At 46.7% G+C, this 62,516-nt stretch overlaps 1 protein-coding gene and 1 pseudogene across 1 annotated transcript; one reads left to right on the plus strand and one right to left on the minus strand.

Moving 5' to 3' along the window:
- The first annotated feature begins 11,625 nt into the window (after window positions 1-11,625).
- LOC131914138 (small ribosomal subunit protein uS5-like) lies at window positions 11,626-12,637 on the plus strand (annotated as a pseudogene).
- Window positions 12,638-22,399: 9,762 nt separating this feature from the next.
- Window positions 22,400-44,974, minus strand: Adamts15 (ADAM metallopeptidase with thrombospondin type 1 motif 15). The gene is made up of 8 exons (XM_059267556.1): window positions 43,594-44,974; window positions 33,647-33,779; window positions 33,013-33,180; window positions 32,490-32,773; window positions 27,922-28,099; window positions 26,614-26,795; window positions 26,341-26,516; window positions 22,400-23,889 (listed from the first exon to the last, which is right to left on the minus strand). The coding sequence occupies exons 1-8, from the start codon at window positions 44,548-44,550 to the stop codon at window positions 23,115-23,117; spliced, it is 2,853 nt and encodes a 950-aa protein (XP_059123539.1). The 5' UTR covers window positions 44,551-44,974; the 3' UTR covers window positions 22,400-23,114.
- Window positions 44,975-62,516: the final 17,542 nt, after the last annotated feature.

The raw sequence follows: 62,516 nt of genomic DNA on the forward strand, positions 1-62,516 counted from the left end.
TCCTAGAATTTGACAATTAACCTAAAATTTTTCTTTCAGGATAAAGATAACTTCGCCCATACCCAGCAGGAAGCAATTTTAAGAATACGACGCCCACATTCCCAAAGAGGTGGTATGGGGTGGGTGGTTTTTTGGTCTTTTTAAATGGGTTTTGGGTCTGGGATAATTTTCATTGTTTAGGGGGGTTGGTTACAAGTTGTTGTCAAGGGTTAAGAAAAAGGCTAAGCAGATTAGATTTAAGGTTCTTGTTTAAAAAAAAAGAGAAAGAAAGAAGAAGAAAAAGACAATTACTAGTTTTAAATACTTTACATTGGATTGGATTGTTTTATATTGTATACAAATTATATATATTGAAATTGATATTGTTAGAAAATGTTATATGTATATTTCTAATTGTACTTATACCATTCATTTAACAATGCAATTTTCTGATCCTTGAATGTTATTATTACCAACTATTAGGAGATAAAGAAATGATAGTTAGTAGTTAGACATTACAATAGAACTTGTAGTCATATTAGATATGTTTTAAAAATTGAGCAGATATATTTTAGACAGGTCATCTTCAAACCCTTCAGAGATCTACAGAATATGGCATTTAAAATGTTTTAATAACTTAGAAAATTTTTCTTTTTTGTTATGACTATGAGACATGTCGGCTCCTGGCAGCACCAATCTACTTCAGAGAAAATATGGGCATTGAAGAAACTGCATATGAGTTAACTTTCATTGTGGCAAAAGTTAGCCACTGGACAACAAAGTATCCTCGAATCAACAGGACAAAATGGACGGACAGGACATGAAACAAAGGACTACTGATTCTTGCCAAAACAAGTGTGGTTATGGCTTTATCAAAAGGCATCTTCTGAGGCCAGGACAATATGGAACCATCCCTGAAGTGGCCTTCGTAATCTGGAAAAGGTACAGTGCCCTTTTCTTCTAAGGCAGCTGAATAGGCAGTGGGCCGATGGCTTCTGATGTGCAATGGAACAGCAGCTGAAACAGTTATTCTTGAAGAGTAACTAAGCTCACACCTCTCAATAGTAGACTGGCATTTGATAGAGGGATGTGGAGAAGAACGGGATGCTGAGATGAAGCCATATATACACAGCCAAGAAGAATGGACAGCTGAATTAAAAAACCATCAATAATTTCCAGAATTTAAAATCCTGAATCATGACATGACACTAGTGGAATTCAGGTGTTTCTGGTACATGGACTGCTCTCACCCAATGTGAGGTTGAACTGTTGACCTTGTGTACATCCTACTTCACAAATGAGTCTGTCAGATATGCTAAGCCTATAGGCTGAAGATAATGCCCCAGCATTGCGGAGAAACCTCAGGTGACTGTCCAGGCAGCTGGCTGTTTCTGTCAACTCACAAATTTTTTGTAAGTTGCTTGCATGCACTTTCTGTTTTTATTTTTGTTAGCTAATATTATTTCCTTCTTGGGTCTCTGAGGGAGTTGAAGATTAGTTAGTTATAGTTGAAGGTTAGTTAGTTATAGTTGAAGATTAATTAGGATAGAAAGTGAATGAAACACATTTTGGACTTAACAAAATAGGATAATGAAATTATTATCTCTGAATTTGTCAAATACAAATGGACTAGACATTGTTTAGACATTTATTATTTGTATATATTGTATATAGTTATTGTACTTTTGTATATAGTTTTTCTTTTGTTCTGTCTTTTTATTAAAATAGAAAAGGGGAAATGTGGTGGTATTTTACTTGAACTGAAATGTGATTTTAATTGTATGTTAATAAATAAAGTTGTCTGGGGGTCAGAGTTTTAGAGCCATAGCAAGTGCGTGGTGGTGGCGGCGGCGGCGGCGGCGGCGGTTCACGCCTTTAAGGACCTGGAGGGTGGTACATACAGGCAGTGACGGCGGCGGCGGCGGCGGCGGCGGCGGCGGCGGCGGCGGCGGTGGCGGTTCACGCCTTTAAGGACCTGGAGGGTGGTACATACAGGCAGTGACAAGGCAGTCACGTGTTTAGGTTTACAACCAATGAGAAGGCAGAACAGCTAGACTATTTAAAGACATACACACAGGAAGTAGGCCTCTTTTCGAAGAGCTCTCTTGGCTGAAGCAGGATCGCTGAAGCAGGAAGGGTAAGGCTCTTAGTTCTGACCTCTTGGCTTTCTTCTCTGAATCGGCTCTGTGTTTCTTATTTAATAAGACGGTTGGTTACATCTACACTCTGGGATACCAGAGGTCAGTCCACTGGGCCTTATACCTGATGGTAGAAAAATGTGCCAGTGGTCCCCCCCACACCCCCACCACTGCCGTCAACCCATGGCTTGAGTTCTTTCCCCTGCAGCTGCTTGCACCATGCCGCAGCCTGGGGTGGGTCCCCTCTCCTGTCCAGCTGCACTGCTACTTCTCCGTCTTTCTTCCACAAAGTCTATTTCCTATGTGCTAATGGAAATATATAATTGATATGGCCATCTATATTTCCTTCTGACTGACTTTTAAATGCTTCAGTTTATCTGTTCCTTATCTGCTCAGTTTATTTTGGAAAAAAAAAACCCACATGAACACATGGTCAGGCACCATATTTGATAGGGACAATCACGTGATCAGGCCGTGCCATCTTAAATAAGGGCAACCACATGGTCTACCTGTCATCTTGGCTAAGGTCAAAACAGGCAGCTCATATGACCTCACTGCCATCTTTACTAAGGGCAGCATGGCCAGGGCACGCGCTCAGGCCATCAGTATGGAGGGAGGTTAGGGAATCGCCTCCCAGTGTGCATTGTTTCACCATTGTTTTACAGCCCAAGGAAAAGTTCTCTGGCCTTGGCCTGGTGTTCCTCAGCTGCCTCTCTCAGGCTCCAGCCATCTAGGAAGGGCGGAAGTTCAGTCACAGCCTGCCATTCTTCCTCCACAGCCGTTCATGTGGGTAGGGCCCAGAGATGTATGCGCTCCCTTCCGGGGCATCAGCAGAACCACATGCAGGCAGTATCATTATATTAAGATTTTAAATTTCAGATTTTAACATTAATATGATTCTGATACACTTTGGGTCACAAGCTCAGGATTTTAAATTTTCCTTGGAACTCATTACCTGCTTTTCCACAATTTGGATTTCAGTTCTGATTGATAATATTAATTCATCTAAAACTTATTTTTTTTTCCTCACTTGTCTATTCCTAAGGATGGTATTTTTTCTCTCTCCTGGTCTCAGGACTCCTGTTCTTCTCAATTACTAAGACCATAGGCCAAAAGGCACCAAATAAATTTATAAACTTTAACTCCCGTCTCTAGTCTTCTTACCCCCACACACACAATGACCGTGGAGAGACTTGGGATTGCTGCCTAGGTAGCTGGAAAACTGTCTCACTTCTTCTTAAATTTATCCTTCTCAGATCTGATGCTATTTGATGACTAGGGTACCAGTTTAACAGCACCAATCCCAAGATTGTATAAATGTAAAATATGCTCTTCAATTACAGACAGGTATGCCTCATTCACAGACTTCATGGTACAGGATAGACTGGTTTCAGATATAAGTCCAGAGGTTCAAAGTTTTAATATTAATAAATGCAGCTTTGATAAATTAATAGAATATTGACTACCAAGAGTTCTTAAGAGTTCTTAAATGGATTTTTTAACCCTTTTGCCATGATGTAAGTCCATTCCGTCTGTCTTACAGATACCTACAGGCTCTTGGGAAAAGTTTTGCTACTGTGTCAAGAAATCTGGTCTGATGAAAACTAACAATCTCCAGAGCCCATTTCTGACCCCACCTATTTTTCGGAATATTTTGCAGATTCATTGTTCCCACTTGACCTCCAGAGAAATAGCAGATGTCATGGCTTGTGGTGGTATTTTATTTGTGCTGAAATGTGGTGATATTTTATTTGTGCTTTAATAAATAAAGCTTGCCTGGAGATCAGAGGGATAGGAAAAGCCATTATAAGTAAACAGAGAAGTCAGGCGATGGTGGTAGCACACGCCTTTAACCCTATCACTTGTGTCTGGATCTCTGTGAGTTCAAGGACACACTGGAAACAGCCAGGTGTGGTGGCACATGCATTAAATTCCAACACTAGTTAACCATGGATGGATACCTTAGTGATACTTTCCATAATATTCCTAAATCTACATTTTTTTAAGTGTTGAGAAATATTCGATCCCACTGTGAACTCTGAATTTGCATTTATGTTAATTAAATAAAAGGAACCTTGGGTCAGGAGGCTGCATTAGCAACGAGTTGACAGAAAGTAATCATAGAGTCTCGGAGGGCATCTGGGAGAGATAGAGAGACACAGGAAGTAGGAGGGTGGGGTTTGGAGTGGTGCAGCTTTTTCTACTATGTCAGAGTGGAAGCATGGGTCTTTTAGAGACACCAGCAAGGAGGGAAGGTTAGCTAATTGCAACCCAACATCTCTGAGCTAGCAGGTTCTACTCCAGCCTTTGAATCTTGAATCTTATTTAGAAATAAACAATAGAGATTTAGTTAAAGCTACCTTTAGTGGCAGCTACAGGGCCAGTGCCTGCAGAAGCGGAATTCCTGCCAGCCTGTGGTCTGAGCAGACAGGTCGCTGCTAGAGAAGAAGGCAGTAATTGTGGAGTTGCAATTGCTGGCTGAGATAGCAACAGATTAAGGGCAGCCACTGAGCTGAAGTTAAAACAATATTTGAGCTTCCTTCTAAATTTACTTTCCAGGTATGTTTTACTAGAAAAGATAAACAAACAAACAAAAGCCAATTATTATTGCCATGTATTGAATTCCAAGTGATTTATTTCCTCATTAAACTGTCATAATACTGCTGTGATTATATAGATGTGATTGATTGTATAGATGAACTCATAGCTGGCTATTGTCAAGCTATGGATAAGCATGCTTTGGCCTTATACCATTGTTCTGCTGCAGATTTTAGCACGGTGCATTGAATGTATGATAGACTCTCCACTGTTTGATCAGTTAAACTGCATAGTATTTCATTGACAACACCCTGGGATTAAGAACACCATACCTATTGCCCCAACTTTGCAAGTGAGATTTTTTTCTCCTTTATTATTATAGTAATAAAAATAGTTACCAGTTGTTAGTCTTACCAGGTGCTGTCTTAGGGTTACTATTGCTATGGTAACAGAACACAATGACCAAATCAACTTAGAAAAGAAAGGGTTTATTTGACTTAAACTTCCACAATACAGGTCATCATCAAAGGAAGTCATGACAGGAACTCAAGCAGCACAGGAACCTAGAAACAGGACCTGATGCAGAAGCCATGGAGGATGCTGTTTACTGGTTTGTTTCTCATGGTTTGCTCAGTCTACTTTCTTATAGAACACAGGACCACCAGACCAGGGATGGCACCACCCATAATGGGCTGGGCCCTCCCCCATCAATCATTCAATCACTAATTAAGAAAATGTCTACAGGCTTGCCTACAGCTGGGTCTTTGGGAAGCATCTTCTCAATTAAGGCTTTCTCTTCTAAAAACTCTAGCTTGTGTCAAGTTGACATAAAACCAGCTGGTACAGGTTCCAGGCATTGTTCCTAATTGACATTGTTTCATTGTCTAATTGACTGTCACAAAAAGTCTTATTATTTTCCCAATTGCAAGTGTGACTCAGATGTTTAGAGAAGCCATTGCCAAGGGGAGTGGTGTGTGTGTGTGTGTGTGTGTGTGTGTGTGTGTGTGTGTGTGTCCCCTCTGGTCTCTCTCTCCTTATACAGGAATTGAGATTCAATAATATGCTCTACTCTGGTAAATTTATCTAACCAAATTGCCTCCCAGAGGCCCCTACCTCTAAACATTACAATCAGCTTAAGTTTCTGAGGAGACAAACATAATCAAGCCATTGCAGCACATAACCATCCAGGAGAAGCGGTGCAATGAGGGAGGGAGGAGGAAATAATAAAATAGAGACACACAGAGAGAAGATGAGGCCAAGTGTGGCTCAGAAGAAACCAACCCTGACGACCCCTTGCTCTTGGACTTGTAGCCTCCAGAACTTTAAGAAACCCAATCCCTGGTGTTCAACTTCCTGTCAGCTCCAATAAACCTATGCACAGCTCTACCATATTTCTTTTTAACTGCTGCATAGAATTCTATTTTATGAATGGACCATAATTGATTAAAATAATTCTTGTTTTTGTTAGATATCTGATCTTTCTCTCTCTCTTCCTTTTCAATTATAAAAATTACTTTTTAAAAAAAGTGATTGTTTTTCTGAATATTTCTGTATTTCAGGTTCAGCAGCAAAGAGGTCTATGTTGAACAAGAAGCCTATCTTATGTTTCCTGGAATCTTTGGATTTTGCTTGCATAGTCTGCTAAATAATCCATCACAGTTCTTTCCCAGTAGTTAAGTATCTTCCTACTTTCCTTTTTAGGTTGCCCATTTTATTTCTTAGACTGAATTTGGCCTTCCTAGAGAGAGGAAGTTTTCCAAAAGGAAGGTGGAAAAAGTCATTCACATACTTAACCCCAGAAAATGACAGAACTTTCAGCTCTGTAGTCACCAAGGAGTGTGTTCTAGAGGTTAGAGTGCATCTCTAGATTCAGGGTGGGGAGTCATCATCTCATCAGGACCCAGAGAAATTCCTTAAACTTGTGGAGACCACTTTAAAGAACCTAGGAAGCAATGGGACCCTAGCAGTCAATATGGCTGCCAGTGCTAACTATATCACTGTTGAATGAGTTCTGGGTGGAGAGAGGCAGTGGGATGACAGTGTGGGAGAGTTCTCCAAAGTTGGTTTCAAAGAGTTCAACACATTTAACACAGACTTGTTTTTGGCACAAAGCATATTCCTCTCTCCTCCCCTAATTTCTCTTACCTAAAAAAGTCACTGCCACATGGTTTCAGAATGCTATTCCCTTGTTTAGAAACCAGACTCTCCGTGGCTATGGTTCAGCGTCAAGACCGAATTTGGGGCATCCCACATTCTAGCTCTGCTCCCCTCCCACCCCAAAGCCTGTCAGGCACTTGGCCTTCTGATGGACAGCTTCCTCATCACCCACAAAGAGGCTTCAGAAAACACCTGTCTCCCACTTCTGCACATGGTCTCACCATTAGACTGTCTTGATTCCATACTCCTGGAATACAATGAGGAAATAGCAAACATTGAACAGGAGGAGGAGAAGAGGAACAGGGAAGGACACAGGCCCTGCCTCAAGATCATCCTTGTAAGTCCCCCTGGCCACCAGCCATCTCCCATCTCATCCAAAGCCTCCAAATTCGACCTATAATTGTCTCTCCCTCTTCCTCCATGAAACTGCTGGACAGCCCTGTACTATATATTTATTTTCTAGTAAACATGAGCACAACCCCCTGGTCTGGACCACACACCTTTTAAGGATGAGGACCGTGCTTTGCCTCTGAGCACAAACTGCCACGGGCAGTTATAAACTGAACTGAAAATACTGTCTACCACTGAATCCACCCAAGCAACTGGATCAGGAACTCAGCTGTTGAGGATCTCGATGGGATCCGAAGCCCAGGAGCAACCAGCCCACTGTCCCTAGCCCTAAGCCAAACCAAGCTTTCGACACTTATCAACTCTTACAAAAGTCAGTTTTCTTATATGCAAAATGGGGTTGATAATACAATGTCCTTTCTCAAGTTGCTATGAAGGCAAACCATGTGTAGTCTACACAAACTTGCAATCTATAAATACAGTTCACTAATGTGCGTATAGAAAAACCTCTGTTAGCTGAGACAACAGCCGTATTATACCACCTTCCTAAAGGAGTCTAGATGTCCCTCCTCAAGGCCTGAAACAGCGAGAGCTACCCACTGGGCCACAACACAGAGTTCAAAATGGACGCCTTTGCTAAGTATGTCGGGGACAGCACGGTAAATAAATTAGCACAAGAACATTCCAGTATCATTTTCCTGGTCCCTGACATCAAAAACTTCTTTTAGCACTGAGTGAACTAAGAAAATCCCGGAGACAGTTGCAAATCTCTCTGCCTGGATTTCCCAATGATCTGTTCTCCCACGGAAGGACAGCCTACAGATGGAAAAATAGGTAGACATGCCTTGGGCAAGGAACTTCCAAAGGGGAGTGGAGAAACACAGAAGTTTCCAAAGTACAAAATCAATATGACACGTCTCCTTTTGTTTGAGAAGCAGCAGACTGAAGCTCTTGAAACCCCCCCTTGGAGGTGGTGTTTTGAATGCCCGGAATCAACGAGTCTGCAGTTGGAAGGGAGACTGAGGACAAGCAAAACCTGAGCCTCATCTAGTAACTGAGGAAGTGGAGCCCTCAAAGAACAAGTCCTTTCCACAAGGTCACCGGCTGCCAGAGCTGTGGTTTTTACCCCTGGGAAAACATGCCCAAGAGAATCCACTTAAAGGACAGGGGATCTGTTGGCGCACACAGTTCCAAAGGTTTTCATCCATGGTCAGCTGGTTCTTTGTTTCTGGGTCTTGATGAAACAAAACATGATGGTAGGCATTTGAGAGGAGATTATTCACTTCATAGCAGCCAAGAAAAAAGGAGGGGGAGAAAAAGACACAAAACGACAGAGACAGGCAGACAGAAAGAGAGGGGAACACAAACAGTGGGGCTTTCTGCTTCTCTTTTGTATTCCATCCAGGCCCCTCGAGGTGTGTCTTCACCCCACACATACACACACACACACACCGTTCCTTAACCACCTCTGAAATACCTTCACAGATGCACCCAGGACTGTGCTCTCCTGATCTCTTGGGCATCCCTTAATCCAATCTAGTCAATAATCAAGATTAACTATCAGAGTAGTTGTTCAGGCCATTGGACCCATCTCCAAATATGTAAGTTATGAAGAAATAAGAATAAAACAGAGTACCCCAGACTCATGGGAACTAAGAGAAATGTCCACTCAGAAATAAAGTATTTATCTAACAATCTCCAAGGCAATGTATGTGGGTCAAGTTTTCTAAAGATGGTGGAACAAAAGAGCAGTGTCCCGAACCAATGGGAATCTCCATTTCAGACAGAGGCTGGGCAGCAGGGAGATCCAGCTAGGTTACATAAGGAAGATTTTTCTGACCCAAATATAATAAGTAGCACTTCTCATTCTGAAGATCTTCATTTTTTTTTCAGTCTGCCTCCAATCCACTTACCAGTCCAGTCTGGACTATATTCCACATTAAATCCCAGGGTTCCTTATGGGTAACATATGTTAGTGGAACATGTAGCCATAATATCTCGTAACTCAGTGATATTGTCTCTAGAGTTAATAGAACTCGGCTAACATATGCTTCTGCTATTCCCATCCTGAGATACAAGCATCGAAATATATTATGTACAACATATAGTTAATTGAAAGATACAGGGGGTATATTAAAAAATAAATATGTTTATATGACCGGTGCTGAAATACATTTGAAATACCATCCAGTTGCCTTTGCAATAATATATGTAAACACTCTCTGACATCTTCTCTGATCTCTCTATCCTCCTTCATTTCAGTCTCCCATGACTTCTTGTACATTTTCCCAGAGCCAAGTTAACCACAGAATACTAAGACTGGAGCTCTGGGAGGTGTGATAGAGGAAATTAAGACAATGTGTAAAGAAGAATGGTGGGAGTCAGGAACAGCAGGAAAGTCAGTCGTTCCCGCCCTCTGAATTCTGGCAGTATTGGGTTTTAGAATTTAATCCCAAGAGGTTATTAAGCATGTCTGCTATTCTCCCCTCATTGCACAGTCATGTTCACATTTAAGGAATCACAGGGACTGTGTAGCTCTTTCATAAAGCAGAGAAGTTATTGAGATGGGAAAAAATAATCTGCAGTGCTGTTTTGTAACAGTTTCCTCAGAGACTGGAACTTTCCATCCTGCAGGGAAGCTCCTTAAAGCTGCAAGATAAACAACTCAAACTAGCTTCAGGAAGTCCCTGAAACTGACCAGATTTATTAGGCCGCTCCCTGCCATGGTAAAGAAGCCAAATTGCAAAGAAGATTCTCAATGAACCAAGTTGCAAAGAAGATTGTGAGACCAGCCAAGCTTCTGGGAAGAAGCAGAAACCACCTGAGCTGCCTGGAAGAGGTTTACACCAACTGAGTAACTTGGAAAGGACACTTTCCAACCTATTGAGCTGCCTGCAGGCTGTGCAGTGTGCTCCAGATTTTCCAGCTTTCGTGAGCTGTCACCAGTCCTGGGTGGGCTTTGGTGATGCAGCTGCCTTTGAGTCATTTCTGCTCCTGTAAGTGATCTCTCACCTATACTCATGTAATAATCCCAATAAAACTCATTAGTTCACCAAGTTGGACACTGGTGCTATCTGTACTTTGGTCTATCATGGGGTCCCTGTCTTGGGGGAGTAGATGTGTGTGTTGTGTCTCCCCAGGGAAAATTTTTTCACACGCAAGTGTTAACTCAGGCTTGGGTCTCTTACTTGGTCTTTCTACTCCATCTTTTCTTATTCCAAACCAGGCACACCAGCTCACCAGTTGTGGGCTGATTAAAATCTGATCTGATTTGAAGAAGAGATATAGAATCCTTTCGTGAGTCTCTGTTGCATACCAGACAAAGCAAGACCTCCCAACATGGCACATGAGATCTTCCTGATCAGACTCTAGCCCAGCCCTCCAGCCATCCATCCACCTGCCTCTTGTGTGTTGCATTTGCCCATCTGTAGCAAGTTCTTTGAAAACCAACTTCCCCATGACGTTCAGCAACCTGAGGAGCCTCCTAATCCTCACAACAACTTCTCTTCACTCTTCCAGGCTCACCTTAAGCACAATTTCCTCTGTGAGGTCTTTCCAAATCACCTCAAGAGTCCTGCAGTGGCTACTGCTGGTGTTGCATACTCCACACACAAACCTCTACTCTAGACCCCATCATACTGACTCCTAGGCCTTGTGTGTACCTGCCTTCTCTGGCATTAGAGCCTACTTCTTCAGGATCCTGGCATGTACTGAAGGCCAGCTGAGACATCCAGACTTGTGGACTAACCAACTGCTGGCTTCTTGTACTTTCTGTTGGTGGACAGCCACTGTTGGACTAGCAAGACCACAGCCTGTAGGCCACTCTAATAAAGCCTCTTTCTATATATATAGATTTATTCCAACAGCTCTGCTCCTTTAGAGAACCCTAATATAATTATGATATTACTACTGTGTGTCAAACACTCACTTAGTGCAAGGACAATTAAGCCTCAGCTCCTTAGAGTATAAGCTAAGACAAGCAATGCATGTAATATCAGTGACAGAGGATGGAGAGGGAACCAGGAGAGCTCAGGCTGGAACTCCTACTGCTGAGGCTGTAAGTCCTTGGGGGGCAGAGGGGGATTGAAAGGGGAGAGAACTAGAAACAGAAGAGGCTGTGGTGGTTTGAAAGAAAATGGCCCCCAAGGGGAGTGGCACTATTAGGAGGCATGGCCTTTTTGGAGTAGGTGTGCTCTTGTTGGAAGAAATGTGTCACTATGGAGGCAGGTTCTGAGATCTCATATATGCTCAAGATACCACCAGATGTCTTGGTTCACTTCCTGTTGCCTTTGGATCAAGATGTAGAATTATCCAGCACCATATCTGTAGGCAGGCTGCCATACGTCCTGACGCCATGCTCCCCACCATGACGATAATAGACTAAACCTCTGAACTGTAAGCTGCCACCTCCATCAAATGGTTTCCTTTATAAGAGTTTCCATGGGCTCCTTCAGGAAAACGCCAAATGGTGGATGACGCTGGTGCAGCAGGAGGGCCCAGAGGACACGGGGGCCCAGGATTAGGAGGCCCTGGCGACTTCTGCAGAGGATTCAGCAGCGGTCTTAAGGGCAGAGGTCATGGTCAAGTCTGTGGCCGTGGTGGTCGAGGCCACTGGGCTCGTGGAGGTACAGCTAAAGACAAGGAGTGGATCCCCATCACCAAGCTGGGCCACCTGGTTAAGGACATGAAGATCAAGTCCCTGGAGGAGATCTACCTGTTCTCCCTTCCCATCCCAGCACTTGGGAGGCAGAGGCAGGCAGATCTCTGTGAGTTCAAGGCCAGCCTGTTCTACAAAGCAAGTTCCAGAAAAGGCACAAAGCTACACAGAGAAACTCTGTCTCAAAAAACAAAAACAAAAACAAGAAATCCAAGATCATTGACTTTTTCCTGGACACATCCCTAAAGGATGAGGTTCTAAAAATCATGCCAGTGCAGAAGCAGACTCGGGCTGACCAGCGGACCAAGTTCAAGGCTTTTGTCGCTATTGGGAACTACAATGGTCAGGTTGGTCTTGGTGTTAAGTGCTCCAAGGAAGTAGCCACTGCCATCCAAGGGGCCATCATCTTGGCCAAGCTGTCCATTGTCCCTGTGCAGAGAGGCTACTGGGGGAACAAGATTGGCAAGCCCACACTGTCCTATGCAAAGTGACAGGCTGCTGTGGCTCTGTGTTGGTGCATCTCATCCCTGCCCCCAGAGGCACTGGCATCATCTCTGCTCCTGTGCCTAAGAAGTTACTGATGGTGGCTGGTATTGATGACGGCTACACATCAGCCAGGGGCTGCACTGCCACTCCGGGCAACTGTGCCAAGGCCACCTTTGATGCCATCTCTAAGACCTCCAGCTACCTGACCCCTGACCTCTGGAAAGAGACAGTGTTCACCAAGTCTCCTTATCAGGAATTCACTGACCATCTTGTGAAAACCCACACCAGCGTCTCTGTTCAGAGGAATCAGGCTCCAACTGTGGCCATCACATAAGGGTTTTTATAAAAAAAATAAATAAATAAATAAAGTGAATTAAATCTATTAAAAAAAAATTTTGAAAAGTTGCCATGGTCATGGTGTCTCTCCACAGCAATAGAAACCCTAACTGAAACAGAGACAAATATGACATATTCCAGATAAGGTCTACTGGCCTGCATTGCAGTAGCAGTGGAGGAAAGGAATGGACCAAGTTTAAAGACACTCTGTAGACAGGGTCATGTTGTGAGGGCAGATGTGGTGTTCCCAACCATGATGCCATGATATAATGCAGTCAGGGGTACCATCACCAGAGCCAGTATAGGCTGTTTCAATGTTCAGTCCCTCAAACTATGAGTGTCTCGATCTGTCCTCGTAACCATTTATCCCTTCAACCTCCAGATCTTACACACACACACACACACACACACACACACACACACACACACACACACACACAGCTAATAGCCTGGGGAGCCAACCATGGGAATCTGAAGGGAGTTAAGTATGCAGATTTCAGGAGCTGTTAATAATCTGGTTTTACCGCAAGCAATGACTGAGCATGGCAACTCTCTAGGAAAGTGTGTGAAGCAAGCTAAGTTTAATTCTGATGCAGGTCAGAAAAAAATTTTTTTTCTTTTGCCTTTTACTATGCTGTGTAATTCCTTTTCACCCCTCCCCCCTTTTTGAAACAGTGATTTGCTGTGTAGCCCAGGGTATATATCAGGATCTTCCTGTCTCTGCTCCTAAAGTGCACATGGTCCACAGAACACTGGCAAGTAAAGGCCAGTAGAGAAAGAAGAGCTCATGGGGAATACTGAACTAAAAAAGTCCACAGAAATGATAACTGCAGCTCAGAAGCTCCAAGGAAGCAAGAGGAACAGTCTTCATATTCTTTGTGCTTGGCACCTGGGAAATGCATAGATGATAATTAGAGGCTACATGAAGGAGGAACTTTTTTCTTCTTTTGATCCTAGAGACTGAACTCAGAGCTAAGCACGTGCTCTGCCACTGAGATGCATTAAAAATATCTGGATTAGAAGCCAGCAAAATGGCTCAACAGGTAAAAGTGCTTACCACTGAACATAACAACCTGAGTCTGAGTCCCAGTACCACATGGTAGTAGGAGAAAACCACTCCTATAACCTCAGGCCTCCACATACAAAGGAACATCACACATACATACACACACTCATCCAAGATAAATAAAGATGGAATCTTAAAAATTTCCACTTAAATCCAAAGGTGTCCCAAAGGCCATTGCCTGGAGCAGGATGCACCTACTCTTTTACCTTGCTTGTCTTTGACTCTTCAACATCAAGGAGAGACAGGCCTTGATCTTCTACATCTCAAACACCACGTGCTCAGGAAATACAAGCTTAATACAGTGTCAGTCCACAACCTTCCAGCTTATCTAAATAAAGTCTCTCTATGAAAGGGATGCATCAGATATGATAAAATAATAATTACAAGCTATAAGAGAGAAACATGTGACTGTCCACTATTCCTTCAAGATTATTCTTTAGAGACTGTTCTTGCAATTTAAGAAATCTGATGTTTTTCATAATTAAACACTTGAGGAAAGAGTGAGAAATTTAGTCTCTAGAACCTTGGAGAGTCACCTCCCCAAATCAGATCAACAATGTCCAGGAGACAGGCTTCCTGCTGACTCATAAGAGCCAGGAACCTGAGCAGGCAGAACCCCAGATGGATTAGGGAAATATCTATAAGAATAACCTTCAGTGATGGTCTAGTTGGTTGGTTGGTTGGTTGGTTGGTTGGTTGGTTGGTTGGTTAGTTGGTTGGTTGATTGGTTGGTTGGTTGGTTGGGTTTTTTTTTTTCAGACAGGGTTTCTCTGTGTAGCCCTGGCTGTCTTGGAATTCACTCTGTAGTTTGAGGCTGGCCTCAAACTCAGGGATACACCTGTCCGTGCCCCCCGAGTGCTGGGACTAAAGGTGTGTGCCCCCATGCCTGCCTTTATCTACTGACTTAACAAAGAACACAGGCTGGAAATAGCATCTATGGCAATTCTTTCCCTGGGAACTTCTCTCTGTGTGGAGTAGTGTCTAGTTGGGGCAAATTGAACGCTCACTTTATGCCAACCGCACATTGAATCTCTAATCCTATTGGCTTCACGCAGTAGCAATTTGAGGTTTTCTGAAGCTACATCTCCTAACCCAAAGCCTCACTTCCTGCTATGGCTCGAGCATGTTCTCCAAGGTCCCTGTGTAGGAAGCATGGGCTCTAATGTCGTTATGTGAAAAATGATGAGGCCTTTAAGAGGTGGAGCCTAGTGGGAGGTCCTTGGGGACATCACCCTCAAAAAAGTCAGCATAATTCTCCTGAGACCCTGATTAGTCTTCAGTGGTCCCTCTCTACTATCTTGTGTCCTATTTTGTCTTGCTATGTGAACCTTCTCACGTCTTCACCACCATGATATCAGCTGTTATAATGTAATGTAGCCAGGGGCACCATCACCAGAGCTAGTACAGGCGGTTTTAATGCTCAGTCTCCAAAACTATGAGCCAAATAAGCTTGTTTTCTTCATAAGTGGTCCACACTCCAGTATTTTGTTACAATGGTGTAAGAAGGCCTAATACAGCTCCTGTCTGGGAGCCCTATCTAAAGAAACCTCTCTAACTCTGCCCTCATAACCACCTATCCCTTCACAATCCTGGGCCACTCAGTTATGAGCCTAGGGTGCTACTCTTGATTCATAGAGTGTTCTTATTCCCTGCCTGCATTTTGCATTTTTTTTACAATTGTGTTCTCTCTCTCTTTCTCTCTCTCTCTCTCTCTCTCTCTCTCTCTCTCTCTCTCTCTCTCTCTGTGTGTGTGTGTTTATATGTATGTCAGTGTATGCTTGTGTTGGTGTACATATATGTGCATGTGTGTGTAGAGGCCAGAGGTCAACCTCAGCTGTCATTCCTCAGGAGATACTACTCTGTTTTCGGAGAGACAGTCTTTCAATATCCAGAAACTCACAATACTAGCTAGCCAGCAAGCCCCAGGGATCTGCCTCTCTCTGCTTCCTCAGCTCTGGGATTGCAAGCATGTGTTACCAAGCCCTACTTAAAAAAAAAAAAAAAAAAAAAAAAAGCTATGGTCAAACACCTTGGCTCTGAGCAACGGCAGGATGTCCAAGATGAAGAGCAATTCATTTTCTGGATTGGACCCTCTTGGAAGACCTCTATGGTCCATGCTGCCCCTGGAGGCCATATTGGTATCCATGGTCCAATGCCCTAGGCCCTGTTGAAGCCCAGGTTCATGTGAATGTCCATGGTCTGGGCTGCCACTGGAGGCCATGTGGATGTCTGAAGCCCATGCTACTGCCAGAGTCCAGGTGGAAGTCCATAGTCTGTGCTACTTCAGGAGGCTATATTAGTGTCTGTGGTCCATCTTGCCGCTGGGAGCCACATTGATGTGAATGGCCTGTACTGCTGCCTAAGTCCATGTTGATGTCTGTGATCCATGCTGCCCCAAAAGGCCATTGTGGAGTCCACAGTCCAGCTGCAGCTGGGGATCGTGTTGATGTCTATGACCCCTGTTACCACCAAAGGCCATGCAGATGTTCATGGTCTGTGCTGCCATCTGAAGCCATGTTGATGTCCATGAGCCCAGCTGCACCAAGAACCATATTGGTGTCTGTAGCCCCTGTTGTCCCATGCTGCCTCCGAGGGCTATGATGGTATTTGGGGCCCATGCCGAAGCAAAGAGCTGTGTTGATATCCATCGTCCATGGTCTGTACCGCCACTGGAGACCATGCTGAGGTCTGTGGCATGTGCTGAGGCTGTAGATCATGTGGATATCCATGCTCTGTATTGTTGCCAGAAACCATGTGGAAGTCCATGATCCATGTTCCCATGGACTGTAAACAGTAAGGAAGTTACCTTTGCAGTGGTACTGATGACTACAGACTCACAGTTGAGAAAGAGGAACATAAAAGGCTTCTGTGACAACCCCTACCCCCAACCCACCCCATCCCCAAAAAGTAACAGCCTAGACAGAAAGCCATCGAAGAGAACTCTAATTTGTAATAAGGATGCTCAAGTGTAGCTCTCCACAACTGAGGGCTTCCGGTGGGGGTGGGATGGAAAAGGACTCAGTTTTATTTAAGGAGCTGGCCACTGGGAGTTTGACCATGCTCCAGTGAGTATATGGGCAACACAAATCGGACATGGTGGCTTTTTTCCTTCTTTTTGGAAAGGGGCAGGGAAGTCACAAGGGTAGGGGGGCAACTTGGGAGGGCTGGGAAGTGTGATCAAGGTGCATGATGTGAAATTCCCAAATAATCAATAACCAATAAAAATATTATGTTGGGAAAAAAAACTAAAAGATACTGCTAAGGGTAATTATAAAAGATGGTAGATGTGATTAGTTTGCATGAGAATGGCCCTTGTAGGCTCATGCATTTGAACACTTGGTCCCCAGTTGGTAGAATTGTGAAAGATTAAAAGATGTGGCTTTGTCAGAAGAAGTGTGTCACTGTGGGTGGGCTTTGAGGTTCCAAAAGACTGGGACCATTCTCAGTCTGTCTCTTTCTCTCGCTGCCTCCAACTTGTGGATTAAAACGTGAACTCTCAGCTGTTCCTACTGCCATACCTTTGCTCTGCCATCATAGACTCTAACCCTCCAAAACCATAAGCCCAATTAAATGCTTTCTTTTCTTAGAAGGAGAAGGAGGAGGAAAAGAAGAAAGTAATTTGGAAGAAAAAGCATGTAACCTACTATTTTGTCTATCCGAGGGCTAGAAGCATGCAAAGCATGTCTATCACTGCTCAGGAATGCATATGTGCAGCAGAAGGCTGTAAGAATGACTGGGAGAGACAAACGCCAAACTGGGAATAATATTTACCTCCAGGGCAGAACTCAAGAGGCATCTATGTGGGTCTTAACTATTCACTGTATCCGATTGAGTGAGTGAGTGATGTTTTGTTTGTTTGGTTGGTTGGTTGGTTTGGTTTTGGTTTGGTTTGTTTGAGACAGGATCTCACCATGCAGCACTGGTTAGTGTCCAACTCACACTCCTCCCACGTACTAGGGTTAGAGGTGCCTACCCCACAGCCGGTGGTGCTTTTACGTTTTGTACAATGTGATTGGTACATAGGCTTTATTTTCTTATCCTTTGTACCTTCTGTATATTTCAAATATTTCATAATTGTTTTAAAGAAATCAATAATTTCATAACAGTTCTGGATGTTTCGGGAAAAATAAGGGGCCCCGTGCCCAGAATTTGTTCACTTCTTACACTTTTCTCATCCTCTGTCACTCAGAGTAGCTCAGACTCTCCCAGTTTTCTGGGCTTCTCTGAAGTTAAGGTTCCTTTGGTGGCAAAGTGGTTTCCACGTGTCAATTCCCAACCCTGAGACGTCAGAAGCTCCGCTGGGAATCGTGCCAAGAAAGCAATTAAGAGAATAGGTTTCCTAGTAGGCGATATTACAGGACTCTTGGGCAAGTTCAGGGTGTGTTGATGGGCCCTTCAGGGGCCCCAAAGGCTTATGTCAGGAACATGCTCCATACAAGAAATGCTTCAGGGCAAAACAAAGGGTCGAACAGCTGGCTCCCTGTCTCTCTATGACAAGTGCTCCTAAAGAGCACGGGGGACATCTGGAAGGAGGCTCAGCACACCTCACCAAAAAACAGGCACTCCAAGAGTTCAGCTTCCTGGCCACATTTTCCTGGAACACCCAAAGGCTTTGCGCACTCTCATGATCCTCCCAACAGCAAACCCTGCCTTGTTTGCTCACGCTCGAGCTTTGAGAGAGGTCTCCCTGCCATCAGAACACTTGATCTGAGTCAAAGATGGAGTGTCCAAGGCCCTGTATTTTGTCTGGGACTATAGGAGGGTGGGGGAGGGGACAGGGAAGCAAAAACAGGATTTGAGGTGCAACTTTGACCTCACCAGCCTCCAGCCATTTACCAGGACTATGTTCTCTACATTTTTCCCAAAATACAGGGTTGTTGTTTTTTTCCAGATTTCCTTATCTCACCATCTCCCTGTTTTGTCCTCTCTCCCCAAACTGCTCCCTTTAGGAGGCAAACAGTTCTGTTTCTTCCTTTGGAATGCCTCCTATCTTCTTAACCACATTCCTGTCAATTCTTGGAACTTGGTTTGCGTTACTGACCATTGCCCAGACAAGACAATAGACAGCTTCCCAATAGAGCTCCAAGAGCAGATCGGGTGGGGTGAGTCCTCCAAGGCCTGGGGTGGGCAGAGAAGGATGAGAAATAGGTTTGCTCTATGCAGCGCTCTGCTTAGCAGTCTCCCCTGCTTGAGAGCAGTGAGCATTTCATTGCAACCTTCTCAGAGCTGTGTGGGTTGGGAGGTGACACGGTGGCAGAGTCTGAAGGGCCCGAAGGGAGACTCGTTCTTCTGGGATTTGTTGCCAGGATTGCAGCCTGAGGACTGACTCACCCAGGGAGGGCTGGGTACAAGCCAAGGATCAATGGAAAGACTCTGGGGTCATACACGCTGCCCTTGCCTCTGCCAGCTCAGCCTGCTGGGGACCTGCCAGGACTCACTAGGCAGGCAGAGTTTAGCTCAGGGAGTCAAGACTATTTTGCAAAGTTATCCAGGTTGTTTTTGTTTTATTTTGTTTTTCTACTGGGACAAGAATGCATTTTCTTCTTACCGATACATCACAAAGCAAACTATCCTTGCCCCTCATCAAAAGCCAGAAAAGTTAGGAAATTGCTCTTTCCTTCTCTAGAAAGCTTATAAACATACACAAGCAGGTTTGTCTGCTCTGGAAGGCAGCTTGCATGGGCACTGGCCTCTGTGTTACCTTGGCTGTTCTCCTGAGGCTCCAGGCCTGGTTTCCCAGTGGAACCCAGCTCCCTTCTCTTTCCTCCATTTACTGACATCCCCCTGCCTGAAACCAGCCCACAGGACCTTTACCTTAGATAAGTCCTACCAGCAGCTGCTGCAATGGAAACCAGAGGGTAAACAAAAATGACCCCCAAGAAGATAACCATGTCATAGGCAATTTTACCAAGTTGTTACAGTGATCCATTGAGCTTGGGCATGGACCCAAGCCCCTCAATGTCCTTTCCAGGCCTCTGGTACTCCATAGAGTCCTGTAGGTTCTTCTGGCTGGTTCTGCCCTTCCCCAGACCCCCGAAAAGCTGGAGCTCTGGGCAAACCTCCTCTCTGTCCTCCTCACCAGCAAATCTGAAGGGGCTGCCAAGCGTACGGAGAAATTATTCCGCATGGCCGTGCTCAGCCAGAAAGTCAAAAAAGCCATCTATATCTGAACCCAAACTAAAATGAGGTCGCCACCAACATCTCAACCTTCGCTGTGCCTAGAAGCCACAAGGATGAAGCACAAGGCATCATAAATGATGCTTCAATCTCCCCTTCTCACTCTGTAGATAGGAAATGAGATTCGGAGAGATGGCCTCGGATTCTGGACCAACTGGGTTTCTGGATGTTTTTTTTAAGTGGTTGGGTTTCTTCACACTCATTGCAGCCCTTCATGACACAGTCCCTTTGCTCTACCTCCTTATCAACTGAGACTTCGCAGGGTTGGGTGGGGTTGCCATTGCCACCATTGTCCCCATCACCCCTACCACAGCATGAAGAATGTATCCATGGATGAGATACAGTGACAGAAACAAGATGCAAGTTTTAAATACATCCAACTTTATTAGGAGTAGGCTGCTGTCACCTCGGCAGCCAGCTCCCATGTATACACAGTATACACACTCAGCCAGTCCCCAGACCCTCTCATCCTTCTGCAGTACACAAAATGCAAAAGAAGCAAGACCAAACAGGGAAGGGGCTCTACCAGCAACAGTGTCTAGAGTCTCCAGCTGCTGACTTCCAAGCTGGGCTCCTTCCAGCCCCTCCCCCAACATGATGAAGTCCATAAGAGGGTGTCTGGGTCTAAATCCTCCAATCAGTGCACACACTAGGCAAAGGAGGGTAGGGGATCCTGAACCTGAAGTCTTCCTGGTCCATATCCCAGTGAAGAAGTTCCTGGAGCCACCAGAGTGTTCTTCTCCACAGGCATGGGACATTACTTTGACTTCTTATTCCATCACGACAAACCTGTGCCTTGACCTCATCTCTGCTCAGCACGGGTTGACAGAAAATGTTCAAAGGCAAGACAAACTTCCCAAGTTGTCTCCGTCATACTTCTTTTAAAAAGAAGAAATGTATAAATCAAAAATAAAAACTATTGTGACAGAAAAAAAAAGAGTGTGGACACCTGGAATTTGTCAGGAACAAGAGTGGCCATCCCTCCTTGAAATAATTTGTAAAATAGCTGACTCCTTTCAAGGCCAGTCACCTCACTTCCCACCCACCCCAGCCCTAACCCTGTCTGCACAGCCCAGCGCCACCTCTACTTGTAGAGATAGAATGCACCAAGCACGGGGCACCACACTGTCATCAGCTAGCAAGGTTCCCCTCAGCCTCAGGCCCTGGGGTCCTTTTGTTGTTACAGTTCTGCAGTACTTGCTGCTTCCGCCTCACACTGTCCTTCACTGGTGACTGCAACCCTCAGAGGGTTGCATGCCCTTCACCTACTGTAGGAGCTCTATCCAAGGTCTCCAGCCCAGAGATGAGCCAGGGTTAGAATAACACCCTAGAGCAGTGGTTCTCCACCTTCCTAATGCTGCAACCCTTTAATACAGTTCCTCATGTTGTGACCCCCCCAACCATAAAATTATTTTCATTGTTACTTAAAAACTGTAATTTTGCTACTGTTATGAATCATAATGTAAATATCTGAAATGCAGGATATCTGATATGTGACCTCTGTGAAAAGGTCACTCCACCCTCAAAGGGATTGCAACCTGCAGGTTGAGAACCACTGTCCTAGAGGCTAAACCGGCCACTGGCCAGCATGTAGATTTTGACGACTAGGGGACATGTAAAAGAACTGACACAGGTCCCTCTCCCCCACAGTGAAGACAAGGGTTTTGGTCTTCTCTCCATCAAGTCCTCCACTGAGGCCCTGGACACGTTGTCTATTCTTTGAAGATGCCCTATATACACTGGAGCTTCTGGGTCTTTAAGAGATACTCTACTGTAAGAAATACCTGGATTCCTATTTCCCTGACACATCTACAAGAATGACAGATGGGTCTCCAGTAGTTCTGCTGGTGGCTTCCAAGAGTCCCTAAGTCAGAGCATTGATTCTTAGTGTTTCCTAAAACCTGATCCCAAGGAACCTGAAGAAAAAGATACTCCAACCCATTCTGTCTTCATATTTTGAGCTCCAGCAGAGCAGATAGCCAGGCTGTGGGAAACAGGAATCCACGCACACACTCAGCTCTTTGCCTGGGCAGCTCCAGCTATGATGATGATAACTGAGTATGGCGGAAGCATCACGTTCCTTCTGTCCTAGAGAGCATGATCTGAGGTAGCAAACAATGAACCCCATTTACCTACAAGAAAGGTGAAGGCTTGGAGATGTAATGTAGCATGCCCACAGGAGACAGCAGGAGGCGCCAGGGAAGAAGACTGACTTGTCAGCAGGTGGGTTTTCAGCATCTCACCCTCCCAGGCACACCCACTCTTCCCTCAGTGGGTACAGGGCTATGGTCACTGTGGAAGTTCCCTGGGGCCATGCAGTGTCTTCATCATCAGAACTCCTTTCCCCCAGCCCAGAGCGACATCCCTAAAGTCAGATCCCACAGCTCAGCACCTACCCATCCTCACCTCAGTGAGAGCAGAACCTTCGAGATCTCTAGTGTTCCCTGCTTCAGCCATCAAATCATCTCTCCTTTTAAGTGGCAGAATCTGTTTGTCATATTGCTCTCTTGACCTGCAGTTTCCCTGGCTGCCTACAAAGCATCAGGGACCACATCAGTGCTGCCTCCACAGATCTAATGCCCTGGCCATCCGGGTTCCAAAGTGCTGGTTTTTCAAGGAGGGCCACGATGGAAGAAGAGCAAACACGGAACCCCCTGTACAGATCCACCTTTTCCCAAACAGGGCAGTTGCACCCAAATGAACCCCATCTCCTTGTCCCTTTGGCTTCTAGTGACCCCTGAACAATTTTAATGTTAGGTCCACATCAGTCAGAAAGAAAGAGGGTTGAAAGCACCGTGAGAACCCTGCCTTGTTCAGGGATATGTCAAAGCTCCTGGGATCACCTGAGGGTGCCAAGCTGCAGGCCATGGCTCTTCCAGCAGCCTGTGGCCTCCGTTAGGGGGGCCAAGGTCCCTGATGTTCTGCCTGGAAGGCACCCAACTTCCAGGTTCCTGGAAGCTGGGCTTCAGCACCTTCTGCCCAGCACCCATCTGTTGGAGCCTCTCCCCACAACTGGGCCCCGAGGAGCAGGGCATGAGGTAGACTGTGCATTAGTTAGCTTCCCCCTGCCCGGTCCAAGGAGGAAGGAACCTCTCGCCCAGACCCATGGTCCTTGTTCTGGATTTGAGTGACACTGTGACACAGGCCACTGACCGCCATCCTCTGCTCCAGCTGACCGCAGCACCAGCACAACAGTGGGTGGAGAATAAAGGAGTGGAAGAGACAGTCCCCCTCAGCAGGGCCGCAAGACACAGAAGTCTAATTCCTGGGGCTTGCGCCGTAGTTCACACTGGTCCCGAGCCAGCAGCCTCCCTCCGTGACCAACACACTTGAGCGGACGCCTTTTAAATCCTCGGCCACAGCTTTTAGAGCAGGGCGACCAGTTGCCGAGCTCCCAGGTTGGACAGGGTTCCCCACAGGCTCGTTTCTCCACTGGTCGATGAGCTGCATCGCAAGCAGAGGTTCCTCGCTGCTCCAGGGAGCCCCGACAGTCCACTGCTCGCTTCTGTAGGCCACTGCCACAGCTTACCGAGCAAGGCCCCCAGCTGCCTGCCACCCAGCGTGCAGGCGGCCTGTTGTCTGGCTGCTCTACTTGGTTGGAAAGGCTGAGAACACTGTTGCGCAGCACTGGGGAACCCCGAGGGTCCTTGGGGCGAGGGGACTTGTCCTCCCGAGGCTCTTTGGGCAGATAGAAGGAGTAGCGCACCCGGGGTGGCGTCATCTTCCCCACCGACAGGACCTCCACGGTCAGCGGCTCCAGGATCGGTCGAGAAGCCTGCAGGCTCTCTACCGCAGTACCAGTACCACTGTACCGGAGCAGGCTGCCCTTTACCACCAAGTCCCGCTCTACAGCAGATACCACGAAGTGTCCGTTGAGCAGGTATTTGCCTTGGCTATTCTTCAGGGCCAGGTAGTTGTCATCCCCAATGAGCCCCTTGTAGCCACGCTGGCGGATGTCAATGCTGGAGGCGCCTGCAGGGATGGCCACTACAAAATTGTAACCATGCCTAGAGTAAAGAGATTGTACATTATACAGATGCTTAAGGCAACATCCTTTATCCTCTTCAAAGTAAGAACTGGTGATGGGTTTGGGATACATCACAAAAATGGCAGCAGAGGGTAATGCTGTGGGATGTCCTGTATGCTGTGAATAGATGTTGCTATGGTTGATTGATAAATAAAACGCTGATTGGCCAGCAGCCAGGCAGGAAGGATAGTGTAGTCGGGACAAGGAGAGAGAAGAATACTGGTTGGAAGAAGGCTGAGTCAGAGAGTCACTGCCAGCCACTGCCATAGGGAGCAGGATATAAAGTACCGGTAAGCCACGAGCCACGTGGCAAGGTATAGATTTATAGAAATGGGTTAATTTAAGATATAAGAGCTAGATAGCTAGAAGCCTGAGCCATTAGGCCAAACAGTTTAAATAATATAAGCATCTGTGTGTTTATTTGAGTCTGAGTGGCTGCTGGGCGGGACTGGAGATAACTCCAACTACAGAGTAAGGCTGCTTAATGACCACCATCCAGAGCTCAAGGAGTCAGAAAGCTGAAAGCCAGACTCAGTTAACCTAATGCCTAGGCTGTAGGACCTGGTGATCTTTTTGTCCTTCAGTAAATTTGTCTTTTGGGTGAATCCAGAGTATAATAAAAACGCAAGTTTGAGGCTTAGAATGAAGCACGCCCCCTTAAGTGGCTGTTGATCTTGGATACGTCTCAGCATCTCTAAGTCTGTTTCCTCTCCATGAAAAATGGAGCTCATAACTTCACACACCACAGAACCATCCTAGGGTAAGGAAGCCCACAGAACATCAATCACAGAGCAGAGCACCTGACACAGAAGACTCAAAAGGCATAAGCTACTATGAGGAGAGTGGAGAGGATGCAAGTATAAAGTGATGACATCCAAGGTTGGTTATCGGACGCGGTCAGAGTAATGACCTTGGAGTCAGGGTCAGGGATTAGGCCTTGACTCAGATACCAACTTCCTTTAAGTAAGTCAGCTTGTTGCTCTGGGTTCCTGCATCCTCATCCACACAGGCTAAGTTAAGGCAGATGCTTCCTCAGGCTCCACTTGGTTCCTCTAAACACCTCATGGAACCACCCTGTTGCATATCCTTCAGAAAGACAGCTTCAAAAACTCTGTATCAGCAACAACTGAGCTCGGAGAAAAGGAGCTGGGGGCTTCCCTGTGCACCCCTAGGGGCTCAATAGAGGATGTCATGTGCAGAGGGGACAGTCCAACTCCAGGAAGACCATCTGGTCTTTCTCTCTTCTGCACTTGGTCCCATGAATTTTTGGTTAACCATAAACCAGGCTCCCAGCTGAGATCTCCAGTGCTCTGCTCACCCTGCTTCTTCCAGAACATAGGTTGGGACTTCGAAAGGAGGGTGTGGTCAGCCTCATAAAGCTCCAGCTGCTGAACTGCAGACACTGGAGTTTGGACTAAAAGAAGCCAATTATGGGGCACATTTCCCTGGCAGCCAAGACTCCATTCATTCTCTTCTCAATGCAATCCCCAGGGCCAGGACCTCAAGTCCCACAAGAGCATGACGACTGTCCCATGCCACCTCTTTTCCCTCACGAACATGTATTAACACACACCAGACACTGTACTAACTTTTTAAAATTAAGTTCCATACTCTTTATGAGACTGAATATGAAATCCATCTATGACTAGGTGTCTAGAAGTCTGAAGAATAAAGCACTTGCCCAAGGTCATGCAGAAATCAGAGAACTGAGATCTGAAAACAGCTCCATCCTTGTCTGTGTTAGGGTTACTATTGCTGTGACAAAATACCCTGAGCAAAAGCAGCTGGGGAGGTCAGGGGGTTTCTAGCTTAGGCTTCCACACCACTGCTCATCACTGAAGGAAGTCAGGGCAGGAACTCAAATGAGGCAGGAAGCTGGAGGCAGGAGCTGATGCAGAGGTCATGGAGGAGTGCTGCTTACTGGTTTGCTCAGCTCGCTTTCTTAGAAGCCAGGACCATCAGCCACCATGGGCTGGGCTCTCCCCTATCAATCATTAATTAAGAAAATGTCCTAGAGGCTTGCCTACAGCCTCATCTTATGGAGGCATTTTCTCAGCTGAGGCTCCCTCCTCTCTGATAACTCTAACGTGAGTCAGGTTGACATCAAACTAGCCAGCAGAGTCCAGCTCTAGAATACTAGACAGATCCTAGCAACATTCCCATCTCCCCGAATCTCATCTCCTATTGGGGTGTGTCTTCGTCTTTGTTTACTGGCTGAATGGATGGATACGTGAACACATGGATGGATACATAGATGGATTATCAGCCCAGAAAGAGTACGGGTGGCCTCCACAGCAACAACACAACAACACGCCCACACTAACATTCACTCCACTCTAAGCCAAGCTTTCGATGCCTGGGAGGAATTCCACCTCCACCCCCCCCCCACTCCCATCCCCCTAGCCTGTGCCCTCCAGGACCCAGAACTTACATAGGCTTGGTGAAAAGCCCTGTGACCCTCTTGCAGCTCTTGTTGTCTCCACCACACACCCCGCATTTGTCAAACTTCTTCTTGGAGCCCAGGTTCCCGTCGCAGCCAGCCTTGATGCACTTGCCTTGGACACAGACCGAGGTGGAGTCGGGAGTACACAGCGTACCATCCACCACCTGCGGCATTCCCCAGAGAAAGAAGAGAGGGGCAGCTCAGTGAGATGCGCCTCTGAAGACTAGGCTCTGGCCCTGTCCCTTGTCCCTGCACACTCACCTTAGGTGCTAGCACATAGAAGTAGCCAGTGCCATTGGCTCGGCAGATGAGCTTGCATTTGTCCCGTGGCGATACGCCGGAGTACTTGGGTACCCATGCTACAGCTAGGGTGAGCCGGTTGGTGCTGTGATTGTAGCCATTGAAAGCCTCACATTGCTCCTCCCGGAAGCTCTTGCCAGAGGCTGGACAGGGGGGAAGCACATAAAGGAAGCTAAAAAAGAGCCAAGGAAGGTACAAAAGACAGCGTCCCTCCCAGAGGTCCCCAGCTCTAAAAGCCTCTCTGCCATATGATAGTCATCCCTACCTCCAAATATTAAAGCTGTCTGGAACCAAAAGATACAGTACACAATAAGACATCCCATAAGCAAAGTACCACCTTCTCCAGTACCTAGCCTCAGTTTTCTTCTATAATGGGTGCCCTAAACATTTTTTGTATGATGAAACCCTTCAGCAACCTATTAATCAAATCTCTTCTCATTACATTGTTAAATGCATTACACGAATTATATCATTTACAAGAATACTAATTCTATTGATAAGCAACTATTGATATACTTTGAAACATACTTCTGATGTGTGTGCTCTTGGTAATGCATTAAAAAAAGCAATACTCAATGATGACTCAAGTAACCGCTATAATTTTGAGGTTAGGATGAACAGAAAGGCATTTTGAGAATTCTTTAACAATTGAAGTACCAGGTAAAGATATTCATAGTTTCAACTGATGACAAAGTCACAGGAATTTATACTGCTATTGTCCTTTGTAGCCCAAGTGAAGGAAATATTGAATTTTAGATGGAAAGGTAAATTTAAAAGCACTGAGCTGGGCAGGGTAGTGCATGCCTTTGATCTCAGATCTCTTTAGGCAGATCTTTGTGAGTTCAAGACCAGCCAGGGATACACAGTGAGACCTGTTCTCAAAAAAGGGGGGGGAGGGGCTAAATTTCTAATTCAAGGAGAGACTAAGTTTCAGATAGAAGCATCATTGGAAATTAAAACGTAAATTTTTCCCATCAAGTGTATGGCCCCTGGATTCCTGCTGACAAGGTAGGCTTGTGAGTAATAAACTGTGAAGACGTCTAGAGGCCCATCCCTTGAGCCAGTCAGCCTCCACTCTAAGCAGCAAGAAGAAAACACCCTTGCCAAAGCTGAACAGCTAAAGGGATGGTGCCAAGGAGAGTTTACACTTCACTGGTGCTGGGCTCTTTCCTGACAACTGAGATCTTGATCGCAAGGTTTGTGAGCAAGAGTGACCTCCAGGCACACAGCCCGGAGGGAGGCCCTGGCTCCTGCTGTCCCGCGTCTCACCTGAGCTGGGGCAGGGCTCCAGGTTGCAGGATCTGTATTTCACTCTCACTCCCTCGCAGTACTTCCCGCCGTTGGCAGGGGTGGGGTTGCTGCACTGCCTGCGGGCCAGCTGCACGCCCCCACCGCAGGTGCGAGAGCAGGGGCCGTACGGTTCCCACTTGGCCCAAGAGCCGTCCACCTGTGTGGAAGAGCAGGTTATTCTCCAGCAGGCCCAGCTGCCACACCCAGCCCCTCACCTGGAAGCTCCCAGTGAAAGCTATCAGTTCCCAGCCCACCTCTCTAGAATGAAGTCTACTCTGTATCATGAGATTTAAAAAAGTGATAAGCAAACAATCTGTATGTTCAAGACCCACCCAACACTTAAACTGATTCATCAGCAAACACCAACTGTTCCCTGTTGGAAATGAGAGTTCTGGGAAGAGGCATCTTAGGCTGTGAAGCCGGTGGACTGACTTACAACTGCCTCTGCCTGCTCCACAGGAGTGGGCTTAGCTGGTAGCCAAACCTCCTTAGGTTTCACACTTCGCCTGCACGAAATGAGACCAGAAACACTCAGAGCTGAGGTTGCATGGAAGATTCCAATTGGGTGGCATGTATGAAAGCCCCTGGCCTATCTCCATGAGGGATTTCCAAGTCTTCCCTGTGAGCAGTTAGTGTATGGATAGTCTGCTCCAAACCTTGGGCAGGTGTAACCAACAGCCAAGTCAATATACAATGTTGCCGTGGGTGTTGTAACATTTTTATGTGTAAATGTTCTATCATCCTGACTTTCTACCAAACCAGAATGATTTTGACCTCCATCGGGACTGCCTTTGAGAAAGTTCAAGGCATCACATGCATCAGCAATGCTAACATTTGTGCCGAGAGAGCATGTGTTAGAGAGCATGAAGCAACCCTAAGCCACTATCCAGCTTTGGGATAAATTACGGTGAGTTTGATGTTATCATTTGCTCATTTGTTTAAGAGGATGGGAGATTTATCATCTTCATTGTGTTTTTTGTAGGATGATAGTAGACTGGCTTCTCACTCCCTGAACATGTGTCAGGTGGGCACAGAAAGGCAGCTGAGCTGGGAGTACAGCTGTCACTCACGGAGCATCCGTAGATGCTAGACCACATGGCCCTATGCAGGAACTACTTGCATGAAGCATAAACAGTCCTTCCTTCATGTTCTGAGAATCAACTATGTGTCTGCTCTTCCCTTATCTGAGCTTCTCTGAAGCCTGCACATTGTAGCCTCCCACAGGTGGGTAGCCCCTCACAAAGGTGCTCTCTCTAAAGTCAGAAGTGACCATCTAAAGAATGAGTGATCTCAGACCTTCGTATCTCAGCTTCTCTTCAGTATTCAGCACCGTAGACAAAATCTATTTGATATAATTTTTCCACATATTTGTACAAAAACTTTCATTGTGTGCCTGCCATTCATCCATTCATTCACTAAATATTTGCTCACTTCCTACTATATACCTGGCACTAGGTGCAATAAGCCCCTCCCCTAAAGGCCACCACAGCCCAATGAGGGGAAGACAGACAGTAAAAACAAGCTGGAGTTGGTGTGTATCTGATGGGGTTAAAAGTAGGAGGCAGTAGGGCTAACAGGAGCCTTTGTGAGGTAGACTGCTCCGTGTAAGAGGCTTCTGGGTTCTCAGACATGCACCTGCCTCAAAGAATTATGGGTATGAGCCAGGTAGGTATTATGGAAAGAGCATTCCAAGCAGGGGAAGCAAGATACATGGCCAAGAAAGGATGCATGGAGGGTCCAGTGTTATCACAGCAGTGTAAGCAGGAAACCAGAAGTAGGCAATGGAGACAGAGACTAAGCTGTCTCCTTCCAAGCCAAGTATGAAGAAGGCCCTGTAGGGTGTAAGCAGAATAGTGGCCTAGCCGAACTCCTGTTTTCAAAAGATCCCACTGGCTGCTGCTCTGCTCATGACAGTCTGTAAGATCAGAAATGCAGAGAGCAGATGTGGAAAAACTGCCAAATTCCAGGGAGGAGGGAATGTGGCCTGGAACGGTTTGACAGCAAGGAAGTAGTGAGAAATGAGGTTCTGGGTCGATTTTGAACACGGGGTCAATGGGAATTGCTGAGCTATCAGATGTTACGTGTATGAGCAAACGGGGTTTGGCATAAACAACGGGAAGGTGCGGTTGCCAAAGCAGGTTTAGGGGATGTGGTGAGGAGCCCAGTTTTATGGCTGCCATGTTTAAAATGTTTATCAGGTGTCCAAACGGACTTGCCAAGATTCACTTAAAGACAGAAGTAGTTCAGGGCTGGAGACAAGGCTCAGTGGCACACAGCTTCTCCAGTGTGCACAGGAATGACATCCGAGGTTGACCTCCGTCCTCCACACACTGTATCGGCCCACTTGAGTTCCCAGGGTTTTTATTTAAACTGAGACCAGCGAGCACAGTGGTACACTTTACTCCAGCCACATCCACCTATGCGGGCACCCATGAGAAAGAGGATGAACTGGACTGAACCAAGGTGGTGACTAATCTAAGAGATCGTGACACAGAGGGATGGGGTGAGGGGGCAGTCTCTCGGCACAACGGGGAAGAAGCAGGGCATGAGAAGGCACCAGAGAAGCAGGCAGCTGTCTGAACAACTACAAATCCAGACTGAAGAATTTCTGGAATCCCAAACCTAGATGGAAATAAGTGGGAAGAGAGGACACTGTGGTCGGACAGATGTTATGAACAGGAAAGCTGAAGGACTCCCTCAAGGCTGCAATCATGTATAGGATAAGCCCTTGGGCTCTGACCGACCAAGGTAATGCCCCCATGAAGGGACAGGTTTCAGCTCACAGGGTGGTGAAGGGGCTGTTCAGAAAAGACATTGAGATTACAGTGGAAAGACTGCGTATCCTGGCAATGTTACCTATGTCTAACATCCTCTGGACTCCTCTGTCATGGCTCACCTGTCCTCAGAACCTTCTAGTCTGAACTCATCAGCGTGACCATCAAGCCAAATACAACCTTCCTCCCAAACTGCCTACCTAATAATGCATAGCCAAGGAGCCTGCTGCCACCATGCTTCACCCAGACCGCTCCTGGCCTTGCTCCCCCTCGGCCCATTGATATCCTGCTACCCCTCACAGCTTTCCTCCTCCTCAAAGGACTTGGCCTAGTAAGTAGCTGAAGGTTTAGTTAAGTATATGTTCTCAGGTCACAGAAAAGGATTTTAAGAAAATAATTCTGGCCGGGCGGTGGTGGCGCACACCTTTAGTCCCAGCACTCGGGAGGCAGAGCCAGGCGGATCTCTGTGAGTTCGAGGCCAGCCTGGACTACCAAGTGAGTTCCAGGAAAGGCGCAAAGCTACACAGAGAAACCCTGTCTCGAAAAACCAAAAAAAAAAAAAAAAAGAAAATAATTCTGCACCACACCCATTCCCAGACAATGGATGGATTGGGTTCTTAGTAAACACTTTTTGGTAATGTGGCGTCTTTGAAACTCTGCAGTGTGTCCTCTCCCGACTATGAACAAGGGTAAGAGAGGGGCAGTCATCTCCAGGGTCAAGGACAGATTTCTTGTTCCTGCCTGGAAAAGTACAGATTCCGTTGCTTCCCTAACATGAGCCCTAAAGACTATAAACTCTGAATTCCATTCAGAGAATATTTTGGTGCTATTGGTCCAGCTTAACTGACAATCTTGTTTATCTGGGGGGAACTTCTGTTCAATTGTATTTCAGCTAAAAAAAAAAGGCAAGCACAACAGTAGCTGAGCTCACGATGTGTCCGGTGACTGAAGCATGCCCGGGGGTTTGCTTCATTTCATCCCTACACCTGGTTCATCTGTGTGATCCCACCTCCCTGGATATGGAAGTGGTTGATGAGGGAAGAAACACAGAGCTGGAGAGTTAAGACTCACGTTAAGACTCTCAGCTCTATCCCAGAGTGCCTCCCTACACAAGAAAGCCCAGAGCTTGGAGCTGAGAGTCCCCAGTACCGCCAAAGGCTTTATCTCGTGTATGCAAAGCCTCAAGACATTATCTGGCTTATTACAGTGTTTCTCCAGTCTTAGTGTCAAAGCAAGAACAGGGGACAGAGGGCTCAGTGGATAAAGTGCTTGCTAGGCAAGTATAGGACCTCAGTTCAGACCTCCAGCACCTACATAGAGTTAGATGTAGTGGGTGGCTGTGACCTCAGTGATACAGAGCAGAGGTTGGTGTAACCCATGGGCTCACTAGACAGTTCTAGATTCAGTGAGAGACCCTCTCTCAAAGAAAAAGAAGTGGAATATCAATGAGCAAAACAACCTGACATAAATCTCCGGCAAATGTGCTTGGAAAAGCATACACACACACACACACACACACACACACACACACACACACACACACACACACGCACACACGCACACACATGCACGCACACACACCCGCACACACGAGAGAGAGAGAGAGAGAGAGAGAGAGAGAGAGAGAGAGAGAGAGAGGACCGCAGACAGAAATGGAGGCACTGTAATGCAGTGTGGCACAGTCATAATGTGACCAGCAGCTTCCATCGAAGACCAAGGCCATGGAGGCCCAGGCTCCTCCCTCTCCCAGCATTCCCTGACATAAGAGCTTACCCGGTACTTGTTTGGGTTGTGTCTCTCCACGCAGGCCCCCTTGAGGCAGAACTTGCCCTCTCCACAGCTGGTGCCATCTGCCCAAGGGAAGTGGCGGGTCTGGCACACCATCTGCCCCTTGGCCTTGCCCGTGCACCACAGCTTCGTACAGTACTGCATATAAGGACAGGGCTTAGAGCCCACCCCAAAGGCCAGCTCGCACTGTTGGCTCAGACTGTAGCTTGTGCCTGGCAGGTCCTCGGGCAGGGAGATGGGCTTGCTGGGCTGGTCCAGGAGGCAGTCACCTGCACAGATCCAAGGACATGTGTTAGGACAAGCTGGGGAAAGCGAGGCCTGGCTGGCTTAGAATCTGAATGGTAGGGGGAGGTGAAGTAAGGGGTAACTAGAGTAGACCCATGTCGGAGCCCAATTCTTTGTCATCTTTCAGGTACAAAGGACATCTAGAGAGAGGGTAACCCTGCCATCGAGGACAACGGTGAGGGCCTTCCCACTCAGCCCTGCTCCTCTCCGTCTCCCGGCTTACCGTGCCCACTGTCCAGGAAGTCAGTGATGATAGCAGCACTGCAGGCTGACCAGGGGTTGGCACGATCAATCTGGATGAGTGTCGGCGACATCATGTGGTTGGCTCTGAGCTTCCCAAACACCTCTTCGCACACCTTCACGTTGTCGTGAGGCATGTTGAACACGTGGCCTGTGGGATGAGACAAGAGGATTGGGGAGGCAGGAGCAGAGGGCTGAGAACAGGCCGGAGTGGCTGCGAGAGGAGATGGAGAAGCAAGAAAACCCGGTAATGGTTTTCAAGCTGGTCCCTGGCACCTGTCCACTGTCTTCTTTGTAGATGTCCTACAGACTAACTTGTGTCTTGTAGGACACAAGCTTGTGTCTCCCATCTCCTCCATCGGACTGTGAGCCAGGGAAGGACAGCAGTGTGTCACCTTGTCTTTAAGGTATTCTCCCCAAAGTGCCCAGGTGTCATCTGGGCTACCGCAATCAGAAAAAAAGTAAAGCCAATGTCAAGGCAGATGCTGGCCCCAAGAAAGGATACCTACAGCTCCAAAATATGAAAAATCAAATATAAATGTTCCCCCTCCTTCCAAAGTACCCATCACAAATCCAGATCAACCCCAGAGGTCACCTTCCCTCCTCTCCAGCCTTACCCAGCTCATGGGCAGTGGTGAAGGCCGACGGAAGCCCATCGTCCTCGATGACAGAACAGCTTCTCTTAGGATCACACATGGTACCCACATCAGCCATGCCCAAGGTGTCACAGGTGGTAGCCCCACATAGGTCCTGCCAGACGGAGGAGAAGCAAAGCCAGACAAAAGTTAGAGATGGGAACAGAAGGGGCCGGGAGAAAACAAAGGGCATTCTATGAGTCTTGCTGCTGCCATCTAGCCCCAGCGTCTTTCAGCCAGATCTTTCTCGCTAAAGGCTGGCGGAGTTATTCATGGAATCAGCACAGGCTGAAGGAAGTGGCCCCAGGAAGAAAGCTCCACGGCTCACGGAGAAGACTGTACCCTAACCAGGGAAGTCCTGTGGGAGGAAATTAGGAGGTATAAAATTAGACTACAAGGACCACAGCTTTATATAGAGGAGGTCAGGAAAAGAGTGACTCCCACAGTAGGGCGGGGTTCTGAGCACAGCTCCCTGAGGCATGTCAGGGGTAGAAAGCAACCATGTTCCCCATCCACGGGCAGCTCCGAGCAGTCCCTGTCTTTGCTGAGTGACTGCCTTTTGAACAACTATGAATTAAGTTCAGATTCTCAGCCATAGGCTGGCCAGCCAAGGATCTACCCCAGCCAGAGACTTGGCTTCCCTGAGCTGACAGGAAGCAGAGAGAAGTGGACTTGAGCCACTGTCTACACACAGTTTATTGAGCTACCAGAGCTCAAGGGGAGCACAGGCTGAAGGGTCCCTAGGGATAAAAGACAGAGATCATCACCTAAGTGGGAGGGTCCCCCTTTCTTATCTAGAAGCCTGCTGGTGCAGAAGCTAGGCCTCCCAGCAGCACACTGTATTAGGAAGTATTTCCAGGGGATGCTAAATGAAAAATGGAACTTCATGGATGGAAATCCCAAAAGCCTTGCTCAGTATTATAGGCCATGGATGCATTTAGAAACCCTGAGAACCCAGAAGTTGGAAATGGAACAACACTCATGTACAATTTGTTCCTTTCAGAAGGTGGATGTTAAATCAGTCACACCAACATGCTCTCCTTTATGTCATTGTTTTTAAAATATATGGAGATCTGGCCCTCACAACAGTCTTAGGAGGTAGATATATTATCACAGCTATTTTTGAAAGGTGGAAAGTAAGCCCATGAACATAACTAATCGTGGCCATGGTTCACTAAGAGCCAACACCAGGTATGACCCTATCTAATCCTCACTACCATCCACTGAAGTAAGGACTAGTTATCCCCTCCCACAGACAAAGAAGCTGATGCTTGGGGAGGCTCAAGTCACACAGAAGAATCACAGTCTAAGGGTCTGTATGACTGGGGATTTGGATGTCACAGCCAATGGCTCAGCAACGCTTAAGAATAAGCTGCCATGTTCTCCTGTGAAAACCAGGAGGTCAAGGTGAGCATATATGCAGAACTCTACTCAATTTTGTTCCCTTTGTATCTTTCTGTCTCTGTCTGTCTGTCTGTCTGTCTCTGTCTGTCTGTGCGTGCGTGTGTGCGTGCGTGCGTGCATGTGTACATGTGTACGTGTGTGCATGTGCGCGCACGTGTGTGTGTGTGTGTGTGCGCGTGCGTGCGTGCGTGCGCGTGTGTGTGCGTGCGTGCGTGTGTGTGTGTGTGTGTATGTGTGTGTGTGTGTGTGTGTGTGTGTGTGTGTGTGTGTGTGCTGACCTTGGGGATGGTAGGAAGCAACAGGGTTCGCGGGGCCAGAAGGCATGAGATGAAAGTGGTCATAGTACAGAGAGAATCAGCAAAAACTTAATCCAAAGCACTCAGAAGTTTACCACCCGAGCAGTCAAACCTGCCTTCCCACGGTCAGGTGATAATCACACCTAATGAGTTAACAGTTTTTCTGGCCAGAGAAGTCCATGAGGGTGACCAGCCTGAACCCGAGGTGCCAGAGTCAGCGATGGGCTGTGCTACTGCCTGTGTGAACAGTGTAACACCTCCAGGAACTTCACAAGAGACCTCCAACTCCTTTCCCTTCCTGACCTGGTACCCTTCCCTTTTCAAAGACCTCGCCTCCCAGAAAGTTCTCCCTAGAGCCCTAAAAACCTAAGAAACAGCCCCTGTCAAAAGATCACAGACGAGCTTGGGACAGGAGGGAAAGTGGAAGATATAAAAGAAATGCACAGTAATTTATGTATTTCTTAATACAGAACTTAACCCTCAAGACAAGGCTAGGCCAAAGCACCATATGCCCATGGACACTAAAGCACAGACCTCAGGTGCTAGAGGTGGTGATCTGGAGATTCCAGACCTACAGCTGAAGCCTCCAGGACAAGAACAGTCTGTGGCTTCCAGGCCACCCACACACTCAGGCTGACCTCAGGCAAGAGAGACGGGACACAGGAATAAGAACCAAGAGATTTAGGTCCCGTTATTTAAGTGGCCACGTGTCTTGGGCCAACTGCCTCTTTTCCTTAAAGCCTCAGTTTGCTGCTCTGGGGAAGAGCCAGTTCCCAACTAGAACTCGAACCCTCCCATGACTTAAACCTCTTCTCCTTCCTTCTCCAGTCCCCTTCTGGCCCTGTTGATTATGACAGGAACACACAGCATGACCTACTTTTAGAACAGAAAGAACCATAAGGGGCCTCTAATCTACTGATGCACGCTGAGCAGTACAACTCACAGGGAAAGGCAGGCTCCTCTACCCCTGCTCATTCCCACACTGCCCGGAAGTAACCAGACCAGAGGAAGAGCTGGCATGGGATCCTAACTCCCCTGTAGCAGCCTCTGCAGCTGGGAGGTCTCTGTAACAAGGCCTTTCCTCTTTAGTTGCTCCTCCTACAGACGAGCAACTGTAGGCCCTTCCTGGGCAGGAGCAACCTGTTCTTTCTATCAAGAAACCTCAGCTTCATGGATTAAGTAAAGGGAATAAGCGAAGTCCCTGTGGGGAGGGATGTTGCAGGGGACAGACAGGCCCCAGTCACCAGCATCTTCAGGATGGGAAGACATGCTGCTAGGGTCAGAAGTTCTGTCCCCCTTCACCCAGTCAAGGAAGCAAATGGCGATCCTGGGATTTCGAGCTGAGAATGCCCACAGGCGTTTGCACAGGGCCCAGCTGTACCTCATAAATGGGCACAGAATGAATGTCTCCACCCTGCTTGAATGAACTCAGGGCCACTCGGTTTGCTCTGACCTCTTTTAGCTCAGGCACTGGTCTCTAAAATATAGACATTGCCCTGTTTCTTTCTGCCCGGAAGACGCAGGCATCTTTCAGCCCAGTCCCTACCTGATTCACTGTTTCTGGCAATTTGCCATTTCTCTTACAATCATGGCTGCTTTTCCAGAGGATCCAAGAATCATCAGAGCCAAGAACTTGATCCTCATGGACTCTTCTTTCCTAACTCTTCCTGGTTAGGTTTGGAGGTCTAAATAAGGCTGGCACTTTGTAGTGACCAGATACCCCTTCACCAATACTGCTCCCCACATATAACCGCTGCCCAAATCCTCGACTTGCTGCCTCCCTTGTGGACCTCTCCCTTATCTCCTCTGCTGCACATGCAGATACTAAGACACTGTTTCCCAGTAGCACAAGGGGAAAGGGAAGGGGAGCCACAACAATCCAGCACATTAATTTTTATTTTGGCAGGGAGGGGGAAAAAATCTATGTGTTCTTATGTAAGCAGGTTCCTGAGCCAGGGCTCCTTGTAAGTGACATTCCAGTGTCCATAGCCATCCAGAACTTCAGAACCAACTTCTCAGTATGCAGACAAGCTGAGGTTACACACCCAAGGCCGTGTACTATTAAGTGAAGCTCAGGGTCTTACATCCTACTATGAAGGATACAACGATCACCAACAGAAAGTGTTAACTGGGCCCCACAGGAATTTGTGCCATGTGTCATCATGTATTTCGTCCGTCACAAAATCTATTTGTTTATGATTTCTAGTAATGGCTTTGCTTTTCCAGAAGTGAAATCTAACAATTCAGAGCTTATGCAACTAAGAAAAAAAGGTAGACAGTGAAGCCTGGAAGGTGAGCTATTCCTATTAACAAATGTGGTATCACCATCATATAAATCCTCCCGAAAGTATGAAATGGTATTAGCACAAGAGACTAGAATAGTCCAAAGGACAGGAACTGCCTGACTGAGGGAGAACAGAAGCCAACACTTCTGCAGGAAGGTTGAACCTCTCTAGAAACTAGCACTTCAAGAGCGGGTACTTGTCAACAATATGAGGACAGCTAGCAGTTAGTGAGTTGCTACAGTGTTCCAGATGCTGCAGCAAGAGTTCTACCTGGATTACTCAATGAATCCCCCTTCAGAAGAGATGCCATTACTAAGCTCTGTTTTACAGAAGAGAGCCACATAAAGTATGTCATTGTCCCAGGGTTGCAGAGAACTCCAAGTTAGGCAGAGTAGAGGTTGAAAGGTAAGAGTGTAGCCCCTGGGCTGAGTTCTAGCAGGATTCCTTATTGCTTCTGCAGTGCATTATCTACTCCAAGAATGAAGGTGCAGAAGACACTCAAGAGGGAAATGATCACACACACACACACACACACACACACACACACACACACACACACACACCCAGACCACCAGGTCAAGGCAGTACTGGTGACCATAGGTGAGGAGAATCCCAGGCAGAGGGAACCAGCTAGAATAAATGATAGCAGCAGCATCTGCTGAGGCCACGCTGGTTGAGCAAGCTGCTGGCTCCTCGCCCCACACCTGCACTGACACACTGACCCTGTCCCTGCTGTGCACCCTGTCTACTGACTCCAGGGTGGATTAACATGCTCCTCCATGGGGCCCCACCTTTCTCTAGGGCAAAGCCTGGTGGCAGAGAGCCAAGAAGAAACGCCAGAAGAAATCAACACTGCAGCCTGACAGCCTGAAAGCTGGATTAATGGTCCCCGGGCAGAGGCAAAGTACTCAAGCACCCAACAGCTTCAGGCAGCCAGAACTTTCCCCTGAACCTTCCTTCCATGCACCTGATGAACTACCAGATGCATGGGCCCGGGCAGGGGCTACAAAGACATGATGTGATGCCTGCCTTAAAGGAATTGGCAAGTACTGACGCACAGTCCCCACACAAACACAAGAGTATTAATAATCAGGCAAGTATGACATACTTGTGAGTGCAATCATACAAAACGCTTTAAATCAAGGCTATCCCAAGTTTACATTTTTGGCAAAGGACCTGTATGTGCTTATTCAAGAACAAGAAACATAGCCAACGCAACTGCTAAAGTAGTGAAAATGATAGCTGCCACCACTGGAAGCCTATGCTAGCTAGATACATCCTCAAAGTAGCTGCACAAGTTGAATATGATGCTCTGCCTTCTAAAGATGAGGGTAGTGGAGTTCAAATAGCTGACCACTGGTAGGAAATTCAAGTGCTGAGATTCACGCTCAGCTCTGCTTGACTCCAAGCCAATTATTCATTTCCATTGCACCATGTGTCCAAGTCAAGGGATCAAGACACAGTGGGAAGAGCATGGAGGTGTGGAGGGAAAGAAACAACCACAGTGAGGTTCAAAGGAAGGTAGAAAGCAATACCTAAGGTAGGAGATATCATCTTTGTTAGCTAACCCAGTGGTTAGAAAGAAGGAATGGAGCTGGAGAGATGACTCGGTGGTTATTGCTCCTACTTATTGCTCTTGCAGATGACCTAGGTTCAGCTCCCAGCACCCACGTGGTGGCTCACAATCATCCACAATTCCAGTTTTAGGGGATTCAAAGCCTTCTTCTGACCTACGAAGGGACGAAGCACACATGTGATGCACATGCATACATGCAGGCAAAACACTTCTACACATAAAATAAGATGAATAAATCATTGTTTTTTCTTTAGTAAAAGGGGTGGGTGAGAGGAAGCCATCACTCTGGTGGCTGAGGCAGGACGAGCAGGAGCCTTGAGGCCAACCTGAGCTGTATAGTAGAATAGATCAAAAAGGGGAGGGGAGAGAAAGGAAAGAAGGGCGATAGGAAGGAGGGGAGGGAGAAAAGAGTGAGAAGGGAGAAAGGGAGGAATAAGGGCAGGCTAAAGCTGAGACAGTAGAAAGAAGCCCATGCACTCAAATTAGCCTCGGATACTCAGAAGATGCCACACAAAAGGGAGGATTCTCCCCACCTCCACCCCATCTTCTGCCATTAATATTAGGCTTACTTATTTGGAGTAGGAAAAAATGGGGAGTACTCACTCTATGAGACACAGAACAACTATATTCCATCATTCCTCTCTTTCCCCGCCTCCCTTTTCTCATTTCAAAAGCAGTGGTGCACTGCCATGTTGTGACCAAGAAATGGCAATACCAAATCTTCAAATGTCTCCTCTCTCCCAATATCTTCCAAAGTCTGACTTCAAAACAGAGCCTGATGAAATAAATATTCCGTCTCACCATGCTGGGAGGGGGATGTAAAACACAAATCATCATCTTACTATTCATAGCCTTTAATCTGAACACAAAATGCACTACCCTACTGCAAGTATTTGATTTATAGAAAACATTAGGCTCTGTTTCCTGAAAGATTCTGCTTTGCACAGTATAGAAAACACCCCATTCCATGCCTCGACACAGGGTCTGGAAAGATGGCTTAACAGTTAAGAGCACATACTATTTTGCAGAAGATCTTAGTTCAGTCCCCAGCCTCCAAGTCAAACAGCTCAAAACCACTTGTGACTCCAGCTCTAGGGGGAATCTTACATGTCTGACCTCCACGGGCACCTACACTCACTTGGGTGCACACACACAAGACGTGGTACTGCTCAAGATGAAGAACACAAAATCAGCGCCAAACTTTAGGGTTGGGAGAGGGGAAAGTTCCGAGTATGAATAAAAATAAGACAGTTGAGTCCCCCCGGATAACTCCCAAAGAGGAAGAAAGAAAAGGTTAAAGAAGCGAAAGAGAATTCCATGAAATGACTCTAAGCAAAGAAAAATAAAATGAGTGAGAGCAGGAGGAAAACATAAACTGCGAGTCATAAAAATGAAAATGAAGTCATGTCAAGAGAGGAAATGTCACAAATAGTGAAGCAGATGGCGGAAGGATTGAAGGTCACTTACAACACAGAAGCAGATTTCTGTCCTCACTCCAGGGCTGCCAGGAGCCCTTTCTGCGCTCAGGCTCTGAGAGTGCATCCTCAGCTCCTGGGAAGAGAGCACACACACACACACACACACACACACACACACACACACACACACAGCTCTTTGCCACACTGATCATTCCTGGTGGGGCGGGGGCGCTGGGCCACATCTCATTCATATGTTCAGCTCCAGCCAGAATAGTACATGGAAGTCATAGATGCTCAAGAAGTACCAAGAGAATGGATGAGTGAATAGACAAATGCCATTTGCCGCAAAGGGTTACTGAAACAACAGAGGCGCTGGACCTGAAATCAAGGAGGACTCGGGAAATCAGGGTCTATTGAGTCACAGCAGGAAATACCTGGCATCTGCAGCTGGTGCAACAAGAAGCCAGAGATGTTGTGCTCCTCATAGAAATAAGTGAGAATGATTCTGGCTCTGATCCTCGGCAGCTCCTCGTTCCTTTCCTGGACTGACCTCACCCTGCTGTTATGAGCCTGGAGGCTGGCTGCTTTGCAAAGTCAGATGTGCTCTCTTTGTCCATGAACTTATTCTGAATCTTTACAGAAACTCTTCCAATTGTCAAAACACTTGTTGTATGATCAATGTATTCCCTCTTCCGGACAGCTAAGGTTCCTAGAGATCCCATTTGTCTTGGTCTAGAAAGAACAGCTGTTTACCCGGGTTCTCATCCAACAGTCTACCTTCCCCAGGGAGACTGGGGGTGACGGGTGACGGGGGGGGGGGGGGCTGCATCAGGAATGAGAAGTTCCTAAGACTCTGAGAGTACAGCAGGCCCCAAAATCTGTGCTGGCAAGGAGGTGGGGGAGGAGCTGCTTATACAAGCATGACACACATACCTTGATGACGGGCTTGCCAACACAGACTCCCTGCTCTCTGGCTCTGCCCTCTAAATGCCTAAGAGGAGAACAGCTTCTAAGTCACATCTTTCACATCACCACTTCTGACCCAAGTGGTCGTGCAGCTTGGACCCATTATGCACAGATGACACGGCCCCCTGGGGGGGTCTAGCACACCACTGAGAAACAGAAGCTGCCCTGCTCCGTGCTGTGTGATTGCTGCTTCTTCAAAAAGGCCATCTCCTTCTGGTGGTATGGCCTACTTCCCCAGCGGGGGCTCTTCTTCTCGAGGTTGGTTCCAAAACTCAAGCCTTCACAACTGCACTGAGGTCTGTTATTCTAGAGCCAGGGAGCGACCTCCACAGGGGCATCTCAGGTAGCAGATGGGACAACAGCTGCTTTACCCATTAAGAGATCCTGTTCTTGGCCTTTGCTTTTTTTCTCCCAGAAATCTGACTGCAGAGCTGGTCTGAGTGCAGAAGTGGAAGGCTCTTCTGCAGTTTCCCCATGACTCAAGCAGGGCTTGTCGGGCTGGGCTGCGGCCGCTCCACAGACCTCAGTTGGAAGAATGAGTACAAGGAGACACGGCTCAGGCCAAAGACCTCCCTAGAGGAACCAGGTGGTGGGAGGAGAAGAGGCTGGGAAAGGAGGAAGTTCCATTGCAGGAAGGGACTAGCTGTGCCAAATGGGTTACTGTGGAAGACTCCCGCTCCAGCTCGTGGGCGCCAGACCAACTCTAAGTGGCCATTTAGTAACAATGAGAGTTAGCGGCATGGAGGTAACCGAGAACTCTGGGCTGTGGCTGTAGTGCTGTGGTTATGAGAACGAAAATACAAGATTCAAGAAAATACAGGGATTCAAGTCACGGCCCCCAAAAGCAGAGAAAGCGGGGCGCTTGGGTGACTCTTTTCCTCCAGTGTTTAAAGAATTTCAGGAATCCAGATCGTCACAGTGCCCAACTTTTAAGTCAACACTTAGGGTTCTATATGTTCACCAGTTCTTGAGATAGAAGGTCGGGTAAAGACATGAGGAAGGCAAGGCTACCTTCCCCCATCTGGGTTCATCTCTTTAGTCCCAACTTAGTGTCTTTTCAGCCCTGCAGCTGGAATGTCCAAATGCTCTTGACTACGCTCACACCACCTTGCACAGCAAGGGCAGAGCGGGAGTCCTGCCCTCAAGGGAGGATCTTAGGACTGGAACATGAGCGGTCTTGTCTGCTCTGCGGCTTAGAATGCAGCTGCGCAAACGGGTCGTCATCTACTAACAAGGATGGGAGAAAATTGCGAGACAGTTTCCCCGGCTCAATTCTAAGTGAAATTGCTCCAGTTCCAAACAGGTGCCCTTACTACACTGCATGCTCAGAATAGTATGGAAGTCACTGGACAAGGCCCGACAGAGAAGGATGTAGGGAGAAGCAGCAATGGAGAATATGCTTAAGTCTGGTCTTTCACAGCAACCCACAAACTGTTGTAGCGGTCCCCTCCATCTCAGTCCAGGATTCCCAGACCCAACACAGAGAAAGGATGACATGTTGCCCACTAGAAATGTAGCAGGGATTGACCTTGAATCACCTTCCAGTACTACATTCAGCAAAAGTAAGCCTGCTAGAGATGTCAGAGAAAACTTAGCCACCCACATAGGAGAGGCGGAGGTTCTCATTCCCACCATCTACAACACCATCCTCATAGCGCCTCCTATCGGCCTTGAAGACAAACTGCAGCTCAGGGGCGGCAACTTCCCGGGTTCCAGCCCCTCCGCGCCTGATCCAGAAGGTGCTGATTGGCTGCGTCAAGACAACACCTTCGAAAGAAGCAGACTCTCCTCCAACCTCCCAGAAGCACGTGAGGTGGAGCTCTGCTGAGCTTAGGAGAAGGCTCTAATTAGAACTTCCAACGCTAGAATTCGGAAGAAACCAATTTAAAGGAGGCATTGAGTGGCACAAAGGGGCTTTGGAGAGCTAAACGCAATGACACTAAGAAAATGGGGTTGAGTCCTAAGAGGTGGCAGATCCACTCACCTGTCTGGTGAAGAGGATGGCTGTGTCCCAGTACTCAGGGTGCTTGTCGCTCACTTTGTTCAGCTTTTTCTGCCAGGCACAGAAGTTGCGCAGAGTCAGGGCAGCGTTGCCTGTGACCTTGGGCCCGGTGTCGCGGTCTCCTAGGAGTAACACCTTGACCACAACGATGTTGATGGGGTTGAGGATGCTGGGGTGGCGGTAGAGTCGCGCCGCCGTGGCCAGCAGCGTCAGCAGATAATGTTCCAAGTCCGCGCCGTGAAACTTGACCATTGACTCGTCCGCCACCACCAGTGTCTCCACGTACCGTGGGATAGACACGAAGCGCTTGGCGCGCCCAGACCTGCGCCGACTGTGACTCTCCCCCACGCCCGTCTGCCGTGGCTTGTAAGGGTCCAGGGCCCTCAGAATGGCGGGGTTCCAGCCCGAGGCTACCCCGCAGCGAGAGGTAGGGTCTCCGGAAGGCCCTACCGGAGCACCCCGGCGCTGGAGAAGGTGTGCGCCCTGGCTGTGACGCTGCGCCGCCGGCGCGCTGGCGTTGGGCAAAGGGCTAATGACATACTCCGCACCTCGGTAGCCGAAGGCTCCGCGGAGACCCCCGCACAGGCTCACAGCAGCAAAGGAGTCTGGCTCCGCGTTGACGTACCCGGAGTAGAAGCAGTGTCGCAGGTCTAGAGAGCTGCCGGTGAGCCTCTGGAAGGGGACACCTAGATACTCTGTAGCGAAGGCGGGAGCCAGGAACTGGGCATCCGGCGTCAGGTGTAGGTAAAAGTCCTGCTGGAAAGCTGTGATCTGAAAAATGAGACCCTGATCCCCGGAGTCCTCCGTACCCCTCCTGTAGTAGTGGCGGCCATTGATGTCCGGGTCCCGTCGGATTGGAACGACCACCTCCCACTCCGGCTCGGAGCTGCCAGCAGGTCGCCAGGCAAGAGCCAGGATTGAGATGCCCAGCAGAAGCATGGCGCCGGGCCGCGCACAGCCGCGCTCTGGGATGGGACTTAGCCCGGCTCCCACGGCAGGCACTGTCCCCTTGTAGCCCACAAACCAACGCCCGGGACAACAGGCAGCTACCAGAAAGGACAGCCAACCAAGTCGTGGAGACTCCTTCCAGAGCTGCAAGCGTGCACGGGGCAGCCCGCGCCTCCTACCTGTTCCTCCCTAAGCAAAAAGCGCTCTGGGAGCTTTAGTACGATCGCTGTCAAGTGCACAGGCGAAAATTTGTCGTGGAGAAGTGGCGCGAGGTAGCGGGCTGCTTCGCTAACCGCAGCCACTCGCGGTGCAGCAAACCAGGCGCTGGGCGAGCCTATAAAAGGCCCCCTCCTCTTTGGACTGCCCAGTCAGCGCCTCTCCCCTCACTCCCCTCCCAGCCTCCCAGAGCTCGCAGCCTGGAGCCTCCAGGGGCCACCGGAGAACTCGGTCCCGCCTCCTGAACAAGAGCCACTTGGCGGGGAGGGAGTGGCGTTCTGCTGAGGCAGGAGGCGTGGGCTGACCTAAGAAACCAACGCTGGAGTCTACTCGCGTTTTGCCCTAGGCACCCCAGCACTGAGATGTATCAGTCAGTACTGCCTGGCTGGGCATCTGTGAGTTCCCTAAGTCTTAGCCTTCCAGTTAGGGGAGTCAGGAACCAAGACAGTACTGACTCCCTTTTCCAGGTCCACCTCTTTCCTCCTGTTGCAGCAACCCCACCCGCTGCTTCTTAACCATCAAGTCTCCTAAAAGACCTCAAGCCAAAGAGACCCCCTTTAAACGTCTTAGTGTTGGGAGAGCAACCTGCAAGAAACAGAGCCAGCTTCTTCTTGAACCCAGAGCCACCTGGGCCCACGGACTGCCCTGTGGGGTCAGTGCTGAGCTCTCTGGGCCCAGACAGGCTGTCAGATTTGCAGGAATTCTGCCAGGCAGCTGTTCAATGCAGTCATTATTTAAAATTAAATTAAAAATTAAATTCTATAAACTTACAATTAAGTAAATTGTATTTCCAAACAAAGACGATAAACTCTCAAAACCCCATCACTTCCTAATTATCTGATTATTCTCTCTGGTCTTAAGCCACTGAAATCTTCAACTCTTCCCCCCACAGCCCGGATCTCCCACAGAAGAGAGCAGGCGAAGGTGGGAATCCAAATGCCTTGCCACTTAGTGTCTCCATCTCCCCATGCATAGCAAAGGGCCCTCAAAATAGGCCATGTTGGAGGTATAGCTAACGCTAGCCCTTACTTAACATTTACTGGTTTCCTAGTGCCTAAAGGAGACAGACAAACAAATGCTGGTTCTCTTCTACCAGGGAGAGCCAAGGGACTGGTGGGCAGCAGCAAAAGTAGACCATGCATCTTCTATACGCCATTTGATTCTTGTCCAAGTATAGGGCAGGGCACTGGAATGGGAGAGTATGGATCAGCTGGAGAAAGCACAATCATGCTATAAAGTTCACATCCAGCTTGGAGATAAGCCTGGGGAGCTGAGTGTGGCACTAGTCTTCAAGATTCTCATGTTTTTGCATAAATTTGGGACTGGAGAGGTGGCTCAGGGGCTAAGAGCACCATCTTGCAGAGGATCCAGGTTCAGTTCCTAGCACCCACATAATGACTCACTGTCATCCATAACTCCAGTGCAAGGGGGCCCAATGCATTCTAACCTCTTCAGGCACAGGCATGCATGCAGGCAAAACACTCATATACATAAAATAAAATAAACAAATCTGGGCAGAATCTCTTTTTTTCACCAACAAGAAAGAAACCATATAGAGGAAGCAGGCTTTCCTGCCTAGTCTCTCTTGGTAAGCAGGAAGTCTTTCAAGAAACAAATGCTCTGGGTTGCATTCGGAAGAAAACACTAGAGGGTGAGTGTGACAGGTTTAAGGATGAAGAAGGTGGTGAGAAAAGGTTGGGGAACTGTGTTAGAGAAGTGCTACTCCAGTAAACAGGTTCTGTTGTCAAAGGAAAGAGAAAGCTGGGTCAGGTCCATAAACGAAGAGTTCTTTCCGCCCATTATCTTCTCCCATAAAGAACCTTAGAAGAGCCCTCTAGGGCCTTGGAACAGGAAGACTGACAGATGCCCATAATTCTACTGAGGCCCCTCCTTAACTGAGACAAAGGATCTGAAATTCATTATGTGAATGAGTAAGAGATGGGTGTTTATACTCTATAAATGAAAGGGAAAGTGGGCATATGGGAGGAATGTGTGTAAGAGGGAGTTACAGTTTACAAAGGCCTTGTGTTTGAGTGTTCAAAGAAGGCCTATAATTAAAGAGCAGCTCAGCAATGAAAAGCTATGTATTTAGAGCAAGCAGTTCCTCTCCTACACCCGACAGTTTTGATGGTGGGTTACAAGACTTCCAACCGCATTTTATTTTCATTATGATGGGTTTGAACAAGGCTTGCTGCCTGTCAATCAACATGGCAAGCCCAGGAAGAGGAAACCTTCTCCCCACCCAAGAACTTCCAATCTTCCTTCCCCAGTCACAGTCCAAAGAGTGCACCCCTGAGCACGGAACCTGACCGTGTGGACTTACACAAAGGCATGTGTTACACACTCACTGCGGACCGAGCACTACACTGAAAGTTTTGTGTGCATTATCTTATTTAGTCCTTGTCTCTCCCCTCTTGGGAAGACAATTCTATTCAGTCACTTTTGCCAGGGGTTTCCAGTGAGGAAATGAGGCCAGAGGATATGATGGTGTAAAGCACAGGCGAGCGGAAGTGAGAACTCAGAATCCACGCTGCTTTGTTACGATCTGATTCTCAGCCTCTGAGTCTCCTTGTCTGTCAAGTGAGCAGGGTCTTTGTGAGGACCACACTGGAAATCTCTGGTCTCTAAAGACACTTCTACACCAGATATTTATGACTATTTGACTGAGGCCTATAAGAGGCAGTATAACGTAAGGATCAGTGTAATGACACATACCTAAATAGATATATAGAGAGAGGAAAATTTGATGTGATGGAACCCTTTACATGTGTAACTAAAAGAGGAGACAGACACACAGACACACAGAGAGACACACAGAGAGACAAATACACAGACACACAGAGATAGAAACAGAAACAGAAACAGAGACCAGAATCACACATCCTTCATCAGATTCCAGCTACACAGTCTTGGGTACATGACAGTATTCCCCTAAACTTCAGTTTCCCCACTGTTAAAATGGGGGAGAGGGTAAGGATAACACCTTAGCTCCCATAGTTGTGAAGATTAAATAACTAATACTTCCAAAGAGTGCAACAGTGTTTGGAACACATAAAAATTGTTTCTTAAAATCGTATCTACTAATACTAGATATATTGCCTGCTGTCATCATCATCATCAACATCATCATCACCACCACCACTACTAGGCTTTACTAAGCCCTCCAATTGGCATCAAGGCCTTCTGAAGTTTTCCATATTCTCAACAGATAAGGAAAGAAAGCTTATGGAAACATCCTCCCCAGCTCTGGCAAGGGACTCACTGATGGCTTCAACTGCCCACTTTCCATGCTAGAACCCCACAGCTACCATCCTCTTGCTTTTCTCTGTCTTCTACGATGTAATTATCCTTGAAAAGTAAAAAGTGCCACTCTACCTAGAGAAAGATTGGAAGCCTAACTGTGTTGTCACTTCTAAACATCTGTTTGGTCCTCAACACCCCTGAAGTCTCAGCCGACAGGCAGCTTTTCCAAGGGCTGTCTCCAAGCCACCCAATGTCACAATGTAATTATGACGTAATTAATTAATTAATATCACAATGTAATTTATAATTATTTGTCTAGATCTTAGCATTTATCTCTATTTTTAAAAAACTAATTTTCTTATTACATTTATTTGTGAGTGTTTGCATGTGTATTTGTATGTGTATCTGCTACAGCATACATATGGAGGTCACAAAACACCTCTCAGGAATCTGTTCTCTCCTGCCACCTTGTGGGGTCTGAGGATGGAACTCAGGTCATCAGGCCTGTGCAGAAACACCTCTACCCACTGAGCCATCTCTTCGGCCCTGGATCTTTACTTCTTTATGTATTGATTCCCTGTGCCCCTGATAGAGTAAGAGTGGGACCTCACGTGTCTTCTTCACTATTCTATCCCTCGGGACCCAGCATAGTGCTGGGCATACTGGACTCTCCATATATATTGAATGAATGATTGAACCTATTCTATGCTCAGCTTACTTACCCTAGTCTATAAAATACTTGACCAACAGTTTCACCTCCAAAATTGATAAATCTGCCCCATGAAGGAGACTCCCCAGTGTGCTGCAGTTCTTCATGCCCCCCACCTCTCTGGCACAAGCCAGAGCCCACTAACTACCTCACCACCTAACCCAGCACCTTCATTTCAGGGTTGAGACATCTCAAATTCAAATGAGTAAATTGGTTTGTACAAAGTCAGCCAGCCAGCCAGCTGCCTTACTCAACTCATGAACTCATACTACCTGAACACCGAACACCTGCTCTAACCTCATCAACTAGCTTAGCTGCTTCATGTAGCTCTTACCACAAGAGTAGCTCTCTGGAAGCATAGGATATCATCTTAATTTCACCTATGCCTGTCTAAAGATGACAGAAGCCCCTCACTTATTGCGCTCACACAGAGAGGTTCCATTGGCTTGCCCTTTTCTAATTATGTTGAGTCATATCCTGAGAAAGAGCTACAGCCATCGAGCCTTGGAATCTCATCAGAATCGGGGCTCCCTTTCCCGCCGTGTCAATCTCCGTGACAGTCTCCAGCACAGGTGTTGACTGCGTGGCTAGGCCAGGTCCATTCCAGGTAGAGGATCAGCTCAATAAGGAGCGCACTGAGGCCAGAACTGGCAGCCACAATCAGGTTAGATCTTGCTTCCTTCAGAGGCCAGGCTGGTGATTTTCTAACCAAAGATGACTCTATTGGCCTGGGGCATGCCAGGAGTTCTTCCCAAAATACCAAGATGAGCCCTGTGGAAACCAAGAGAACAAGCACTGTGCTGGTTAGGCGAGATTTCTCTGGGAAGGAAAGTGATCAGAAGCACTTTGATTTCTTAGATTAGAGATTATAAATCATTAGTTCACCAGGTTGGGATTTAATTCATGTTTTTTATACCGCAATATGAAAATAAATTTATGAACTTATCAACTCAGCCCTTGTCTCCTTGTGTCTTTATCGTTCTTTGTCAAAGATCCCTAAAAGCCACGTGCATCTCATCCACTCATCATGGACTCTACACCAGAGAAAGGAAAGTAAACAGAATGTCAATGGGTGCAGCCTTGGAGAGCGCCTTGGGGGACCAAGGAAATGATAAACCATAGTGATGAGAGCCTTCCCCGGTTTCCACTACTACTTGAGCCCTCCACTACTCTCCTTCCAGATGTGGGGACAGCTGGAGGTTCATCTAAGGCCCTATGAATTATAGCTCTGGGCCCGGGTCCATTCTCTATTGCTCGAGGAAATGTTTAACTCTATTTTTCCTCCAAACCACCCACTCTTGTTCTTTTCTCTGGGTTTAAGAGCTTAACTAGAAGTTCTTCTGACACTTCCAGTACTAATTCCTTTGGATCCTAGATCAGAACCAAGGGTCTTGATTTGGCCGAAGCAAACTCAACAAGTAATTCCAGATTGTGTCCTTCTTCTGACCTAAATTCTACTCGTATAGTCTTAAATACCAGCCACCACCCCCAAAGCGCGGGCACCCCGATTCAGTCACTTATTTTATAGCTTTACATGTACACACCTCAACGTCAATTACTTTGGACTTCTTGGCTGTTCCCTACATGAACACACCTTTGCTTTCTGTTGGATGGATGCCTTCTTCAGTGGAGACACACTCAAATATAACTTCTCAACTCCTACCTACAGACTTCGAAAACAATTCGGTTGTCCGGCCAAACAGGCTTCTGTCTCCTCTGCTCATCCACTATGCTCCTTCCCCAACCTGCATCCACGATAGAACCTTCGAGACTGGACTTGACCTGGAGCCTCCGGGTCCACCGTGACAGGGATGAAGGACAACCTGTAGACATCAGATGAAGCTCCAGGATGAACTCCACCATTCCAGAGGACAAGGTGGGGGGAAAGAGACATACTAGGAAGTGGGAGTGGGGAGTGGGAAGTCGGAGTGGATACAATCAAAATATATTGTATACATATATGAAATTGTTAAACATTCAAAGACAGTCTTTTTAATTGTTTTCATCAGTCTCCAGAAATAAATTGATTTTTTCCACCAACCTATCCTTCTTTCTAATAAAACACTAGGAACATACAAAATCCTATATAATTCAGAATTCATACATATTATCTCACTTTAGCCTTATAAATAACTTTGGGGAAAAGACTTCTAGGGGTCATTAATAGCTCTACTTTGGGTAAGATAAACTTAGCCTTGGGCTAGCAAGATAGCTCAGTGGATAAAGAAATTTATAAGCAAGTCTAATGCATCCTGGAACACATAGTGGAAGAAGAGAACCACTCCTGAAAGTTGTCCTGTGACCTCCACAGGCATACCACAGCACACATGGCACACATGTGCGCTCTCTCTCTCTCTCTCTCTCTCTCTCTCACACACACACACACACACACATCATTTCAGATACACACATCACATGCACACTCATTCACTAATAATAAGCAAGAATAATAAAATTTTAAATAATAATTTAAGCAAAAAGGAAATAAGACTCATGGAATTTGAATGACTGACAAAAATCTCCTTGTTGAGGAGTAGCAGAATTAAGACCAAGGCACCTATTTTACACTAAGTTCTACCGCAGGGACTCCTCAGCCTTCAGTGTTCCTGTGTTCACTATTTTCAGTATTCATCATAGCAGCTCTAGATCTTCCTCCCTCGGATACTCCTTCTCACACTCCTTAAACACATACAAATTGGCTTAAATGGAATTCTTAAGAATCCATGAGTTGCTGGGTCAACAATTAAGACTAAAGTCCTAAAATGATCTAGTCTACATTCTTTGGAACTTCTTCAGACTTCTATAATGAACCCTCAGAATAGAATGGCACTGTCCAAGTTGGAATCCAAGAGTGTATTTTCCATGGTATTCATTTTCACTTCCCTCCCTGCACAGTGCCACTGAGAGGACTCAGCTTACTGGAAATCACCATGGATCACCGGGGCAATGCTGCAAAGATTCATAATGATTTGGGAACCTCAGAGATCATAAACAGTGAGGCACTTTCCCCAGAAAGAACACCCAAGCGCGCACGCGCACTTGCGCGCGCGCGCACACACACACACACACACACACACACACACACACACACAGATATTACCCATAGCTTTGGAAATATGCAGCCCCTCAGAAGCCCAGTCTGACTTCTAGAAGGAGAGCCAATCCTGTCCTTGCCCAAAAAATAGGAAAAACTCTCCTCCCACAGCAGGTAAATTGATAAGAGGCTGGAAAAATCACAAGGGTTTGTGCTTGGCCCAAATTCAATGAGCCAGCCCATCCATGATGGAGAGAGAACACAAAGCATAGAACAGGCCAACTCATAATCCAACTGCAGTTCGGCAAGCCGGGGGGAGGGGGGCAGACAGCTGTTTGATGCTGCTTCGTTTGGAGGCACCTAGCTCCATGCTCCTGGTGTTTTGAATTCCTTATTCTGTCCTTTAGAGACAATATTCTTATTATCACAAGCACAGACACTTGGGATCCACAGAGTGAGTAGCACCATTTGGGACTCATAATTAGGAAGTATGACAGATGCAGTTCTCACTTCAGGAGTTTGAAATTTATTTGTTCCGCCAAGAAAAACAGAGAGGAGTCGTGGATTCTTGCTCACTTCATTTAGGTAAAATTAGAGGGAAAGGCATACAGCCTGTGCACACCCAGAGGCGACAAACACTTCCTTGCTTCTCCGCTCCTGTCCCCTCAGAGAATGCCTGCCTCCCCTCTGTACACACATTCCCTGACTGGCCCTTCCACCACTGTGCTTTCTGTGGCTCTCCCACACTTCCCACACATCTTCACTCCTTTTTCTCAAAGTTGTGTTGCCAGCGTTTCATTCACACTGATGTGAAAGCCATGATAACAGCTTGAAGATGGTTCCCGTTAGTGTACGTTTATTTACAGCTTAAAAGAATCCAATTGTTTTTCCAAGCCAAGTTCTGACAGTGGGACTTCAGATTGTACCCAGTAAGGACGGAGTCTTTAGGAGGGGAGGAGAAAGAAAGGCCCTCAGGAAGAGCTGCTGTCAGCAGATCCACAGACTGTACACAACTCTAGGGGGCACGATTCACATCAACAAAGGCCAGCAGAAGCAAATGCAGCAGCTGAGCCCACTTGTTAAGCACTTTCCATCCCTCCAGCATTTTCCTGAGACCAGCAGGGTTGTGATAGGGAGGCCTCCAGTAAGTAAGTTACTGCCCTCAAGTTGTTGTGGTTTTTTTTTAATGGTATAAATTTTTTCTATTAATTAATTTTTTTCATTTATTTTACATCCCTATCGCAGTTTCCCCTCTCTCCTCTCCTCTAGTCCCCTCCCCTCCCCCATCCTCCCCCCCCACCTCCTCTCTATCCCACCCCCATCTACTCCTCCTCTGTTTGTCCATCTCCACCTCTGGTCTCTGTTCAGAAAGGGGCAGGCCTCCCATGGGCATCAAGAAAGCATGGCACATCAAGTTGAGGCAGGACCAAGCTCCTCCCCCTGCATCAAGGAGGGGTGAGGCAACTCAGCATTGGGAATAGGCTCCCAAAAGCCAGTTTAAGTGCGGGGGGATAGGTCCTGATCCCACCGCTAGGAGCCCCACAAACAGATCAAGCTCCACAGCTGTCACACACATGCAGGCCCTCAAGTCTTTTGTCTGGCATTTAGAACTGTGTGGTAGGATGCTTATCTCTCGGGCATCTCTTTTTGCTACTAACCTAATTGATGCATGTTGCTTTCCTCTAGGCTCCACACCTCTCCATTTCACTCAGGAAGTGGAAAAGTGAGTGAACCATGGGAACAAGCCTCATGCATGGCCAAGGTGAAATCATAGCCCAAAGTGGAGATAAAATTTACTACTGAGCACCCACAACTCAATATGGATGAGCCCTGTAGGTATCAATTCTCTCATCTTCAAAGACACTGGAAATCAAGGGGCTGAAAACTGGGACTGAGAGATGGGTCGGCAGTTAAGAGCACTGGCTGCCCTTCCAGAGAACCCAGATTTGATTTTCAGCATCCACACAGCTCACAACCATCTGTAACTCCAGTTCCAAGGGATCAGATGCCCTCTTCTGGCCTCCACAAGCACCAGGTATACAAATTGGGCACAGACATACACGCAGGCAAACATCCATGCTGACCTGCCTCTCCATGCTGGGATTTGTTCTGGCTTGAGCTTGTATGGGACTTGTACATCGTTTTACAATTGCCAAGGGTTCATGTGTTCATATTGTACTGTGTGGAAGACACTTTTCTTGCAGTCACCCAGAACCTCTGATTCTTACAGTCTTTACATCCATTTTTCCACCACGATCATGGAGCCTCGGGAGGAAGTGATGGGATACAGATGCCTCGTTTAGGGCTGAGAATTCTGCCGTCTCCTATTCTCCGTGCCTTGGCCAGTTGAGGTCTTCCTGTTAGTCATCAGATCCTGCAATGTCATCGTGGCCTTTCCCTGCTCAGAAGCCCCTAGTACATCTATGTTGCCATCTGGAAGAGAGTACACAGTACCCAGAGCAAGAAATACATCTTTTCCCACACTGCCCCCGCCCCCACCAGCTCCTCCACTGTTCCTCAGCAGTCCCTATCCTGCAGGCCTGTGAGGCTGCTTTCTTTTTCTAGTTCTGAAGGTTTAACTAGGGGCTTTGAGTGCGACAGGCAAGTGCCTAACACAATACTACATTTCCAGCCCTTAGTTTATAATCGGGATCTTCCTACGCAGTCCAGTCTAACCTCAAACTTGCAACCCTCCTGCCTCTGACTCCTCAGCACTGGGATTACAGGCTTGCTACACTACATCCAGTTAGTTCCTTATTTTATCAGACACACCAGACACTTTAATGTCCTTGGTGTGAGAGAGCATGTACATGTATGCATGCATGCATCTACACCTTCCTAAGAGAGGTTTCTCCTGCTAGTGCTATTGGTTCACTGAAGTTAAGAAGAAGAAAAAAACCATTCAGATGAATCTTTCACAACCTTCTCTCTGCCTACCAAAGCACAACTACCTCTGTGATCAAGTAACTTATTGATTAAGTCCACCTGCAAGTGTTTCCTGGCCTCCCATTCTCTGCACCGGGCCTTTCATTCGGCTTTAGTATTGCACCTGTAATATCATGACAGTTACTTGACTATTTCAAGGCAGACCATGGGCAGTCTCAATGAAATAGATATTCAGAACACCAGAAATGTCGTTTGCATTTCTTTGTCCCAGTGTCTAGGACCAGTTCTGGCACACAGTCGATTTGTGAAGGACTGAAAGTAAAAATGATGAGCAGCTGGGTGAGAAAAGGCAGAGAGGAAGAAAACTTAGAAAGAAGGAAAAAAGTGAGCAACGTCAAGGAGAAGAGAGAAGATTAGGGTAGATGCCAGGGGTGGAGCAAGAGAAGAAAAGCAAGAAAGGAGAAATAGAAGAGTGAGCTTTGTCTCCTATCACCACTCAAATGTGTGTGTGCGCACCTGTGCATGTGCATGCAAGTGTGTGTACGTGTGTGTGTGTGTGTGTGTGTGTGTGTGTGTGTAGATGGGTGCCTATGTGGGTTGAGTGTAAGTGAGCATCTATACACCCACATAATGTAATATTTCAAGAAAAACCTTCAACATTTGAAGCTTTAAATATTTACTATTTAAATATTTGTATTGATTACACCAGAAGCCACACCTGTCCCTACCTCCCCTGCTTCACTGAGATGGTAAACCCTCTTCTCTTCCTGTGCCTTCAGGCCTGGCTTCTTTCCCAATCACCTTTAAGGCAAGCAAAAGGTAGTTTCACAGTCTCGATGAGTTCATACACACTGAAGCACTGCTTGTAGGTCACTAAACATGACTAAAATCAGAAGATCTCAGATTGTTCCATTTGGAAGATTCTTTTAATGAGACAAATGCAAAGGCCTAGAGAGATGACTCCGAGGTTAAAAACACTTACAGCTCTCATAGAAGAGCCAGGTTCGTTTACCAGCACAGTATCGAAAGGTTCACAGCTACCCATAACTGCAGTTCCAGGGGATCCAACACCCTATGACCTCCACAAGAACCCACATGCATGTGATGCACATAAATGCATGGAGGCACACACACATACAAGCAAAATTAGAAAATAAGTCTCTCCTTTAAAAGAAGGCCATCATAAAAGAAAGAGGTAAGAATGAAGGCGTGCAATCACTATGACAGGGAGGATGCAGAAATACATCAGATGTGGAAATACTACACTCTGGTGATCCAGTTCTGCTAGTGGCCCCATTGACAGACAGATATGGGCTCTGGGTTACACTATGCCCAGATGTGACATGGAAACAACCTGCATTGAGAACCCGAGGTTCGGCCCTTAATCTCCTGTCAATCACCATGTGATTCTGTTCAGATAAATGCCTCATAAGTCTCATTCCCTATCTGTCAGAAAAGGGATCTCTTAGGTCCTATCTCCCTAGACTGACTATGCCTCTCTTTGAAATTCTTTAATGACAACAAGCAGGATGAGACCCAAACAGACTAAGCTCTCTGGAAGAACATTTGGGGGAAAAATAATCCTTGTAATGTAAGGAAGTAAGACTGGTGGACAAGTGAAGAATTCCCCATAAACACAGATGTCTTAAGACACAACAAACAATAGAAACTAGATTTTCTTATCCAGAATCAAAAGAATGTTGCACTATTCAATAATACTTGACAATTCCAACAGGTGCGTATTACAATATCGTCTCCCATCCTCTTCCGAAGTCTTGTTTTTTGAAAACTCTTACATGTGTCTCTTGTTATTGCTTGACTACTTCCACTGACCTATTAAAATGACAGTTCCGCTTAGATGCAAGCTGCAGTAGGCCACACAGCTGCTGGGGACACGGCATGTGGCCCCGGCCTCTCCCAAGCTGCGGGGACGGTGCCTGCAAGCCTGTCCACTGTTTGTTTCTCTTGGCTCTCTTTCCTCGGCTCTCTCACAATGTGAATATTCCTGGTAGTGGTTACTCTTGAGCCGAAGTGTTCCCGACTTACTGGATTCTCGGCTGGTCCTCAAAGCAGAAGGTCAGATGAGAGCTCCAGGCAACTCTGGAGTTGACAGCTGGGTGGAAAGATGGTGAGAGTTATTCCAGATGTTTTACAGCTGCTCCCCCAGGCCAGATGGGAGAATAGATGATGGCCATGGTGATGGCGGTGGTGGTGGTAATGGTGGTGGTGGTGGGATGATGGTAGTGATGGTGGTGGTGGTGGTGGTAGGGATGTTGCTGGTAATTTATACATGCTTACATGTGCCATGACACTTCACATTCTAACTTACTGTAAATATATTCACTTATGAAATATATATATATATATATATTCATAATCTTGACTAAGCACCTTGCCATACCTGAAAAAATTATTCTCTATCCTGAAGTGCCTAGATCCTTTCATTCATCTCCCTTTTCCTTTCAAAACAAAGATAAATAAATGGGTGCAAAGTAGGTCTGTGTGTGTGTGTGTGTGTGTGTGTGTGTGTGTGTGTGTATGTGTAAAAATGGTTACATGGAGATGAGACCATTGTTGAAGGAGGTTTCCGACCCTCTTATAGCAGCTACAAAAGGTAAATGTAACAAGACTCCCATCTGGTGGTTGTAATAAACAGTGACAATTTAGGGAAATGTTTTGCTTGCATTAGTAACTAACTGGGTATACAGGAGCCAAGGCATTCTTGAGATCCAGGTGGTCTCTGACCCTGAGAACACCTCAGCTTTTTCTGCCCTCCTAGACTCTCTTTTGAATTGAGAGACACTAGTCTTAATGAGGACCCTAGATGGAGGTGAAGACTAATAAGAAAGAGAACACATCGGTTACATTAACTAAGATAGGCAACTTACCTCCCTCGATGAATGGCTGTCAGGAACCCGGTGAGCACTCAGCTCCCCGTTCTGTAGACGTAGAAAGGACTGCTCCTTCTACTCATTCACGACATGATAATTACTTCTAGAAACACCAAATTCCAGCACTGCCACCTTCCGGCCATATGCAGCCCCAAGACTATTCTCATTGTGGCCATAGTTATTACCTATATTGCTCAAATGTCCTAGTTACTCTTTTAAGTCAATTACATAGTAATCACAGATTGTAACCATGGATGTATTCTTTCTGGAATCCTGGGTATCTTTTGCGTGTGTATGTTGCCCAAACACTCCTTCATTCAGCTAACTTGGAGGGCAGGGGCCACCTCTTAAGCAATTTGATGCTCACATTAGCAGACACTGAGAACATAAATAGCAAAGTTATTGGCCTTTGTTTCTTGGTGTATTTAAATCAATAAAACTCTTGTTAGGAAGAGAATGTCAATACCACCATAAGGTTGTTTATGCTAGTCTGCTTCTCGTGATGCTGATAACACGGTTGGCTGCATGCCCATGGACACTGTCTGAGAATACCACAGCAGCCAGCTGAAAGCAGAAATTGATTGGAATAACTGCTTCTTGGCCAGGGTAGCCTTGAGAATATGAATGACTGGTTTTGTAAATACTGAACTCTATTCCAGAGGTTTCACTTCGCACTAAGAAAGAACTGAGCAGATAGAGGTTTGTATGGAGCCTCTCTTACACATGAGTGACAGCACCAAAGCCTTGTGATGAAGAAAACAGGTGTGAATCAACATAAAATTGGTGTCATAAATGGAATATGGCATGCCTGGGATGTGTGTTCAATGGCAGGACAGAGAGGGACTGGGGAGTCCTTTCTCTGACTATTAGGTGACGTTGTGGTCATCATCTGATAGCTAAAATGACAGAAAATGGACGTAACTTGCAGCACAGAAAAGTTTGGAAGGAATGAACTTTGCTTATGTTTAAGAACTATAGCTGGACTTTGAGAGAAGCCATTTTATTTCTTTCTTTGAAACCTTGAAGGAGCCAGGGTCCAGAAAGAGAGCCTAAGCATCCTCCCAAAGAAGGACACTGGCCCAACACTGCTCTCTAGCCCCCTAATACCATGGTTAACACTGTGTGAGATATTCTTCCCCCAAAATGTTCTATTTCATTAGCATTTGACTTGGGCGAGGAAGCCTTTGTCTAACACCTGTCAGCCAAGCAACCCCAGGCACATCACTTAAGTGCTCCAAACCTGCTTCTTCTCCTGTGTGATTCCCTCTTCAGCTGAGTGCTTAGCACAAAGCAAGCATTCACAGGACAACAGCCATCACTACTGTGGAGCAAATGTGACCAAGGCAAGGAAAATGAGCAAAAAGACAATGCCTCACCCACGGTTTGCAGGCAGTGTTGATGAAACAATACAAACCTGCAAATGAAACTCTGGAGCAAAGCAGCCTTTACCTCCCTGCAGAAGGCGCCAGAGCACTTACGGTGGCAAAGCCGTCATCATTCACACAACTTTGAGTCCGTCACCGAAACCTGCATTTGCCCCTCCTCTGCAAAATGCTAACAGAGTGGATTAGTTGACCACTAGTGTTTCTTCCAGTTCTGAAAGGATCTGGAAGCCTAGAGACTACCAGAATGCAGTACACACTACGAAGTTATGAGGTAATCAGTGTATAAAACTCTAGTGATTAACTGAGAAATAGTATGAATTAATCAAAAACCTAAAGTTCAGGACTACAAAGATGGCTCCCTTATTAAGAGAGCTTGCTGCATAGTCATGAGCACCCACACAAGCCTAACATCCCTCATAACCAGTCCCAAGGGAAATGGAGACAGGGAAATCTCGGGGGCGTGCTGGCTTCCAACCTAGCCAAGGAAAGATAAGTCCCAGGCCGAGGAAGGGACCCTGCCTCAAAAGAGTAGGTAGAGAGTGATAAGGTAGGATACCCAGTGGCCTCTTCTGGACTCCACACATGTGCAGAATCTGCACACCTGCACATACACTCACGCAAACGTACACATAAATAAATGAATATTTTTAGAAAACTAAAGAGGCCAGAGAGAGAGATCTGGATCTCTAGCTGCTCTTCCAGAGAACCTCAGTGTGGTTCCCAGCACCCACACGGCAGCTGTAACTCCAGTTCCAGGGGATTTGATGCCCTCTTCTGACCTCCATGGGCACACATGTGGTCCATATACATACAAGTGGGCAGAACATTCATACATATAAAATAAATAAATCTAAGCAGATCTTAAGAAAACCAAAAACAACTTAAAATTTACAATGGGCCTATAATATATGCCAGTATAAACTAATTAATTATGTAAATGCAAATTAAATACTGAATGACTGCTAAATATAGATTTAAAGACAAAACAAAGACATCTTAACTTTTCATAGTTCCCATTCATATTCAGAGCAAAAAAATATTTTGAGTCTTTTTACTTTCTAAGAATCACATATATGGCACCTACATTTCACACTTCAAATTTAATGAATTCAAACTAACACCTTTTTACATTCAGTCAGCAACACACACACACACACACACACACACACACACACACACACACACTGGTATTTCGAGAAAGGATTTCTCTGTGTAGTCCTGACTGTCCTGGAACTCACTCTGTAAACCAGACTGGCCTCGAACTCACAGAGATCAGCCGGCCTCTGCCTCCCTAGTGCTGGGATTAAAGGCGTGTGGCACCACTGCCCGGCTCAAGTAGTAAATATTTCAAGGTCATCCAGCCAAACCCTTTACAGCTCAAATGCAGCCAAGTATCCATGAATGTCTGTTGCCAGGAAACTTTCTTACAAATACTGAAATTTGAATTTCATGGCATTTTCAAGTGTTGTGAAATATTAAGTCAATTTTTTAAATTTACCACTGAAGATATGTAAAACATTTTTACTTAGCTTGTGGGATGTACAAAAACAGTGTTAGGGTTGGAGAGATGGCCCAGCTGTTAAGAGCACTAGGTGCTCTTCCAGAGGTCCTGGGTTCAATTCCCAGAAACCACAGGGTGACTCACAATCCTCTGTAATGAGATCTGGCGCCCTCTTCTGGCCCAAAGGCATATATGCAGGCAGGAGACTGTATACATAATAAATAAATAAATCTAAAAAAAAAAAAAAAAAAAAAAAAAAAAGCCTTAGCACATGCACCACAGTTTGCCGACCCTTTCAGTAGTTATGTTTTTTGAGGGGACAAAAATTATCATATAGGAACTCATAATTGGCCCATTTGGGATTTTCGGTGGTGGGATGTGATAGCGTTTGTTTTTGCTGTGTGGATTTCATCCACCGTGCTTTAAGGGCTTCCTCCCCAGCCATCCACCATCCCTGCAAGCTGTGGATTAAGCATAGCTAAGGTTCGGGTGACACCTTGTGGTCGCACTGCAAACGGCAGGCACTTCCCTGGAAGTTCCCATGGAAGTACAAGCAACCTCCTAGAAGGATGAACCAAGCAGCCCGGCTGGCTCCTGGGATAGTTTGCCAGCCCACAATTGTTGTGTAATTATAGTTGTAGTTGTTGATGAAATGGGGCGAGATACAGCCCAAAGTTCACAGCTGTCTCCCAAGGGGACATCCAAAGGTGGTTCTTCTCCCTATTTTAAAACAGTAGCAGCTGCAGTTTCGAAAGCCTTCCCGATTGAAAGCGCCAGCAACATTTAGTTTCCCTAGCTTGGTTATAGCCATTAATGTCTAAGGAGAAAAGGGGAGCTGGGTACTCTTCTCATATAGTCACAAAGGAGAAAGAAGGCATGGGTGAAGAAGGACCTAACTATTATTGGAAGCCAAAAGTTGAAAGCCAGGCATGAGGACACAGCACATCCCTGTGACTTCAGGGCTGAGGAGGCTAAGGCGGGCGACTAAGAAGTCTGAGGCCAGCCTGGGCTATGTAGTTGAGACCTTGTCTCGAGAAGGGAGGGGGAAGGAGCTCCACACTGGAAAATGGTGAACAAAGGACTTAATGGCAAAGCCCAGTAATTGAAATGTCACCACAGCCCTGAGGCAAATGGAATTACTCATTTATCTGTACAGGTCACACTGTCCCAGGGGTATTAAACAGTTGTGGGATATGTATTTTGTTCATCTTTGGTAAAGGATTGAAGCTGTGATGCTTTCTGTTCCCCTGCCTCTAGGAATGTTTCACCCAAACTTCCAATTCTCTGTGCAGGAAACGAAGGAGATTCTGTACCTTGAAGGTTCTCAACCACCTGTTTGAATTGCTATAAAAGCACAGAGAACTTAAGGTGGGCACCCTCAGCATGAGCAAAAAGCTGCGTCTGTTGGGGGTAGGTGAGCTGGCAAATGGTATGTCCTCCATGCTGGCCGTTCAGGAAGGGTGTGGGGCTAAGTCTTGGACTGGTACTGAGAGAACAGGATTCCGAATCCAATCGCGACCTGCACCCTTAAGACTGGAGCAGATACAAAGGTTGGGTTTTGTGGTCTTAAGACTGTCGTCACTCCTCCTGGGTCCCACTCTTCTACAGGAAGATGGGGTGTATGGCAGGGTGAATTAGCTTCCCACGTATTTATATGTATTTGGAGCTGTGGACGATGCAGCAAAAAGGGACGTGACCACCTTTCCTCGTGTCATCAAGGCAACTGGCAGAACTGTACGACAGACTGGAGAAGTGCTTCCTCCCAGGTGAAGTGGGAACTTCATGGCATTGAATCCGCGTTGCCTGGCTGACAGTTACCTCTTACTGACCCACTCCAAGCAATTAAGAGTCCTTGCTAGTGCTGGGCGGTGGTGGCGCACGCCTTTAATCCCAGCACTTGGGAGGCAGAGCCAGGCGGATCTCTGTGAGTTTGAGGCAGGTCTGGTCTACAGAGAGAGAGCCAAAAAAAATCAAGAACCAAAGAGTCCCTGCTAGCCTTGACAGGGTTGTTGTTGTTTTGAGTTCTGCAATGGTCTTCATGATCAGCGTGATTTCAGTGTGACTTTCTACCTCTCCATTAAAGGCTCTGGAA

The sequence above is a fragment of the Peromyscus eremicus genome, chromosome 7 (genome assembly GCF_949786415.1).
Source record: "Peromyscus eremicus chromosome 7, PerEre_H2_v1, whole genome shotgun sequence".
Classification (NCBI taxonomy): domain Eukaryota; kingdom Metazoa; phylum Chordata; class Mammalia; order Rodentia; family Cricetidae; genus Peromyscus; species Peromyscus eremicus.

Bases quoted from the DNA above. Each gene is read 5' to 3' on its own strand.
- Adamts15 (XM_059267556.1), bottom strand. From the start codon at position 44,550: ATGCTTCTGCTGGGCATCTCAATCCTGGCTCTTGCCTGGCGACCTGCT. The intron at 33,181-33,646 runs GTAAGGCTGGAG...CTCATCCCACAG, and splicing joins CACCACTGCCCATGAGCTGG to GCCACGTGTTCAACATGCCT. The intron at 23,890-26,340 runs GTAAGTTCTGGG...TCTTTACTCTAG, and splicing joins GGGCTTTTCACCAAGCCTAT to GCATGGTTACAATTTTGTAG.